The sequence below is a fragment of the Phyllostomus discolor genome, chromosome 5, assembly GCF_004126475.2.
Source record: "Phyllostomus discolor isolate MPI-MPIP mPhyDis1 chromosome 5, mPhyDis1.pri.v3, whole genome shotgun sequence".
Classification (NCBI taxonomy): Eukaryota; Metazoa; Chordata; class Mammalia; order Chiroptera; family Phyllostomidae; genus Phyllostomus; species Phyllostomus discolor.
Window position 1 is genome coordinate 80,108,436 of NC_040907.2, and position 72,089 is coordinate 80,180,524.

Genomic DNA, 72,089 nt, shown 5'->3' on the forward strand with positions numbered 1-72,089 from the left:
TGAGGCTTTGCCAGAGTGGGGACCCCCGCAGCTTTAGAAGGGGGAATGTCGCTGGCTTTAGCAGAGATCCTGGTGACACAGCTGATGGTGCCAGGAACCGAGGAAGGCCTACCAGTCGAGATGGATTACTGGGAAGAACTGGGGGCTGCCTGAGCCATGGACTTCTATTTCTTTTCCTGAGATACGGTACCCCAGAATGGGCAAAGGGGGAAGGAAGGACTGTGCATGTTTGGGGGTGTTTTAAGGGACTTTGGGATTTTGATGAAGACATTAGGTCACTACTTTAAGTTTGTGTAGCATTAAATAAACATTTCCTTTACTTTTCATGAATCTCTGGCATTGAGAGACATCTTTCCTTTGGCAGAGGACATAATGAACCTGAGGGGTTCCTTTCTGGTAATAGTATATTGCCTAGGCCCCCTCTTGTTGTTCTGTAACAGGATGGCAGGTGGAACAGGAACCTGGTCTGGAAATGTATGGAGGGAGAGGCCAAGTGATGAAGAATTTTCACTGAGCTCTGCAGGCAGGGGGAGTTATTGTATGTTTGGTGTGGGAAGTGCTCTAAGCAGATGCATTTGTGGATGGCCATGTGTCAGCTGGACGCATTGTCTGGGTGCAGGGAGATACTTGGGGTGGCACTGGAGCTGGTGGCTGGCACCTAGTGGGATTGGGACAAGAAGAGACTTAGGTTTCCCTTAAAATACAGAGGGCTTTGTGCCCTCTCAGGTGTTTTCAGGTAACAAAAAATGTGATCTTTTCCAAGCCACTGACATTGAAGTTCAAAGGCAGTAAATTGAGGCTCTGAGAGGTTCACAGCTTCATCCTTTTATAGCTGTAGAGGAGCAACTCGAGACCTGGAAAGCTTAAGATTTATCAATAATGCTTAATGATTTCTTGCACCAAACCTCAGTGAAAGTTTTCTACAGGCATACCTCGGAGAGACTGTGAGTTTGGGTCCTGATCACTGCAATAAAGTGAAGATCGCAATAAAGCAAGTCGTAATCTTTTTCTTAATGGAGTGCCTTGTCCTCAATTTGTTTTTTTAAAAAAGGCAACATCAGTGAAGTGCATTGAAGTGAAGCACAACAAAATGAAGTGTGCCTGTATAAAGAGGTGTAGCTTGTGTCTTCTCTTGACAAAGTGTATAAGGGTGATCAGACAAGTTTTGGGAAGGAATGAATTCCACCACCTTCACTCTCCTGATATTGCAGTTTACACTCATGATTCATAAGTATTACAGAGCCCTAATGAGAAGAAAAGAAGCAAATACTTCAATTTCACAAGTTTATTTCTCTATCATTCCCCAGCTGACTCCCCTTTGCTAACTCAGCTAACAAAGATATTTGGTTCCCTTGAATTTAAAGAAGAAAAGAAAAACAATTTCCATTCCCTTGTCCTTTATCTTTCACACTTTCCTTCCCTATATTTATGGGCTCATTTCCATCTTCTCTGTTTAGTGGAGTTGCTTGCATGGGGGTTTTTAGACATTTTTGCCAAATACTGTGTATAATGTGACTCCCCATCTTCCCTCAAAGTCTTGAGTGAAGTGTCCATTTCTCAGAAATGCTGTGTGGAGGTAGAATTTTGGGCTACTTCCCGGTGGGTGTGGGCTTGGCACAGGGCTGACCTTGGGGGGGTCCACTGTACTGGCTACACAAGGAGGATTCCATGCATATGCATCCCCCTCCCCCACCATTGGAAGGCCTAACCAGCCCAGGCTTTTTCTCCCCCCAGGGGTTGGTAATGGAAAGTTTAGGAGGACTGGCAAAGAAATGGGTATTAACACTGATGCTTTGAAAGTACTAAGTCTTGCCAAGACTTAAGTCCTTCAGTTGTATTTGAAATCATCATTTCAGTCAAACATAGTGATGGAAAGTCCAGAATCCTAATCCCATTTGGCTGAACCGGTATACCTTCTCATTGTTTGCTTAAGGTTTTTTCCTCTCTGAAAGACACATGGTAGTTAAAAAAAGGTACTGTTTTAAAATTGCTTCATGGGGTGGAATTGAGCTGCTTCAAAAGGGAACTGTAAGAGCCATAAATAGTGGGGATCATTGCAGTCAATGGTTGTACCCTCCAATTCAAGGGCCCTAGTAGAGAGAATTTGAGTTGTTAGTCACACTCGTTAAGAAAACAAACAAAACAGTTTTTTTTGCTGTTCTGTCTCTTCAGATGCTCTGCATGAAACCATCTGAAGACAACGTGTGATTTTGAAGCAGCATTTGGTGGGGCTTAAGAGCTCCACTGGCCTGCTTTTGTAAATTAGTTCTGGCACCAATTCCAACGTGGGTGCGGGAGGCGGGGGCATGGCAGGGGGGCTTTCCAAACAACCACCAAGCAATTCTCAGACACCATCTACCCAGAGAGAGCATCAGATCCCACGGATTAAGGGGTCACTGCTACAAGGCTGCCCCTCTCCCCACCCCCAACTTCAGATGCCAGTCCAAGCCCAGGCTGTTGTTACCTATGCTTTGACTGACTGGCTATAAACCAAAAGTTCCCATAACCCCTTCATCGGGTTCAATTAATTTGCTAGAGTGGCTCACAGAACTCCAAGGAACGTTTTACCTACTAGATTTCTGGTTCATTATAAAAGGATCTAACTCAAGGACAGCCAGGTGGAAGAGATGCCTAGAGCAAGACACAGGGGTAGGGCACGGAGCCCCCATGTTCTCTGAGGGTGCCACTCTCCCAGCACCTCCATGTGTCGAACCCCCCCCCAGTAGGGATTCGTGGGAGCTTCATTACATAGACATGATTGATGAACTATTAATTCAACCTTCGGCCCCTCTGTTCTCCCTGGAAGTTGGAGGTGGAGCTGAAAGTTTCAACCATCTAATCAGTGGTTGGTTCTCCCGGCACCAGCCCCCATCCTTGGGTTCTGTCCACAGTTGCTCATTAAGGTAACAAAAGATGCCTTTACTACTCTCATCACTTAGACAATTCCAAGGGTTTTAGGAGCTCTGCGACAAAAACAGGGACAAAGATCAAATACATAGGTCTTATTATAAATCTCAATGTCACAGTTTGACCCCTAGCTCTCCCTCTTTCTAGCTCTGAGATTTTGAGAAGTCACGTCATTTTTCTGTGCTTGAGGCCCTCATCTATAAACACAGCCACTGAGAGCACCTTAGTCCTGGGCCCTGGTGAGTGTCAGCATCAACGCAAGAAACACTCAGACCTGTAGAGAGCATTTGTGAGTTTATTTGGGTCAAACTGGCAACAATTGCTGGGAAGCAAAATCTTGATAGATTGAGAAATGGTCTGGAAAATGGCAGTTTTGCCCTTTACTCTACACATTACAATCAAAGGAGAAGGCGTAAGGGGGTTACGTGAAGTCCACTGGTGACAGATTAGGGAGGCAGGGAAAAGCAAAGCAGGGAAACCTCTGGAATTGGAAAAGAGGTAAAATGATAGATACACTTCTTTTACACGGCGGGTCCAGGATAGTGGACAGTCAACAGTGAATAAGTGAACAGTGCTGTGTGTGAACAATGAGGGCATTCACGGTCTCTGCTCTGGTGCAGTGACTGAGCTTTGAGGCGCCTGGGCAAAAGTAAATTCCTTTATTATAGCAAAGATACGTTTATCAGATATGTTGTGCCAGATGCAAAAAGACAACAGGCAGGCTCAGTGAAGGCAAAGACTGACTTTTCTTAGAGAAAAATACTCCCGTAGGACATGACTACAGGCCATGAATTCTTTTTAGTTAAAGCTTTAATTTCAGACCATCCTTTGTGGTTACTTCAGGTCGCTGAGTTTGTAAGGATGCCATGCAGGCCTCCCCTGAGCTTGTCAGGTTACTATGTGGCCCCTTTTCTTCCACGCGAGGATAAAATGAGTTAATTCCTGTAAAGCCATTAGAACAGCCTAGTAGCTAGTGTTGGACCTTTATTAACACTGGTGCTAAGGGATCCTAACGAAGATCCCTATGTACTGTTATAAAACAAAATGCAACTGAGTAATTTTGAACATTTAATTGGCTTTATTCAATGATTCATGAATTGGGCAGCATTCCATCTAGCAAATAGGAAGGAGCTCAGAGGAGCTGTACAAAATGGAAAATTTTATAGGCAGAAGGGGAGGAAAAAAGAGAGTTTCTAGAGAGGAGTGGATTATTTCAGGCAAGACCATCTTCCTTCAGGAATGGGCAGGGTCTGTCAGGCAGAGTAGCTTACTAGTGCTGACCAGGTTCAGTCCAGATTGACTGAGTGAGGGCGACATTCCCGGTGGAGGCTGCAACTGCTGTTAAGTCTTCATTAGTTTATTGATGTGGGGCTTAGCACAAGTGACATCACTTTGGGCCTGTAGTTACTTTTTTAACAGTGCTGTGTGTGAACTCCGGTTAAATACCAGAGGGGAAAGGGGAAGCATGGCTTTTTCTCAAAAGGAAAAAGAGCTTTCAAACAGCAGTGATATGAAGAGGGAAGAAGCTTTCTAGAACCAATTTCTGAAGTGGGCATGAGGCTCATGGCTCCCACAGATTAGAGTGTGGGGCATACCTTCTTACACTTTCTCCTTTCCCACGATAATTGGTTCATTTGTGTAAGTGGCAGTTGCTGTTTGTAGAGCTTATGGAGTACCGCAGACTCGGGAGAGTCGTGGGTGTACATCACAGGGACTTGGGCCTGCGTGCCATTTCAGAAGGCACTGATGACCCTAGGGGTGTCGCACACAGCCCCCACCTATGGGCATCGAGCCAAATGTGTGGGGTGGTCTTTGGAGAAGCTTCGATATGGTAGCTTGTCTCCCCCTCTACTCCTCAGTCTTTCCTGTCCCATAGCAGCAGCAGCCTCCGGTTTTGAACTCAAGGACATTTGTTGCATGCAATCATTTTATAAAGCTGGCTTATTTCCATTATAAATAATCATGAAATTGGTGGTGAAGGAGAAATGTAACCACATTTTAAGCTACAAAAAGGCAGTGATTCATTTTTTGTCCCTTTAAGAAGCCTAGTCACAGTCAGATAGTTTGTAGCAAAGTCGTATGCTAGGGCGTTTCCCCAGTCATGTTAAATTCATGGGGGAAAGTCCTCCTAGGGTTTAGAACTGAAAAACAGACAGCTTTAACTACAGGAATGCTGATGTAAAGAGCAGGGAAGGGCGGCATGTTCTAACCATTTAGGGGAAAAAGTGTATAAAATGTTACTAATAAGCTCTGCTATGTATTTCTTGCCATTTTCCTCATCTAAAGAAATACTGAGATGAGTTTTAAATTCTGAATGATTATCTGACAACTCTCATCTCTAGAATAAATTATTAGCAAGGGTTTTATTTTGCTGTTAACTTTACTAGAAACTCAAAGGACACAGGATTACCAGAGCCCAGAGGAAGAAGTAAAATCTACACACAAGCAGACCATGAACAGCCGTTTCTAGAGTCCCTTTCCTCACCTGTGTGGACATTGGCCTTCTTTCTCAGTGGGGCTGCGCTGGAGATGGCAGGGCCCTTAAGCACCTCCTTGATGTGGCCCCCCTGGGCTCATCTTCGTCTCTTGCCATTGCTCCTCGACCCACCTCACTGCCTACCATGTACTCCACTGTGCCAAACTGCCCACTGGTCCCCAGTACTGACATTATGAGCCCCCTTCTTTCACCCACTTTTCCTATCTAGGTAAGCATTGACTCATCTTTTTCTATTTTTTTCCATATTATTATTTTCTTTTTAAAAATGCAGCATTAACTTCCGGCAAGATGGAGGAATAGGTGGTCGCACCGTACCTCCCTCGTACAACCAAGATTAGAAAACCAATAATTTACAACAATAATTTACTATCAGAATAACACCCAGATCCGGCAGAGGATTTATCTGAATGGAAGTCGGGCAGCCAAGAAGTTGAAGTAGACGCGTTCATCCGGACTGGTAGGAGAAGACGAGCCGGCCGCGGGGCTGGCTCGGGTCGGCGGCGCGCGGAGGTCGGGGGAAGGTTTGGCGCGAAATCGGCACAAAAGCCATCGGGCGCGCAAGAAGGCAGCGGTGATCCCTGAGTACGCAAGCTGCGTCTGGCAGACCCAGAGGGGCAGCGATTGTGGACCAGGGCAGAGCTCGCGGCCCGGAAGCCCAGACAAGGGTCTGAGTCCAGGAGAACGGAACTACCGCCATTGTTTTCTCCCGCCCCACTCCCGCTCCCTCCCCGACCCCACATATAGCGTCACAATCTAGTGACCGGGGTGCCCAGCCCCAGTGAGCACCTAAGGCTCCGCCCCCCCACCGTAACAAGAGCAACCAGGCCGGAAAAAAGAAAAAAAAAAGAAAGGGGAAAAAACAACAACAACAACAACCATGTTTTCAACAGAGCAAATCAGTCCCCCAGGACTCATCCTTTTGAGCGACCAAGAATTAGCCAATCTATCAGATGCGCAGTTCAAAACACTGGTGATCAGAAAGCTCACGGAACTGGTGGATTTTGGACGAAATTTAGATGAAAGAATGCAGAGTACCATAAAACAAATGCAGGAAGACATACGGAGGAGAGCCAATAGTGAAAGGAAGGAATATGAGTCTCAAAACAATACAGTGGACCAGAAGGAAGATAGAATCAACCAAGCAGGAAAGCATGATGAAATAAGAATTCAAAAAATTGAGGAAAAGATTAAGAGCATCCAAGACACCTTTAAACGTTCCAATATCCGAATTATAGGGGTACCAGAATCGGAAGGGGAAAAGCAACAGATTGAGCATGTATTTGAACAAATAATAAAGGAGAACTTCCCCAATCTGGCAAAGGGAACAGTCTTCCAAGAAATCCAAGAAGCTCAGAGAGCCCCAAAGAAGTTGGACCCAAGAAGAAACACACCAAGGCACATCATAATTACATTAGCCAAGGTAAAAACGAAGGAAAGAATCCTAGAAGCAGCAAGAGGTAAGGGGACAGTCACCTACAAAGGAGTTCCCATCAGACTGTCAGCTGATTTCTCCAAAGAGACCTTACAGGCAAGAAGGGGCTGGAAAGAAATATTCCAAGTCATGAAAGACAAGGACCTACATCCCAGATTGCTCTATCCAGCAAAGCTCTCATTTAGAATGGAGGGCAGATAAAGTGCTTCTCAGATAAGGTCAAGTTAAAGGAGTTCATCAGCACCAAGCCCTTATTTTATGAAATGCTAAAGGGACTTATCTAAGAAAAGAAGATAAAGAAAAGACATGTATAGTAAAAGGACAGCAAACTCACAAATATCAACAACCACACCTAAAGCAAAACCAAAAGAAACTAAGTAAACAATTAGAACAGGAACAGAACCACAGAAATGGAGGGCACATGGAGGGTTAGCAGCAGGAGGGTGGGAGGAGGAGAGAGGGGGAAAAGGTATAGAGAATAAGTAGCATAGAATGTAGGTTGAAATTAGATAGGGGGAGGGCAAGAATAGTACGGGAAATGTAGAAACTAAAGAACTCATAAATATGACACATGGACATGAACTATAGGGGGAAATGTGGGTGGGAGGGGGTACAGGGTGGAGGGGAGAGGAGGGGGGAAATGGGACAACTGTAATAGCATAATCAATAAAATATATTAAAAAAAATGCAGCATTAAAGCCATCCACACACAGATAGCCCTATGGCTTCTTACCCATCTTATTCTATCTAAACTTAGGTACAAAACTATGGAATGCTTCATGAATTTGCATGTCCTCCTCGCACAGGGCCCTGCGAATCTCTGCATCATTCCAATTTTAGTATAGGCGCTGCCGAAACAAGCCCGACTCAGCTTTCAGCAGTTAGTACCAATGTGACTTTATTCCAGAATTTATTCCAGCCCCAAGCAAAGTTAATGGCATCTTTTCTGCCCTTCCATTGTAGCCAGGACCAACTTCGTTGTGTGATCCACTGCAATATGAGTTCACAGTGTCACCCTTCCTAGTCATACAGGGAGGGCAGGGACTTACTCTTGCAAAACTGCACCCGCTAGTCCAGGATTTCCCAAGAGCAGTGCATTGACATTGCAGGTTGGAGAATATCGTTGCAGTGAGGCCTGCCTTGTGCATTGTAGGATGCTTAACATCATCCCCAGCCTCCACCCTCAGTGCGATAGGTCAAAACAGTCTTCAGACATTGCCCATGCCTCCGGGGGACAAAATTGCCCCTGCTTGAGAACCATTGCTATAGCCCTAACACAGGGCCTGATACACAGTTGGCACTTATTAAACATTTGCTGGTTAATAAACCATGAATAATGAATAAAATTAAATAATGAATAACATGGAAAAATAGAAATAAATCATACCCAATTAATGAATTAAAAACTGAGGGAATTAACATGAAAAAAGACCTTACTATGGCTTTACATACTCATCAAATCAAACTCAAAACCTTTATGGCAGCAGTCAGGTCTCTATGAACCAGCTCTGCTTTCTTTCTCTACTTTCTCTTGTGTACGTTGCTCACCTGTAGGCTCTTCCACATGACCATGCTTTGTTTTCTTCCCGCCAATCCAAACTCTGTACTTACTTCAAGACAGAGAACAACTTGTCTACTTCCAGAAGCCCGCCCAAATTCATGTAATCCAGTGATCTCCTTACCTCACATTCTCTAAATATTTATGAACAGGGTCTATGACAGAAAATTATAACGATACATATATACATACATATTATATATGTATCATCTGTAATGTACATGTAATACATGTCTGTATTCACATTGGTATACACATATGCGTATATTCTTTTTGGTCTCAGAACTAGTTATATTTTTGTTTCAAACTTCTCAACTAGAAGAATCGCTCCTTGATGGAAAGCTTACTCACGCCTTTGAGTTCTTTCTTCCTCTTAGCATCAGCACAAGCTCTATGAATAACAGATGTCAAGCTTTTTGCTTGAAGTGAATATTTTCTTTAAGCAACTGGCAGGTATGTTAAATCCGTGTAATTTGTGTGGTCCTAACATAGTTTTGTTTTTAAAAGGTGTAGGGCTAACTCCTTAATATCTTGGAGTTCTGAACAAACTCATTTCAATAAGATTCTGCAAATATGAATAGAATTTGCAATGTTTTAGGATTTCTGTGAGAAGGCACTAAATGTGGTAAACAGTGAGAAAGACTAAAATGGCTGCAGTTTGTCTTAACTTCTGACTGTGCTCCAACTCCATCTAGGCCTCTTTTTTCATTGCTTGGTGAAACTAGATTGAAAACTTAGGCCTGCATGGTTGACACGGAGCTCTCTCCGCACCCCGCAGCCTTTGCAGCCCTCCTCCCTCAGGCAGACTTGCAGCGACCCGTGCAGGCATTTCCCCCCATGCCTGTCTTTGGAAATTTGCCCACTTCTGTTCTCAGGGTATCTCTCTCATGTTTTTCTTGGAAAAGTTCATGTTTTACACAAGAGTGGTCACCCGTGGGGCTTCTGATCCACAGTGTTCAACGGGAGAGGGAAGGGATGACCCTGGACTTTGGCAGCATTGCATCTGAGTTCCCATTTGTGACAGAGTAAATACAGAATAGACCTGCTGGGATGGGGTAGGGTGGGGGAAAACATTCCTAGCATCAGCACTGATTTTTACAGCCCTTAATGAAAAGATGAAAGAATGCCTTTAGCACCATAAATTGTGCCTTTTGGCAGGATAGCCTCTTGAGGCTTCAGTCTCTCCAGAGTTCCAAAGGTTCAGATTCTCCCCTTATTCCTCTCTGCTGTACTTTCTGACTCACCCTCTCCATGGCCTTCTCCTCTACACCCACCCACGCCCTCACCCTCAAAATACGAAACCAAAACACTTCTCTTGACCCTGCGTCCTCCTATAGTACAATCTTGGTTTATTCCACCTTCTCATCAAACCCATGCTGCTCCCCATTTGTCACTTCCACAACCTTGTCTCACTGTTGTACTCAGTTTACTGCAATCCCCTCACTTCTCATAATGTACCCACTCTTTCTTAGAACCTAGGACACCCTAACATTGCCACATCTGTGGCCCTTCCTCGGTACTCCAGCTCTTTGGCTCTGCTGCAGTTTTTGGCGCAGCTGACCTGCCCATTGGAAACTGTCTCCTGCGGTAGCTTCTAGTCTCTTGGTTTTTCTTATCCTTCATTCCTTTTCAGACTCCTTGATCATTTTACTGTCCACTTTACATGTCGGTCACTTCAGGTTTCCAGCATCAGCTTTTATTCTCCCACTTTAATGCTCTCCTACAGATGACTTATTCTGTCATGTCTTCAAATATCAATTAAATGTAAAAGCCACCAAATGCTTCTCTTTATACTTAGCATCCCCTGGAGTTCCCATCCCATGTTTTCAACTGTCTCCAGGTTTGCCGGTTACCAAGCATTCAAACGCATCATGGCCAAAACCAAATTCAATTTCCTTCTTACTCCCACGGCTTGCTCCTCTCTGTTCATCCTTCTATTAAAGGCTATCTGTTCCAAGCTAGAAAGAGACTTTTTATATAACTCGTTTATCTCAGTAAATAATGATGGCACCTCTGAAGTCTTTTCATCTGTCTCATTCTTTTCATGTCCATCGGTGACCAAGATTGAGTACTCTCAGTTCTCTTCCTGCTTTTGTATATCATTTCCTCTGTGGTAAGAATTCTTTGAGCAATAACCAGATCTGATTGCTACTCTCCTGTCCCAGTTCCTTGTTCTGCAGACAGCGGAGGACCAAGTCCAAATTAAACCTGAAATTCAAAGCCCTCCATGACTCTAACTCTAACCATGTTCTTCAGTCTAATTTCTTACCACTTCATTGACAGCAGAAACTGCATTCTAATGCTGCCTGTACCATACACTTTCTTTTTCCACCTGGTAAAATCCAACTGCAGTGTCAGGGCTCAGCTCAGATCAGAGCTCCTTTGTGAAGCACCCTATAAGCAGAACTAATCACTGTCTTCTGTGCCTCCATGGCACTTCCTTATAGTTCTATTACGCTGCTTTGTAATGTGATGGTTTTCATGTTAGTCACTGAGCTTAAGGTGTCCGTGGTCTAGTGCAGTGCACAATGTGTTATCTTACCCATTTGTTGGCTAGTCATCAACCTGGCTAGCATTTTGAAACGTACATACTACTCTGGATCTCCCCAGTACTACTGTTCTATGATTTTGAATATTATTTAACTTCTCCATATAGAGGAAACAGTGTATGTCACAGGCTGAGCACATGATACCAGCATCATGTATTATTCATATCATTCATGTCTTGACCATTGTTCAATATCTAGCATTCAATAATAACTTAGTAGGTGCTCAATACATGCATTGAATAAACATTATGAATTAATTCCTAGAAACAAATGAATTAATTCCAAATGAGCGAGGACTGACTTAGGTATAGGAAAAGTAGAGAATAAATCCCCATCTTTCAATTTTTTAAAATTATTTTCTTGAAATAATTGTACTGGACTAAACTTCTGTAGCAATTGAAATTGCTTCCTTCAACTGTGACAGATAATTATCAGTTACCTATATTATACGTAATGTTCTCTAATCCACAAAGCATTTCCTGAACAATACAAATGAGCACACACTGGCACACTTAGAGCAGTTAGGTCCTAGCAGCAGCAAGCTAGTCGTCCTATAGAATATAGTCCCACAGCCTATATAGAACAGATTCTGTAGTAGCCTGAGACCATCACTGCTAGGACCTGGACAAGCACTTACCTTTCCTGACCAGGCAACTAACTGGCAGAATCACCTGGGTTTAAATTGTTAAACTTCCAATTTCACCACTTCCTTCCTTCTCCAATACTTCCCAGTCCTTTCCCTAATTTTATTTTTCATCTTTTTATATATATTACCTTGTTTTCACTTACACTCCAATCCTATAACCAGAAAAATATACAAGAGTGAGTAACTGGATGGCTATACTCCTTGATTAGGGCCAATACTTTAAATACTTTTAAATTTCCCATGTAGGATCAAATTAAACACCAACTATGCTATTATCAATGCTCTTTTTCTTTTATATAAATTAAATGAGCTTAAATGACAATAAGTGTGATGATACGAACACCTGCATTTGCTTTAAAGTCTTTATTCTCCTGAATATAAAAGACAGAAGTCCTCTTAGGATATAACAGAGTTCTTTATGTGGAAACATTATTTTTTACAAGTGAAAAAATAAATACCTTTTGGAATAAAGGCTTATATGCTAATATGTGCCATAAAAAAGTAGAGTTTTAATATCTGACAAAATGTCTGTGCAAAGAAACAAATGCATAAACACATTACTGCTACATTAAGGCAATATGAAAAGTATACTCAGAAATCTCAGTAAAGTGACAGTGTAGCTTTCTAGCTTTTAGTTAGCTAGTATTGCACCCAATACAGTCATCTAGGTTTCCCAAAGTCCTAGAAAACCCACAAGCTGACCAACATCCAAAATGCCCAAGTGGGAGTGGAAAACATGATTAAGAATATAGAAACAAAAAACCTGAAACCCCTCTTAAGACATAGAGAGGGTACAACCAAAAGTTAATATTTAAGCATTTACCAAAAAGCATACAATATCTAGGTACCTATAATAAGGCTGTACAAGGCTTGATGGCTCAAGCAAAAGCGACCCCACTGGGTGCAGCTGGGGCAAAGTGTTGGGGGGGACTGAAGCGCCGCCCTTGGTTGCATACCACGGAGCTTCCTCAGTGAGCATCACTCTCCCTTCCCAAGGAACATGCTCCCTTTTCAATCTTAAAATAAAACATTCCACCAACTCAAGAGGCCCAAGGAGTGCTGATTACTCCACCAAAATCTTTTAACCAAATTGGTAGCATTTTACAGTTGAAAGGCTTGGGGGTAAGGAAAGGGTGGGAAAGGAATAGGAAGTCACCACACGGAGTTACTTGTTTTCCACCACCCAGACCAGTTTAAATCGGACAACTTTTGTCAAAGTGTCTAAAAGTCACAGAATTGATTTTGAAATCTGTTTGCCTTCCAATCATTCTTGAACAGGTTATAAAAACAGAAATGTCATTAAAATGTCTCTTTAAGAAAAATTTTCCTATTAAAAATGTTCAGAGCTCTGTGACCGTACCGAAACAAAAACAAAAACAAAAACAAACCAAGAAAATTCTTCAAACCAATTCTTCCACAACTGGCTGCAGGTAGGAAGCTTACCTTAGACTACATTACGGAGACTTACAACATCACTTCCTAAAAGGTACCCACTTTTTGGCTATGGCACCACCTAATGACATCAGACATCTTACTTATTCCTTTACTTATCATAAGAAGAATGAACATCCAAGGAATGTGTCAGTGTCCCGAGCTCACCCTGGTCCCCACCACTGGCAGTGCTGATGGCATGTTTTGGTGGTGAGGAGTGTTGTATTCTTTCTCTTCTTCCTTCTTTTAAAATGTTGCACGGTAGATGGGTGTTGGAGTATTTATTTTCTCCACAATCTATCATTTCACAGTTTATAATAGTGCAGTTCATGGAAACACAGCCTGTCCAATAAGTGCACAGCAGATCAGATGATGGTCAGGTTGAGAAGACTGGTGTGAGTTGGAAGATAGACGTGCTGAACGTGTTCCACCCGCGACCTGCACACGGGACACGACTGCAAGAGAGAAGCCAACAGTGCCTGTGAGGACACCTTCAACTGTCTCACCAGTGTTCACCTGTGGTACCTATTACACTCTGCATTCCGTTTTCTAAGTAAGTCGTGGTCACGGTTATTTCTGGCTTTCAATTGGTAGAGATCTTTGCTTCCTAACCTATTTGAAAGTTCACACTTTACAAGGGATTAAAAGCAAATATTATAAAAAAGGATAAACTGAAGGAAATGAATTAGGTTTTTTTGTCAAGTGCTAAACAAGGCATAATGAGTGTCCTGAAGATGTCTTGCCATGCAATGAGGCTGTGGTCCCCACATGGGCAGGTTACAGCCCCGTGGCAGTGATGTGAGCTGTTCTTCCAGAGACTGTATGTGCTGATCAGGGGCTGACCCAGGCCAGCATTACTGGCCTGACACCACGTGGCCAGCGAGTGTGGGTCTGCTCCTAGTCACGGGCTGCTCGGTAAGCATGGCCCCTCCTTAGCCACAAGGGCAGAAAAAGACAAACCCATGACCACTTGTGGGGAAGTAACGTGTCATAGCAGCGTGATCTACTCTAAGGGAGGACACAGGCATTCTGTTGGCTCATTATGTAGCTCTAAAACCAGCTGTGAAACTAGCACTTTCTGAAGGACTAGATGTTATTTAGGGCTAGTTTTATATAAAACCATAGTGAAACTTAGCAAACAGTTCTGGGAAATGAAGATGAATTGAAGAAGTTATTCAATTATTAAGAGGAAATGTAAGTACAAGAAAGGAAAAAAATACTATATATGATGTGATTTTTTGGGTAATAATATTAAAATGAGTTTGACTTGCTAACTAAGAGCCACTCCAAGGGGACTGTAAAGGCAAATGTATTAATAAAAATAAATTAATTACAAATAATCACAGAGTAAATAAGCTACCCACGGATAATTGAGAATTAACTAAACTCTAAATATTCTTTCTCAAGTACAGGGTCCAGTATAAATAATGCCCCCTTTTATTACAAAATCATTAAGTGTATAATTCTGTAGCCTAACAATATCACACTCAAGCACACCGTATGACATTTTAGGTGAAATATTCAAATTAAAACTATAAATTAATACACCCATACTATTACCCTACCAACCACACACAAGAGGCCTTACTTCTGCCGGACGGGACCCTGTACTTTATGTAAAGACCATCCTCTCAAGTGTCAGCAAACAGGAAGCAAAATGAGATGGAAGACGAAGTCCTAGACCAGCCCTCAGGAGGTCGGGATTATATCCTCGGCTCAGCTGCTAACTAGATGCATTAACCTGGTGATTCTAAGCCTTACTTCCAGCACTTGAAAGAAGTCTAGGGTTTAGGGTTTAGAGTAATTATATTGTGGAAAATAGAACACTAGTCTAAAATGTTTCAAAAGGGCCATACCTTTCAAGTCACCAAATACAAAGACCCACCCAGGTGCAGGTGGACATCCTTGGTTTGTGCATTAGCAAGCCAGCACCTGGCAGGGAGCAGGAGCTCCCTATGAAGGGCGGGGGTAGGTAAGGCTTCCAGGGAAAGAGCCAGCAGACACCCCTCACCTGAAGCTGGGCAGCACAACTCTCACAGCACACCGTGTGCCCGCAGGGGCAGAAGGCTGAGTTGATCTCCTCTCCGCAGCATAGCATGCACAGCATGGCCTCCTTCAGCTTGCGCAGCTTCTCCTGCAGCACACGGGTCTGCTGGCAGCTCAGGCCCTCGCAGCTCCTGCAGTTCATGCCACCCTCAGAGGACTTTAGCGGTGAGTTGGGAGGGCTATGGTCGCTTCTCGAGACAAGGTCCACAACGCCGGCATTGTACAGAGCCCTCCTGGCATGGTCATACACCTCCTTCGCAGTTCTCTTAATATCGAAGACATACTTCTTACCCAGGTTAATGTTTTCATTCAGAAACAGAGATGCCAAGTGGCCCTTCAAGTCTCGACTGTACTGCATCATGACGGCACTGGTCACTGTGTCACACCTACAGGGAGGGGTTGAACAGCCACTTTAGTATGGACAAGCCCACCTATTCCCGAGATTCAGTCCTTCCAACACTGCTGTGAATGAGAATATTCGTGTCAGCAGACATTTGATACTCTTATTTGTATGCCTGAAAGTAAATATATTCTTCCAGGTTTATGTGTGTTAAAAATTTCAATGATTCTCTGATGAAGCAGCAATAAACTTCAGAGACAGGGAATGCGCCCCTTGGGCTGCAGCAACATGAGCCACAGTCCAAAGCGGCTTGTGGCAAGAAAAATAAATTTTTCTTTGAAGTCTTGGTTTTATGTTAAATATTTCTACAAACTTTCCATTTTGCTCCACAATTTGAGTGTCTATTTTAGCATAAAAAAGGTTAAGGCTGCCTGCCAATGAAATTTCTTAGCTTTAATTTTCCAAATATTTACACAAAAGCACAGCTCTACTTTAAATCACCTTTTGAAAGGAGAGCATTGAAACCGTTATTAAAAAATCCTTAGGATGTAGTGAGATTCAGGATAGCAGCCCTCCCAGGAGCTGGGCGAGGGCAGGAGGTGCCACCTTTGGAAGAGGAGGTGTTGTGAGGAGGTAGGGAGAGGTAAGCGGGGAGGGTGCCTGCAGCTCGGCCCACGCACTTCCTGTGGGGTAAGCAGGACAAAGCTGTTAGGGACTCCACAGCTACAGTAGAAATGAAGTGTTTCCAAAGCAGCCAATTTCTTAAATTCGGTACAGGATTTACTGACATAACAATGCCAGAAACTAACTGTAGGAGCCCCTTTGTCACCTGAAAACCTTAGAGCTGTGGACGGATGCTAAGGTTACCAGCAACACGTGCCTGTAGAAAGCGTGCGTCTCCGTTATCGCGCGGTAGAGCCCGCTGGCTGCCCTGGTGCTGATCATCTTAAACAGGAGCACGATGCTGTTCCCAGACTCCTTGGTGATGGTCAAGTACACATTCTTTCCTGACTGGGTGGCCATCTGCACTACAGGGTAAGCTATCCTGAAAGGCAGGAAGAGAAAGGTCAGTAAGCCCAGAGGAGAGGTTTGTCATCCTGTGTGCACCTGTACTGGATTTCCACATACTCGGGACCAGCAATGAAGCCAGATGCTCCCTGAAGCGCTGTGCTGTCTGGTGATGAAGGCACATTGAAGAGCAACCGTGGGTAGGTGGACGGAAGTGTGGGAGCAAGTTTTCAGGGGTATGTGCATGTGTGTACAGGTGAGAATGAGATTCTCATGGCAGTGAACTACTTCTCTGAAAAAATAGTAAGGCTGCCATAGCAAAACTTTTTAGTTAGTATTTTTTAAAAATTAAATGGTTATAGAAGCCTAAATAAAATGAGCATATGTAATCCTTACTGAAACTGCATCCCTAAACGACGACTGTTCAGTAAATCCTGTTCCATTTCCTATTTTCATGATCAGAGTTATGAAAGTATACACATATGTAGATCTAAAAAAATGTAAGACTTGGGTTACCTGTTAATTGGGCTGAAGTCATCTTTACAAATTGAGATTCCTTCAGGTCCCACTCCTATAAGGAGTCTCTGCCCTTCGCTGTCCCTCACAGAATGCCACTCTATGCCGTAGTTTTCCATCGCTGACACAATCTGTAGGACCTGGTATTCAGCGGAAGCCTGGCTGGTCCCCTCCAACTCCTTATGCTTCGCAACGATGCTGTAGGACACCAAAGAGGCAAAGGTGGACAGACAGATTAACTTACGCAGCCTTCACAAATACATCTCCATCATTTTCACTAGTGAATTCTACTGACACTGTCATTCATGAATCACAATAACTGAAAGCTACATACTACTGAAGTTTCATTCATTTAGAAAACTTACAGTAAAATACTGCTAAGACATACTGAAGGGCATGACTATTAAATATTCAGTAGAAAAACTACTGGGGGTACTGGATAAGGGCAAATTGAAAGAATTATGAAAATCCATGTAAGAAATTTATATGTAAAAACTTCTCACCTATTTGTCTACATTTACTTTATAAGTTTCATTAAAACACAGCATTATAAGGGATTGATTAGATCTTTTGCAACTGAAAAAAACTGATTTATTTTATCTGTTGTGGTGGACACTCTCTAATCTAGTCCTTAAAGGCCCCCACCTCCCGGTGCTCTCCCCCTTGGAAACGTCCCTCATTTGAGTGCAGACTGGATTAATGACTTGCTTCTAATGAACAGAAAACAGCAGGATGATGGGGTGTCACTTGCTTCTCAAATTAAGTCATGGAAGGATTCTGACTTCCATCTTAGTGTTCTCCCTCGCTCTGACTTGTGCTGGGGAAAGCCAGCCACCACGTAATGACAAAGCTCCAAGGAGAGGCCCACGTGGCGAGGGAACGAGGCCTGCCAACAAGGTGCAGGTGTCAGCCTGGACGTGGGTCTCAGGTGAGCCTTCGGTCAAGACTGAGCTCCACCAACAGCTTGACAGCAGCCTCAGGAAAGGTCCTGAGCCTGAGAACACCGCAAGCCTGACTCCTGACCCACAGAACTGTGAGAGGATGTTTGCTGTTTTAAGCCACTAAGTTTCGAGGTAATTCGTTACTGAGGAACAGATAACTAAGACACCTATGTTAGGTTTCTTGGTTTAATCCTCACTGGGATGAAGAACATTCCAGTATACATGGTAGACTTTTTGATGTCAGGAGACTTGCACTCTTAAAAGGTCACAGATTCTTATAATTCCCGTTATATAGCATTCTGTATAATGGCATTTATTTGTGTGGATTATATGCTGTGTTTAGAGGTTCTTAAAAAAAAAGGCTAAGAATCTTTCAAAAGTTGGTTAAAGTGGGCAATGGCCTAGTCTTAACCTCATGAATTATCTGTATGTATCATAGGTTCACTTCCTCCTGGAAATTCGTATCAATTTGCTAGATCTATGGGTGTAAACATTAGCCTTAACTGCAGGTTCACCTGTTCAAAGCTGCAGTGGAGAGCTCCTTTGCACACAGCTCCTCGTAGCTGTACTTGGCAGTGTTTTGATTGTAGTCTCCGAACTTGGTCTGGGCCAGGAGGGCGCTGAGTTCCACCGCCTGCTCTGGGGAGCACTGGAGGTGGCCGGCCAGGAGGGCCTCCTTGATATGCAAGAAAAAGATGTGCCTGCAAAGCAATGCAAAAATGAGGTTATGCTAGGAGCTAACTTGATATCAAACTCAACCCGCTTAGCATTTTCACAATTCCTTTTAAGTAAGGAAATTTTAGGGGCCACTCTCAAAATGCTTCAAGAACCTTTTCTATAATGAGTATGCTGGCAAAAGAAGGCTAAGCACTCAGTTTCTCTGGAATAAAAAGTGTAACCCAAACAAAAACAGATCTAAGTTCAGTAACATTTAAGTTACAAAATGTGAAATCATTACACCCAAATTTCTGCATTATAATTTTTAAAAGAAATAATTATAATCAGAAAAAACTTTATCTTGAAATGGAATTAATATCTTAACACCCTAAGCTTTATTCAAATGACCCCTAAATCTCTTTTAGCCCAAACTTCTCTCCTAGGAACTGGATTCAAATGTCCAACTGCCTGTCGAGTTCTGCACTGGGATGGATGTTTTCCAGTGTCCCAATTTTAGTTCACCCACAACCAAACTCCCTGTCTTCCCAACTTGCTCTATCTCCCCGTGGAAACCGCAGTCTGGTTTGCTGTTTTTCCCAACAAACTCACTTCTGACTATTATTCTTATCTCTACCTACTTTCTATTTCTGAAAACTCTTGAATTCCTCTAGCTCTATTCCTCCCACTTTAACCTCCTCTGCCCTACTTGCATCTCTAAACTGTCACAGGATTCACATTATCCTCTGTGTCTACGCCAACCTCTCTTCTGGACTCTGTGCTGATCCACTTTCTAAGCGTCTGGGATGTACTTGCCTTTTCTTTGCCTAAAATTCTTCAAGGGATCCATCTCACTGTTCCCGAGAAAGCACGCTGTCAGCAGGAACCAGGCTTCTCCACCCTTTGGCCCCATACCCCCCGCCATTCCCTCCAACCACTATGCCCGGGGAAAGGAACAATTCCCTGATCCTTCTGTCCTGAAGGCCATTCTTTCTGTCTCCTCATTTGGCTGCCATTCCATCTATATCACATGCAAACTACTTATTCTTCTATTATGGTATTTGACACATTCTACCATGTACCTCTTAAGTGCATCTAACATCAGAGAGCTCTGTGAGTGTAAGTAAAACTGCAAAGTGTCTGTTTACACTCAGTCTCACCTTAGTTTCAGTCCATTTGACTGTCCTAATTGTATACAATAGTATATTCCACATTTACTAAACGGTCTCTGGAGAGCATATAAATATCCATAAGCAGACTGGCCTAGGTTATAGGATTTGTCCTATAAAGCTAACCTTCCTCTGATGACTGGGAATAGCCTCTCAAGCGTGCTCAAATGCCACAATACTCCTTCCATTGACTGATGAGTTACGACCACTGGTAAAGCTCTGAACACTTTCTGAACAGAGCATGTTAAGATCTGCTCCCCACTTCCGCTGGACACCCACCTCCAGCCCTCAACACTGCCTTTACTCCTAGATCAGTCTGTGTTTGCCGTTACAGGTGGGGGGGCAGCATGAGAAAGGTATGAAAGGAAGAGGAAAGTGAGACTAGAAGCACAGGGAAGGGCTCTGTTGAGAGTTGTCAGGCTGACAAGAGCCATTAATCTCCTTTTAAGAACTGCTTAAATGTGATGTTTCCTGCCTTCTGTAATGATAGAGAAATGTTTCAAATGATCAAACTCTGCCAAATACTACAGTTTTTTTCCAAAGTCCCTATGAAGAAAGCACAATAAGAATGCATAATAGCAATGAAAGATAAGCGTGGTTTTTATTAACCCAAACATCTGCGAGTCTTTAAAGTATTTCTGCCATACTGCTAAACTGAGAAGGGGGTCCCTACTGGGGCAAAGAAATAACCACAAAATAACTTGTTTTAAAATAGCTATCTGAGGACTGAGACCCAGCAGTCCACCGTGTTGGGACAGCAGCCCCGCCTCAGCCCGTGCAGTGCACTTCACCTTGGTTAAGGTGTCTCTGTCTCTGTGTTCCTCAGGGGAGATATCAGTAGAAATGAAATCTGAATTATGTTTACATTAAAGAAGAAATTATGTGCTGAAAGGCTGTAAGGGTATCACCACAGGCTAACTCTTATCAACTTAATTACTGCTTATGTGAATGTGTCTTTTAAGCTTTTTACATGTAGCAAGTTAGAGGCTAGTTTCTGCTCTATTGAAGAGTAAGTATAGTTTGCCAAAGAGTTTCAAAATCTATCCAATTTCTTTTTCTAAGCTATGCATGCCTACTTCTGAAGAGACAGCTGCCAAAAGCAAAGGCAAAGCAGTAGTAACTAAATGTTAACAGGTGTCAGCAGCCCGAGAGTGATGCAGATCCTCTGCTGGCATGTGGGTCAGAATTAAATAGGGGGTGGGGACAACCAGCCCTTTCTACATACTCTACATTCTAGGCTGGACGGCAATCATCACCCTGTGATCAGAACTCTCCTCCTTACTGTTGACATAAACCTTCCCGCATTTTTTAGTTTCATGGGCTACAAAGCAACCCTTTCATTTCAAGTCAACAAATATTTCGTGTGCACTCCCTCTGAGCCAAGCCCCACGCTGGGGTTACAGGGCCAACAAGTCTGATCATTCCTTTTCAGATGAAACTTACAGCCTTTTGGTGTGAAGTAACAAATCCTATCAAAATAATTCCTGCCACGAACTGCCTTTGGGGTGACCACTTTATGCTCTGCAGGAGGACAGCACAATGGAACAGTGACAGCAAAGGTCACCAGCTGTGACGAGCCATCAGCAGACTCTATTTAATGTTCTCTTTCCAAGAGGGAGGAGGGCAGAGGACAGAGACACATTTCCAACAAAGCATCCAGCCATGGCTCAATAGTTAGGGATGGCTTTGAATCAAGTCTCTTCTCCTATTAGTTTTCTCTCGAACCATCTGGTCTGTAACTATCTGGCTCATGGATTTCCCCCCTTCCTTTTTTTGTAAAGTGGATAAAAAGTTACCAATAATATCAGTAACAAGTAGATGTGGTTAAAGAAGTCATGTTTGCAGTGAATTGTTTTTATTTTATTTTTATTAAACATTAAAAGTGGTTGACATTTCTAATTCAATATTAGACTCCATGCTAGGATCACAAAGACAATGAAAGTCTTTGAAAAAAACTATTTTCTTTGTCTGAAGCAAATGTCTATGAATGTGTCCTACAGATACAAGTTCAAAGGGCATTTCCTAAACATTCTCCTGGTTACACCTTATAATTCATGATTCTTCAAATTTTACCCATTTACCAAGAAAGTGGATATTTTCAATATATGGTTCACATTTTGGAGGCCAAAGTGAAACGTTTTGGCTAACTTACGTCTTTGCATCATGGGTGCAAATGAATTCATACTTGCTGTAGCATTATGTAAGATTAAAAAATAAAGTGGATATAAGAATATGCCAAATTTTAATTAAAAAAAGAATCACATATTCTTAATACATTTCTGTTTCAAAGTACTTCAAATTTCCTCTATTCTAAAAATTAATTTCTTTTCATAGCTTTAAGGAATTGAGTCATTTATCTTTTATGAATTATAATCAGAGAACTTTCCTCTAAACACTGGCTTGACTCATAAAGAAACCATCTAAAAACCAAAGTAGAACTTTCTACAAACCAATCGGGAGTTGTCTCTCTGCTCCTCATGGATGGTTACTCTCAATTACTGCCCTCCAGGTATCTCTGCAGTCACATTATTTTAAAGAGCTTTTGTGGCACAAATGTAAAACAACTATATCCACCTTATCTACCTACACCATCCAACTCAAAATTTAAGTAACTAACCTAAAACATCTTTAAAATGGCTAAATAGCTATTTTTAGAAACTCTCTAGTCTCAATAATTGAATTGTATTTCTCCCCCAAAAGACCAGACTGAACCAGGCCATCCCTTAATAATAGTGACTGGTTTGCCCCTCACCTAGTGAGACCCCCACCAAGACCAAGAGAATGCCTGCCTCAGTCCAGTGAGTCATTCACCACATCAGCTGACTTTAAACCCCAGCCTGCCAAGTCATCCTTTAAAGCCATCAAGTCAAAACAGAACTGCTGTGAGAGCTTTTTGTTCTGTATCTTAAGTTCCAGGGAAACAAAAATCATTTCAAGATGGATTATAGCTGGAATCACAGTGCTTTTAAAGTGAAACAGAGGAGAGTGTCTTCATGGCATGGGGGAGGCAAAGGTTTCTCAGGACACAGTCAGCAAAAATTGTACAAGAAAAAAATGGACAAATTAGACTTTATCAAAATTAAAAAATTCTACTCATCGAAAGGCATCAAGAAAACAGGTAAGCTACAGGAGAAAATATAGTATTTACAAAACACATATCTGACAAATAACTGGTGCATGCAAAGAATTTGTAAAGCTCAAAAATAAATGCAACCACTCAATGAAAATGACTTGTAGCTATCAATGATACTTCACAAAAGATGATGTACAAAAGCCAGTAACACATGAAAAAGTGTTCACACTTTTTTTTAAATCCTTGCCTGAAGATATGTTTACAGATTTGAGAGAAACATCAATGTGAAAGAGAAACATCAATCAGTTGCCTCCGGTATGTGCCTCAATGGGGATCGAATCCACAACCTAGGTATGTGCTCTGACTGGGAATCAAACCCGAAAACTTCTGGTGTATGGGACGACCCTCCAATCAGCTGAGCCAGAGCAAGGTTTTATATTATTAATCAAGAGAGACATACAAATTAAAACTGGAGGCTGGCAGGGGTGTGGAGGAACTGAACTCTCAGATGTTCTTGGTGGAAGTACAGGGTGGTTAAAAGGGCTTTGGGAAAAGGTCTGGAGTTACTGATACAACTAATCGGTTGCCTCCTCTATGACCCAGCTATTCCAGCCTTAAGTATGTATGCAAGAGAAATAAAAACATGTCTACCAAAAAGACTTGTGCTTCAATGTTCATAGCAGTTTTACTCATAATAGCTGGAAAACAGGTCTTCATCAGTGGGCGCATGGATGAACAAATAATAGTATGTTCACATCATGGAATACTGTTGGGGACCGCCCTGCCTGGTCTCAGGAAGCTGTAACCCCCCGTGACTTAGGCTGAGTGAAAGACCTCCAGACCAGGAGCCACTGAAGGAGTCAAAACTTATTTCCCTGGCATGATCGGCAGTCAATGACAGGTAACAATTCTCTAAGAGAGAGAATGAATGTAAAACAGATGCGATCACGTGGGAATGCCCTGAGTGAAGGGGCTGTGGAAATGAAGGGGTGATCAACATCAACCCCTGCCCCCTTTGGCTTTGTCAACGCCCGAGTCTTTGCTCTTGGATGTGAGAAATCCAAGTCTCCTGGCTGCCTCTGTCTTCTCAGGGCTGCAGGGGCCAAACAGCCCAGACCAGAAACAGTGGACCCCCAGGGTAATCAGGCCTGGGACATAAAATATGCAAGATCCTGTGTGATCTGTTTGCTGGAGGATGTTATTATCTTGGAATTTAAAAGCACAGGCAGGAAACTTTTGGAACCTGTACCTCTTTCATATGTTAAAGACCACAAACCTTGCTCAGATTCACAGCAGGAGTTCTAACTGCACCTTTGTAAGTCACCTACATCTTTTGATCTTGTCTGCCAGACTGTGAATCCACAAACTAAGCCTGTTTTCTCAATAAAAATCTGCTTGGGTATTCCCCACGAGAGGGAGTGGCCATGGCACCCTCCAGGAGAGAGGGTGGCCAAAGGTGCTCCCCATGTTAGGAGTGGCCCTTCTGTTCCTATTCCCCCACAGGACCTGGTTGTCTGTGTATGTTTTTAGCATGTTTCGATGAGCATCCACAGCTGAGATGGATACTGCTGGACGGTATCCACGACAGAATACTACCCAGCAATAAACAGGAACAAGCCACTGATATATACACAATGTGACGACAAAAAATTTACGATGAACAAAAGACGGCAGACACAAAAGTATGCACAGCATGAGTCTATCTACATAAAGGACAACAGGCATAACTAATCTATGCTGGAAAAGCATATAACCCTGGTTGTGCAGTGGGGTGGGTGTGGGTGGGGAAGGAGGGCAGGGGCTGACCACAGAAGGGCACAAGGAAACTTTCTGGAGAGATGGTAAGGTTCTAAATCTTGATAAGGGTTTTGTTTAAATGGGCACACCCATTTGTCAAGAACCCATTAAATGGTATAATTAGAATGTGTGCATTTCATCATGTATAAATTTTATATCAAAAGAAAAAAAGAACTGTAGGCAAATATTGAGTTCTAGTTAATGACATCCACACTGAAGTACTGAAGTATTTAGGAGAAAGAGTACCTACACCCAATTTATTTTAACAAGCACCAAAAAGACTCATAGGCAGATAGAGGGATCAAATGGATAAAAATGCAATAAGACAAGTACAGTAAACTGTTGATAATTACTAACAAATTTACTCCTCCTCAGGTTCCGAGAAGTTAAATGATCTGGAGGTGGAGAAAAGCAGGAAATGGGAAGGACATCCCCAGCCTTCAAAAGTGATTACAACCTACACCAGAAGGGTACTATTACTTGGAAGCATAACATCTGCACTTCTAAAGAATAGGATTACTCATCATAGGTACCTGTTCTTGCAAACAACAATCCGGGCACTCCTATGGTTTAAAAGTGTTAGCTACAATCTCTTTCTTAACCATCTAAATTAGTGGGGAGTGCTACCAGGTCCAGGACAAGTCTGACATCTGGTTGCAGTAGGACACAAGTAAAGAATAAACACACCTGGTCCCACGGGGGCTAGGCACCCTGGTCACCCTGAGTCTGATGCTAACTGCCATCTAAGTCTTCACATTTTATTTAAAAATTATATGGTCAAGGTTCAAAGTTTATTTTCGTTACACAAAAATCAATTCCTCAGCGGTCTTTGGAGACTTCACACGAATACTAAATATCAGAAATTCATAGAGACTGAAGGCACCCAGATGGGAGATCAGTGGCCAAAATAAATATGTATCAATAATAACACAAACATCCTGTATTCTAAGCAAAAATAAAAATAGAGAAATTAGAATTCAGAAAATATTGAGTATTTTCTTTGGCAAAATTATACATCTTTTTTACCATATTTACTTTTTTACCATATTTACCTCTGGAGCCTATTCTGTGTTTGGGAACGAACAAAACAAAACAATAAACAAATGCTCCAGAGGTGGTGTGGGAAGAGTGAAAGCAGCAAATGAATGCTAAGAACTGAGCAATTTCTTAACAGAGAATAGTCACTACAAAATATGTTTCAATGGTGAGATTTCTTTTCCATAGCTTCAAACTTTTCAGTTTATAGAAGCAAACTGGCAAAACATTTCAATTTCTGTAAGACAACGCACATCATCTGTATCAGTTAACCTGTTTTATGTATTTCCAAGTCCTTGGCTCACGGATTCAATGACTGTTTATGTACCAGGCACTTGCTAGACTCTGGGGATACAATGTGGATCTGCTCCCTGTTTCATGCAATTTAGATGATTCAAGTAGCTGACAGTAAACACATTGTCAGATCAGCAAATGCAGTATATGCTCATTAAATGCTGCAAAAGAATGTTACGCCTGTCTTGGGAGAGTTTAGTCTCCTAAGCAGGCCTAGCAATGGCTTTCCTGAGGAGAGGTGGCTGAGCTGAGGTCTGAAGGACGACAGAATTTAAACAGGGACAAGTCCCTCGTCACTGCTCACATCACTGAAATCTTAATGAAATTCAATGTTCAGGAGTACAGCATTTCCATAAATATTTATTCAGTCCTCGCCAAGTCCTTGTGTTGGGGTTTTTTTTGGGAAAGAGAATTCTGGCATTGGTTAGTTTTAACTAAAGCAGGAGTGCCCCTAGCAAAGACAGCAGAGCTGGTCTAAAATGTGGCACACTCAGAAGAAATACATTTTATTGACAGTGAATGGTATAATTACCATCTCTGAAGATGAAGCATATAATTCCCTAATCTCTGGTTTTGAAAATGTTGACAAAATCTGGTCTGAATTGCTGCGAATACCCAAGAACTTTTGAAACACAAGAATTCAAAGATCGTAATTTCAGACCTACTTCCAGAGTACATTAGTTTCACTTTTGGAATCCATATTATGGTAAACATCTGCTGGAAATACCTGCTGCTTCCATGTCTGAAATGTGCCAGGTGAGTCTAAAAACCAGACTCTCTGGTTACTTTTCAGACCTCCATTCAAGAGCAAACATAATAATCTGGGTAAAGAACCCAATCTAAAATTAGACCAAATCAGAGACCAATTAACTCTACATACTAACCTAAGAAGACACTTGATACATTTTTTTCTGTCTGCAGAGAAATGTATTAAGGAAAATCTAATAGAGAGGAAGCAGAAGCAAAGGAAAAAAATCTACTGATAGAAGAGATTCTAGAGACAATTGTGTCTCAGGCTTTCAGTTGAGATAAAGGGCTGGTTCAGTCTTCAAACTCTGCATACACTGGTACTGGGTGGCAGAGCTGGACCTAGAATGCTGGGCTTCTGCCTCAATCCCAGTACCCTCCTGTTACAAACAGGCTTTCCTGCCTTGCATTCTCACAGCAGCCTCCCTAGTCTGATGCAAAGTAATATTGATATATTAATTGGCCCCTGGTTAGGCCAGCTCTGCTGTGAGCAGGCTACTTTAATTGTCCACGGAGGACAACTCAGCCAGGATATTTCAGCACCACTTAATAAACAGTCCAGACACCTCGGTACACCAAATGTGCCCTTATGACTGGACTTAAAGAGAGTAAACAATCACCTCCCATTACTGGACTGGTAAAGCTGAGTTTACTCACTACATAAACACATGTATTTTACTTTTGTGCCATTTTACATAAATGGTTTTAATGAATAAATAAACATCAGTAAGTTTATCAACCAGTTTTATCTTGCTAACATAACATTAGGGGAAATAAGTATTTTATTCTTACAGTATTAAGCACATAAAAACAATCCTGATTGTGTAACTAAACTGGATGCAATATAACCTCTGATCCTAATTAAAATGTACAAATGTTAATTACAAATAATTTTATATAGTTATTAAGGCAGAATGCTATATAAAATGTAGGTGGCATTTTCTTAAAATTCTGTGTTTCAGACAACACCAAAAAAACAACTAAAATTCACCAGTATTTTAAAAGTTAGTCAAGAGCTTAAATGATACTAATTTTTCAATAAGATTTCAAGAGGATCTAAAATCAATTAAAATTACTTCATCTAACTAGGTATGTGCATTCTCTGAGTGCCATTAGGCAAGAATCTCAAGAGTCAAGTCAATTGAATCAATAAAGTAGAAAATTTGATTCTAATTCTAATTCACAAAATGTCTCTATTTCTTGCATGACTAAAATAGATTTGATAATAGTTATTAACTCAATTATAAGAAAGCTCAGGTAAAGACCATCTTATAGTACACTTTAAAGCCTGTAAGCATTCATTATACAAACGTATTATACTATTATAACCACAGTCATTGTTTGAATGATGAATTCGCTCCTCCAGACTTCTGCAGATTTAAAAATAAATCTGTGTCATCAAAATAGATTTGCATCTGGAGGCCTTGAAATCATGATTATAAAATCATGATAAAAGTATACAATGAAAATAGCAATCTATTGTTTTTTACACATACTTGTTCTCTTACTTGACTGACAGTTGTTATCACACTGAAGTGAAAAGTGGAAGTTTTCACAAATCAGCTTTAAGTAAAAACAACAACAGAACCCCCAAATCATGCAATCACTTGGATATTTTGCAAGATGTTTTTAGGAGCACTAAGAATTCAATATACCAGTTACTTCAGAAACAAAATTGAACATTTCTCTCACTCTAAAGCTCTGTAACAAGGCAAAGAAGAGATTCCGAATTCAAATGAGCAGTATTTCAAAATATGTTTCTATCAGTCCTTGGGTAAATAAACAAAAAAGTGACACGTTAAATACCCTTGAAGTATACTGTTCACTCATCATTACTCAGAATTTTCACACTCACATTTTTCATGAGCATTGCAAACTTCCAAGCCAAAGGGTTAAAGGGTTATGAAAAACATTAGAACTTAGACCTGAAGTTTGCTGCATTTAGAATTAGTTGTGGTTTTTTTTCCCTCCCTCCCTTCCTTCCTCCCTCCCTTCCTTCCTCCCCCCTCCTCTCTCCTTTCTTTTTGACATGCCACTGTACAATTTAGGTCTCTTGCATTTCAGCAATAAATATTAAACACTGGTTTCCTAGTGTGGCTCATCCTTCAGAAAAGTATTACCATCAGTCCAAAGGAGAAACCATTTTCAATTTGAAAGAGGAAACCACATGATCTGGGCATTTACCACTATTGGTGGTTTTCTAGAAGGCAACAATCTAAACTCAACACTCCTGTGTAACATACCAGTGGGTTGAAGTTCAGTTATACTGGCCTTAAAAGAATTGTGTTACTAAGTTTTCCAGATATTTAAAAACTTTTAAAACTTGGCATTAAATCACACTGTAATCTGACACTAGGTTGAAGAAGTTGACCAAATTTAAGTAGTCCAAGAGGAACTGCTTCCTGCTTTCTGTCAAAACAGTCTACAATGACCTATAGTAACACCGCTGAGGCAGAGGTTAATCTCGGGCATTAGATGCTGCTATCTGGAAGTCTCCTGAGTTTGTTCTCTCACTCTTTCTGTCTCTCCCTCTCTCTCTCTGATGTGGCACTAATCTCAAGCGTTTGTAAGAATTCAACCCTGCTCTCTCATTGTGTATAAAGAAAAGAAAAAACACTAGAAGAGTTGCAAAATGTACCTCATGCCAACTATATAGCTCCCTCTTCATCTCAATAAAAGGACCATGACATGGAAAACTTCTAAGTTATGAACCAACTCTGTATCAGGCAAATTTGCCTGTGAATGAACATCTCTGGGAAGGTGCAATGGAACCAAGTTTTATTTGACGTTGGTTTATTTTAGCATCACTTTACCTAGTCTGCTCCTGTAAGATGAGATGAGGCTCCACGAAGAACTTGACTCTCAGTTTAAGCCGGTAAGGGGCTAGTCCATCCATCTGCTGGGAGATCCGGTTTCTCAGATTTAGCCATAAACTCTCACCTTTGCTACCCGTAAACTGCAATCCAAAATAATCAACTTCTATAATTCCCAATCGCCTGCACACCTAAAAAAAATGAATGCAGCCTGGATGAGCAAAATGGTCCATGCAGTCAAAGCAAATCTGATGACTCCATGTGAGCCTAAGATTCCTGCCTAGTTTTTACCAAGTTCATCAGTGTTACAATTACTGTTGTAAACTGGAAGAACAAAGTTCTAAGGCTCCAGTGATGCTAAACCACTAGGTGAAGTATAGAAGCTTGTCCTTGCTTTAATACCTATGACATTAAATGTCTATGGCCAATGGCAGTTAAGAACAAGGAGTCCTCAAAAGTACCCTTCTGGAAAAGCTGAGGAGGGTAATCTCAGGGTATTTTCCTTCTTATTCCAATCACCAGGATTCCCTCCACCAGTATAATCAACACAGCTGATTTGGCAGCTTAGTGTCTGGACAATTTTAAACATCTGGACCAAAAAAAAAAAAAAATGAGGAAACATGCCACAAGTGTCAGCCAAGCTTTGTAAGAGATTTTCCAAACATTTCAGGTCCAAGGGGTTTAGGGGCACAGCGTTTCACTTGAGATCAAATCTGCTGTCTGCCATACCACTGTTCCACTGTTCGGAACCATCCCTCACTCTTAAGGAAACGCTGCATGCTTAAAGACAACAGGAGTAGATGGCCAAAACCCTCTGATCCTCCTCAAATTCGGAGATTCAGGTGAATGGTCCATCTGAGAAGCAGCCAGAGACAAGGGCTCGGCTTGTCTGCGCAGCAACCCAGGACAAGAGGCCGCTTCCAGACACCTCATCCTGAGACGCAGTTGTCACTGTCAGGCCCCGCGGTGACAAGACTGGGATCTTGCACACACCTGCAGCAGGTGTGCTGGACCGCCTTCTTCCGGGAAAAGTGCGGGGCTGGGGGGCTGGGGGGCTGGGTGGCCAGCCAGCCGCCGCTGCACTCGTCCCCCGCACCCCCACCCCCACCCCCACGCATTCCGGGAGCGCCGGCACAGAGGCCGCGCACCCCATGCCCGCGTGGAGGAGGGTGCGCCCGCCGGGTGCCTGGGGCGAGCTGCCCGGGGCCGCGCTCCCCTCGGCTGCCACCGCAGCTCCTCCTAGTCCCTGCCAAGTGGCGCGCCCTAGCGCCTGACATTGCCACGAGGCCCCTCCGCCTTGGGGGATCGACCGGGTCCCCGCTTGGCCCCTCATCCTCACCTGGTTGAGACAGTCCTCGCCGTTGGCTTTCGCTTCCACCTCCACCTCCATCAGCACCGCGTCCGGCCTCGTCACATAGCACAGCATGGCTGGGGCCGCTGGGGCCGCTACAGCCGCCTCCTCTTTGGTGTGCGCGGGGCTGTTGCCTTGCCACCAATCAGACCCAGTTCCGGGCTCGGCGAGGCTGGCACCCGGGAGGCTGCTGCCCTGCAGACCCCTGTCCTACAACTGGGCGGGCGCCGCGCCCTCCCGCCACCCCCTCCCCAGCCAGCCCGCCTGCAGGTTTTCTCACTCTCCACGACGGCGCCGCACTCCAGCAGCCCGACTGCCAGAGCCGCGACAGAGACTCCACAGATATAGCGGCCCCTCCCCCTCCGGTTGGGGTCCCCGCCAATCAAGGAGGCTCCGCACCGCCTCCGCCGCCCTGCCAGCCAATAGTGGTACCCATTCAGCCTCGGCCCCACCTCCCAGCGCCCGCCGAGTCCCTGGGGCCGCCAAAGGAGGTGGCAGCTTGCGGTCGCCGGAGTACTGCGGCAGGAGGGAGGCCCCTAACACACCCGTTGCTTCAGCCCTCTGGGCTACACTACACGGAGCTAGCGAGCGACCGCCCAGGACTCTGAGGTGGGGAAGCCTTTCTTTTGGGCTTGAATTTACAGTGATTGAACGCCTCCAGGCTGCTGCCGTTCTTCAGAAACCTTGTGTCTCTCCAAAAAATGCGTTTGGGGAGGTGAAAGGTGAAAGCAAAAATGGGAAGGGAACAACCCCAAAACCTAAGGAAAACTACTTTCTTCTGGGATTTGCCACAGCAGGTTGTAGGAAGGTGGAGTGGTTGTTCCTCATTTCAGATTTCGTCGATGAAAAAACAATCTAAGCATAAAAGTTTTTGCAGTTGATCAGTGAGTCATGGAGCTTGGTCTAGTGCTTCTGTGTGAATCCTCTCTAGCATCTTCTGTTTATGTATCCTGTTGAAATCAAAACACCTTGTAGGGCACTAAGGCCCTCTCTCAGGTTGCTCATTCTATCTCATGTCTTATCTTATTCAGTCATTAAATATTAATTGAGCACCTGCTGTGCTGCCTTCTAGTGTTGTAGACGATCACGTGCCCTCTCACCTTTCTTTGTGTCTGATGGATTATACCTCATGATATTGTGCTGCTGAAATAGCCCCGTCTTGTAGCTCCTATTCTCCTTTCCTTTAATTCCGGTTTACTGACCTGGGAAATTTACCTGGGAGATCACATATGGACGACTGTTACCTACTTCAGGGCTCCCCAATGGACTAGTAACAGTCAGTGTCCTGTTAGGAACCAGGACGCACAGAAGGAGGTGAAGGAGTGGGAGCAAGCTTCATCTGTATTTACAGCCGCTCCCCATCACTCACATTACTGCTTGAGCTCTGCCTCCCATCAGATCAGCGTCAGCATTGATTCTCATAGAAGCATGAACCCTACTGTGAACTGTGCATGGCAGGGATTTAGGTTGTGAGCTCCTTATGAGAATCTAATGCCTGATGACCTGAGGTGGAGCTGAGGCAGTGAATGCAATGCTGGGGAGTGGCTGCAAATACAGATTATCATTAGCAGAGAGGTTTGACTGCATAGAGACCATAATACATCAACTGTTTTCAAACTCATATCAAAACCCTATCAGTAAGTGGCAAGTGACAACTGAGCTGCATCTGGTGGCAGGCTTTATAGTAGCAAGTGAATTGATGTACTTCAATTGTACAGCAGCATCTGGTGGCAGGCTTCATCTCAGAATCCAACACTTATTTTAGTCCACACATGGCCCACCCATAAATTTACTTACTGCTTCCATCTGTGCCTCTTTCCTGCACTGCACACTTGTCTCAGTCACAGTTTTGATAAGCCCACAAGGTAAGCCTAGCCAAAATGAGTAAAATCAAATGTTACTGGAGAGCTTCTTTGAACAGGGGGAAAGACCCAATGATGAGACACCAGAAGATGCTAAGACTGCCAACGAAAGGAAAGCTGCACTTAAAAGAAAATACCAAGAGTCCTACTTAAATTATGGGTTCATTGCAACAGGTGATTCATATTCTCCAAGCCCACTTTGTATAATAAGTGGTGAATAGCTATCCAACAAACTCATGAAACCTTCAAAACTGCTTTGCTACATGAAGACTAAGCACACTGCATCAAAAGACAAGACTTTGGAGTTTTTCAAAAGAAAAAAAACATGAACACAAAGAACAAAAGCAATTATTGAAGGCCACCACTTCATAAAATATGTCTGCACTAAAGCATCATTCTTAGTGGCTGACCACATCGCTAAAGCTAAGGAGCCCATTACTACTGTGAAGAGTTGATCCTGCCTGCTGCTAAAGACATTGGTCATGAACTTTTGGTAGAGGCTGCACTTTAATAGGTGGATGTGTTCTTTCTGCTAGCAACATAACTAGATGAATTGATGAAATAGCAGGGGATATTGAGGCACAATTGTTAGAGAGGATTAATAGGTCACTGTGGTACACAATGCAGGTTGATGAGTCTATTAATGTTGACAAGGCAACAAAATGCTTGTTTTTGTGCAATATATTTTTCAGGAGGATGTGTTATGTGCACTTTTGTTGCTAACTAACACCACAGCTGCAGAACTATTCAAGTTTTTGAATGATTACATATCAGGAAAATCGAACTGGTCATTTTGTGTCAGTATATTCATGGAGCAGCTGCTGTGATTGGATGGCTTTCTGGTTTCACTACTTGTGTCAAAGAGGTGGCTTCGGAATGTGAGTCTACACACTGTGTCATCAATAGAGAAATGCTGGCTAGCTGAAAAATGTCACTAGAACTTAACATCATTTTGCAGGATGTCATTTACATTATCAGCCACATTAATGTACATGCCCTTAACTCACATCTGCTCGCACAGTTCTGTGAGGAGATGGACACAGATCACACATGTCTCCTCTTACACACAGAAGTGAGACGGCTTTCTAAAGGTGGATCACCAGCCAGAGTTTTTGAGTTATGAGGGCCACTTCAGAGATTTCTTTCAGAAAAACAGCCACCACTGGCAGCACATTTCAGTGACACAGAATGGGTCGCAAAACTTGCTTATTTGCATGACATAGTCAACCTGTTCAATGAACTCAATTTGTCACTTCAGGGGAGAACAACAACTGTGTTCAAGTTGGCCAGTAAAGTAGCTGCATTCAAAGCCAAACTGGTATTATGGGGGCAATGAGTGAACATTGGGATTTTTGTTATGTTTCAAACATTAAAAGATTTTGAGGGAGACTGAGCCAGGGCCTTCTTTCTCCCAGCTGGTGCATGGTCACCTATCTCAACTTTCAGAAGAGTGTGAGCATTACTTCCCAAGCACAAAAGACCCCTGAACTGGGGAGGAATGGATCTGTGACCCACTTGTGAATAAGCCAGGTGAATCAGCTTTGACCATGCTGGAAGAGGATCAACTGCTTAAGATTGCAAGTGATTGTGGCCTTAAAAGTACATTCAAGACAACTTCAAACCTCCATACATTCTGGATTAAAGCCCATTAAAGGTGGAATAATCTGAGACTGCCACAAAAGCACTAAAAAGCCTACTTCCATTTCCAACATCCTATCTTTGTGAAGAGGGTTTTCTGCAGTGACAGCAACCAAAATGAGAGTATGGAGTAGACTGGACATAAGTGATACACTTCGAGTGTCACTATTTCCCATCATCCCCAGATGGGACCATTTAGTTGCAGGAAAACAAGCTCATGGCTCCCACTGATTCTGCATTATGGTGAGTTGTATAATTATTTCATTATACATTACAATGTAATAATAATAGAAATAAAATACACAATAAATGTAGTGTTTTGAATCATCCTGAAACCATCTCCAACCCCTGGTCCTTGGAAAAATTGTCTACCACAAAACTGGTCCCTGGTGTCAAAAAAGTTGGGGACCACTGATCTAATCTATGCTTAACCACTAGAAAGTTTAGAATAGGGAGAAGAGGTGAGGCAAGGTGCATTGGTTAATATTTTTGTTTATTGAGAGACTAAGCTGGCTAAACCAAAGTCAGCTAACCCAAAGCTAGCTAGCTTAGGCAAAAAGGAGTTTAGTGTACAAGTTTGGGGAGGTCACAGAATCAGTGGGGACTAGTTACAGAAATAAATAAAAGAGAGAATTATTGGTTGGCCAAGAACAAAAACAAACAAAAAACAAAAATAAAACAATCAATAAGCAAGTAGACTTCCAGCCAAGTTGGAGGCATAGGTAGATATGTTTCACTTCTTTGCACAACCAAAAGAAGGATAGCAACCAATTTAAAAACAAAAAACAACCAGAACAGCCAGAAAATAGAACTGTACGGAAGTCTAACAACCAAGTACTTAAAGAAGAAACATTCATCTAGACTGGTAGGAGTGGCAGAGACCAGCAGCTGGGGTGGAGAGGATGCATGGCAAGGTGGCACCTGGTGGACCAGGTTGTCCCACATTCGCATGCAGATAAACTGGGAGGAACAACTGGGGAATGAGATAGACAACACAACCCAGAGTTCCAGCACAGGGAAATAGAGCCATGAAACCTTTGTCTGTAAAAACCTGTGGCAGTGGTGGAAGCTGGAGAAACTCCCATTCTCACACGAGAATCCACTGGAAGGGTCCATGGAGTCCTAGAATGTGCACAAGCCCACCCATCTGGGAATCAGCACCAGAAAGGTGCTCGTAGGAAGTGGGGGAAGAGACTAAAAGTGGGCCAAAAACTGAGCAAGCAACATTATTCCCTCTCTGACCCCTCCCCCACATATGGCACCATAAAGCAGCCAAGTGGGTTGCCCCGCCCTTAGATATTTCTAAGACTCCACCCCTTTACAATGTCATAACAAGTGCCCAAGACAAAGAAATATGGCCCAAATGAAATAACATATCAAAACTAGACAGAAAGAACTAAGTGATGAGGAGGTACCCAACCTATCAGATGCAGAGTTCAAAATACTGATAATCAGGATGCTCACAGAAATGACTGAGTATGGCCACAAAATAAAAAAAGAAGTGAATGCTATACAAACGGAAATAAAGCAAAATATACAGGGAACCAACAATGAAGGGAAGGAAACCAGGACTCAAATCAAGGATTTGGAACAGAAAGAAGGAATAAACATTCAACCAAGACATAATTAAGAAACAAGAATTAAAAAAAATGAGGAGAGGCTTAAGAACCTCTGGGACAACTTTAAACATTCCAATATCTGAATCATAGGGGTGCCAGAAGGAGAAGAGGAAGAGCAAGAAATTAAAAACTTAGTTGAAAAAATAATGAAGGAAAACTTCCCCAATCTGGTGAAGGAAATAGACATGCAAATCCAGGAAGCCCAGAGAGTCCCAAAGGAGACTGTAGGAAGCACACACTAAGGCACATCATAATTACATTACCCAAGATTAAAGATAAGGACAGAATCTTGAAAGCAGCAAGAGAAAAGGAGACAGTTACCTGCAAAGGAGTTCCCATAAAACTATCAGCTGATTTCTCAGAAGAAACCTTACAGGCAAGAAGAGGCTAGAAAGAAGTATTCCAAGTCATGAAAGGCAAGGACCAGCATCCAAGATGACTCTATCCAGCAAAGCGATCATTTAGAATGGAAGGGCAGATAAAGTGCTTCTCAGATAAGGTCAAGTTAAAGGAGTTCATTATCACCAAGCCCTTATTATATGAATTGTTAAAGGGGTTTATCTAATAAAAAGAAGATCAAAACTATGAAGAAAAAATGACAACAAACCCACAGCTATCAACAACTGAACCTGAAAAAAAACAAAACCAAAAAAGAACTAAGCAAACAACTGGAACAGGAACAGAATCACAGAAATGGAGATCACATGGAGGGTTATCAGCAGAGGGGGTGGTGGGGGGGGACGGGGAGTGAATGGGGGGAAGGTACAGGGAATAAGAGGCATAATTGGTAGGCACAACATAGCCAGGGGGAAGTCAAGGATAGTACAGGAAATGGAGAAGCTAAAGAACATATATGTATGACCCATGGACATGAACTAAGAGGTAGAGGAATGCTGGAGGGAGGTGGGCTGCAGGGTGGAGCGGGGTCAAGGGGAGAAAAAAATGGGACAACTGTAATAGCATAATCAAGAAAATATACTTAAAAATAAAACAATAAAAAAACCAAAGCCCAATATTCATTTTGTGAAGAAACTACTTGAAAAATAAATTATATTTTTGGATTTGGAAGCCATATTTCTAATCCAAGTCCAGATTATGCTCCTGCTACAGGATTGTTGGTAAAGATACCAATTGTTTTTGAAATTAAGAATTATTAGATAAGACCGAGGAATAGGATTTCTTAAAACAAAACAAAGAAAAATTAAAAAAAGAAAAATGGCTTTCAGGGACAGGGGCAAAATCCTAATAATGGGAAAAAAGGATACTGGCTTCTACTAGCATATATGGGAAGTAAGGGACCAATCTCTCTCCCACCAACCCTCTCTCTCTCCCCCCCCACCCCCCTCCGCCAAAGAGAGAGGGAGAGACTGGTTTGTTAAGGAATGAGAAGGCTGAGTTTGCTGGTGACTGGCTGAGAAAGCATAGGGAGCTGAAAGACCTGGCTAGGAACTAGAAAACCCCGGATAGAATTACGTCCTAGAGTATCCCACCATGTGGTAATGCTATAACACTCCTGGAACCAGTTTCAAGGCCCAGCTAGGCCAAACTCCAAAACAAGAGACTCTGAAGACATCAGCCTGAGGGTGGTAACTGTATTGCACCCAGATGTGACACTGCTGCAGTCCTGAATCAGTCAGAGAGGTGCTACATTTAATTGTGTCTGCTTTCTTTTGTCCTCAATTAGCTATCACCTTATAAAGATAACATCACAATTAACCAGCAAAGTACAAAGTTCAGATGTATGAAGGTAGGTTTTTAAAAATAGAAATCCTAACTTAGTGGTAAAGTCAGCTGAGCCAGTGGAATACTGGCCATTCAAATACACCCAAACACCACAGTTAGAGTGCTAGGGCTAAAGACTGAGCACAGGATATTTGTAGAACGTGATGAGATAGTTGTCTGGCTGAGAAGTTTTTCTTCTGGTTGAGCATACTAGGTCTGATGTGGGTGGCTGGACACATCTCCTTGCTCTTTCCTCTTTCAACAGTGCACATAGTACCACAGACACCCTGCACCGGGTCAAAGGAAAGGCCCTTCTCACCTACCTCTCAGTGTTCATGTGCAACACAAGAGCATGGAGGGAAGAACACTTAGTGACTACCCAAAACACTGTTCATGGTCACACACAATTCAAGCTAGTTATTCACACAAGCAATGTTTCATTTTACACAAGTATGTTAGAATATACTCAAGTGAGCTGAAACCTTTCATTTGAAATATTGGACATGTGAAATTCAGAAGTAGTTTAATTTGACCCTGGCCTACCATCAAAGCAGAATGTCTCATTTTCAAAACTGGCTGTTTGAAGGGTGAAAGAAGGGATAGAGAAAGGATAGGCAATGCTTGCCGGCATTACAAACTTAGAAACATATAAAATGGCATTGTCTTCATTAGCTGACACTTTAAATGATTTTTTTTTCTGTCTGTGAGGGTAGTTGATGTTCATGGTAGGCTACTTGGAAAAGACTGAAAAATGCAAAAAAAAAATGTACCTGTAATTTTGGCAGGCATTTCTAGTTCATATTGATCTTTTACTTTTGTACTTTGCATGCAGTGTGTTCTAAATTTTTATAGTGATATAAACAAATACAGCATATGAACTTCTGGAGAAATACAAAGACAGCAAGAGATTCCTGGGGCTGGAAGCTCCAAATCTATATCTAGTGTTATGAGTATTAGGAAAATTATAAACAGAAAGAACAATCACCTCAAAAACCCAAGCAGTGCTGTTTCTCAACTGTCTTTTTTCCCCCCCTGAAATACTACCATTTCCTCTGTTTTTCTTCTCACTACCCATATGCCTTGAAAAGTCAGATTTTGTGACATGCTCACTTCTTCGACACTTCATTTAGTTGAGAGAAGCTCAGAGCTGGGAAATCATTTCCAACTTGGCACATTTTGTTTAACAACAAAAATATTTTGTTTAATATCTTGATGCCTGTCTGTTACTTAGAGAGATGATCAATAACTAAACCTATGTTGTCTCCAGTCTGCTGACATATATTGGTGCTGATCCTTCCACAATGTTGTTTGCTCTCATCCTGACCTTGATTGAGGTCGGGCGGATGCTAGGGATGCAAATGGAAACCGTGGGACAGAGGACAGACCCAGTCTGCCCCAGGCTCAAACTCACAAACCTGTCCTAACCCGTAGGTGTTCTAACCAGCGGGTATATAGTGATACCTCTCCCCTGCCCCTCACACTGTCTGAGCATGCCTTCAGGGAGGTGGAGACAACCAGATGTGTTGCATGGACAAGTGTGACACAGAGCTTGGTGAGGGTTAACATTTCTCAAGTCAGTGGAACATTAGGGACCACCAACTTTCCAAGGAGAAAGCAACAAACTGTTATAAATGTTATAGAAAAACCAAAAGTACATGAAATCAACTACATATGTTAGAAAAACCATAGGCTTTTGATAAACATGATAGGACAAGATGAAACTATGAGTGCTTTGGAATGAGACAACTTCTCACTGAATTTCACTTACATAGTCTCTGCCCAGCTCATTTGTTGTTGCTGACATTTGTGGAGTCTGTACCATTTGATTTGAAAATGGTATGGAAATAACCCCCCTTCAGTTATTTCACATTCTGTCCTTGCTGTGTTCTTAGAGACTGTGATTATGCAACCAGAAAAGTCAGCATTTGTGCTTCCAGTCACTACCAGAACCAATAGCTAGAGACAAGGATTGAATCTTTATAAGTGCTTTATTCAGATGCCAGTGATCTGAGAAGGCAGAGGGTTATGTACCTTAAAAACTCTCTTAACATCTCATCTCAAACTGATCTTTTTAAAAGGAGAAGAAATGAGTAGGTGAGGGTTTTGGAAAAAAAGGTTAATCAGATAAGAATTTGCTATTTGGTGGTGTTTTTACTAGTATTTTTTTTTAATCTGCCGATCAACAATTCTTTTTTTTGACATTTAAAAATATATTTTATTGCTTATGCTGTTACAGTTATCCTATTTCCCCCCTTCACTCCTTTCCACCCTGCATACCCCCTCCCACTCACATTCTCCCCCTTTAGTTCATGTCCATGTGTCATAAGTTCTTGGCTTCTACATTTCCCATACTATTCTTACTCTCCCCCTGTCTATTTTCTACCTACCTTCTATGCTACTTATTCTCTGTACCTTTTCCCCCTCTCTCCTCCTCCCACTCCCCTGTTGATAATCCTCCATGTGATCTCCATTTCTGTGGTTCTGTTCCTGTTCTAGTTGTTTGCTTCATTTGTTTTTGCTTTTGTTTTAGGTGTGGTTGTTAATTATTGTGAGTTTGCTGTCATTTTACTGTACATGTTTTTGATTTTCTTTTTCTTAGATAAGTCCCTTTAACATTTCATATAATAAGGGCTTGGTGATGATGAACTCTTTTAACTTGACCTTATCTGAGAAGCACTTTATCTGCCCTTCCATTCTAAATGAAAGCTCTGCTGGATAGAGCAATCTTGGATGTAGGTGCTTGCCTTTCATGACTTGGAATACTTCTTTCTAGCCCCTTCTTGCCTGCAAGGTCTCTTTTGAGAAATCACCTGATAGTCTTATGGGAACTGCTTTGTAGGTAACTGCCTCCTTATCTCTTGCTGCTTCTAGGATTCTTTCCTCCATTTTCCTCTTGGGTAATGTAATTATGATGTGCCTAGGTGTGTTCCTCCTTGGGTCTAACTTCTTTGGGACTCTGTGAGTTTCCTAGACTTCCTGGAAGTCTATTTCCTTTGTCAGGTTGGGGAAGTTCTCCTTTATTATTTGTTCAGATAACTTTTCCACTTGTTGCTCTTCCTCTTCTCCTGGTATCCCTATAATTAGATGTTGGAATGTTTAAAGATGTCCCAGAGGTTCCTAAGCTTCTCCTAATTTTTTTTTGAATTCTTGTTTCTTCATTCTTTTCTGATTGGATGTTTCTTTCTTCCTTCTGGCCCACTCCATTGATTTGAGTTTCAGTTTCCTTCCCATCATTATTGATTCCCTGTACATTTTCCTTCATTTCACTTAGCATAGCCTTCATTTTTTCATCTAATTTGCAACCAAATTCAACCAACTCTGTGAGCATTCTGATACTGTGCATCTGATAGGTTGGCACTCTCTTCGTTGCTTAGTTGTATTTTTTCTGGAGCTTTGATCTATTCTTTCATTTGGGCCATTTTTTTTTGTCTTGATGCACCTGTTACATAGTGAGGGGCAGAGCCTTAGGGTGTTCACCCTGTCAGGATAACCCAGTCACTGGGTTGTGATGTTATATGTGGGAGATGGGCCTGAGAGGGAACAATGGCACTTGCTCCACTCTCTGCCAGATTTCAATCACTTTCCCCATTTCCCACAAGCAAATTGGGCTCTTCTGGCGTTGATCCCCTTGTGGGTGGGCTTATGTACATTCTAGGACCCTGTGGGTCTCTCCAACAAACTCCCCTGTGAGACTGGGAGTTTTTCCCAGCACCTCAACCCCCACAGGTGTTTTCAGTTTGTGTTTTAAAGCTTTATTTCCCTGTGCTGGGACCCTGGGTTGCACCATCTGTCTCGCTCCCCAGTTTCGCCTGTTTTTTTCTGCACACGAATGTGGGACCGCCCAGTTCTGCAAGCCACCTTATGTGCCATGCCCCTCCACAATCCACTGCCTCGCTGGGTCTGCCTGCTGCCACCTTGTGTGCCTGGAGTCCATGGGCCACCACTTTGTCGGGACCTCTCTCCACCCAGCCGCCCGACTCTGTCCCTCCTACCGGTCTGGATGAATGTGTCTGCTTTAACTCCTTGGTTGTCGGACTTCTATACAGTTCAATTTTCTGTCAGTACTGGTTGTTTTTTGTTTCTAAGTTGTTGTCCTTATTTTGGTTGTGCAAGGAGGCACAGTGTGTCTACCTATGCCTCTATCTTGCCTGGAAGTCCCAATCAACAATTCTTTATCCTCGTCCTGGAAGTTGCCTCCCTGGAACACTAAGATTCAGGTACCATCTTCATTGCTGTTGCTTGTAGACCCCCTGAGGTACAAAGTTTGAATTGCTCCTGGGGTCAGGTAGGTCATATATTTCAGTTCCTGGAATAACAGCTTTCTACATGCATTAATCACTTTATTCATTAAGCCTATCACCTATTATTACAGCTAAACTTTTACCTCTTGAATACCCCTATCAATTAGTGACTTGACAGTCCCCTATCAGTCAAATGACTTGACCATGAATGTCTATTTTCTTCCTGGAAATCTCTTTGTCTGTAAGTACCCAGTGCTCTATCAATTGCTTTCTCCTCTCTCTTCTCTCCCCTGATTCAGAATTCATTGGAGAGGTTGGGAAGCCATCTGCACCCCAGTGTGAAGGCCTTGTCTTTCCCTACTTGCTGTGATGGATCTGGACCTTAGACCCTAGTGATACAGAGAGATCTGATCAGGTCATGGGAGAGCAGTAGGAAGGAGCCATAGGTGGAGTTTGCCAATGCAACAGTAAACAGCCTGGAATGGGGATTGGCTGAGAAGCTGATGTTGATTCCAGAGTGCATGGAATAATGGACAAGAAGATTTGAAATAAAAGAAGGGCTCTGAGGTGGCTGGTGGGGTCCCCTGGCTCCTGGACTGGCTCTCTCTGGCTCTTGGGCTTGCTTCTTCCTTGTGGATGCCTGGATGATTGTGCTACAGCTGCCTGCATTTCTCCATGGACTGTATTTTGGACATGAAGGAACTCCCCACACAGCCTAGAATCTGGCTGGCCTGACAGAAGGTGTTAGGGTTATTCTTCTTTGGGTGTTCTAGAGGGGATGACCTCTGAGGCAGAAACCTGCCATTCTTCCAAAATTGTGTAGCTTTTGTATATTATGTTGTTTTAGTTTATAAACTACTTCTATAGAAATAACATAAAAACTAACAGGGGGAATGATAGCAGAACTCAGGTGTTAAAGAGTTTAGCCTCAACTGATAGGTTTGAGTGATTAATGCATGTGGAAAACCGCTATTCCAAAATTGTGAGGTTTTTGAATAAAGACTCCTTTCCTTTATCACTAAATCTTTGCCCCTGGAATTTTGCTTGGAGGGTGATGATGTGCATTTGCTGTTTGGCAACCATTTGCTGTTTGGCAACAATTAGGTAGAGGTTGTGGAAATTTCCCAGATTGGCACAAATAGCAGATCCTGCTCTCCCTTGGGTCCAGACTTCCAGGAGGAGTCTGAGCATGTGGTCCTGAGTGGGTGGTGAAGCTGGTGTCCACCAAGAGTTAAGCTTGCCTGGGCACTATGAAGCCAGAGAGCAAAACAGGTCTTGCACTGACCTATCTAGTGTTTACATATTTGCCCTTGGTTACCTCTTAATCATTTGCAAACACTTGCCCAAACAGCCCAGCCCTGTCTTAGCTTTGTATGGATTTTTGTGGGAATAGCCTTAAGACTTCACTTGGATCTGAGTTTAGAGTAAATAGTGCTACCCTGACCCCAGCCTTGGAGCTAATATACAAACTATAATAGTTATTACAAGGAGTAATTCTGGGGAATGGTGAGGTGTTCAGCTGCCTGCATTGCAGTGAATGTTTACTTCTTATTTCTCTTCTTGGAATACCTGGGTTTTAATTTTATTCAGTGTCTTAGGCCACTGAAGTTGCAACAACAAAATACCATAGACTGAGTGACTTAAATGACAGTAATTTATTCTCCCACAGCTCTGGAGACTGGTGAGACCAAGAGCAAGGTGTCAGCATGGTCAGTTTCTGGTGAGATCTCTCTTCCTGGCTTGCAGGTGGCCACCTTCTTCCTGTGTTCTTACAGCGTAAGAGAGAGAAGAGAAGCAAGCTGTCTGGTGTCTCTTCTTATAAGGGCACTAATTCCATCATAAGGGTTCCACTCTCATGAACTAATCTAAACCTAATTTCTCCCAGAGGTGCCACCTCCAAATAGCACCATATTGAATTTGGGGGGACACAATTTAGTCCACAGTGTTCAGGAAGGCAGCTGTTTCATACACTCAAACTCACATTTCACATCTTAATATATTTTCTATATACTGGATAAGTTCAAATGTATATCTATTATTATTGACCTGGGGAAGGAACTATTAATAACTCATGAATTAAGGCTTAGTTCATATTTTCCCTGAGCAACATGATAACTTATTAGCCAAAGTCAAACTATTTGTGGCTTACAGGATAAGTAAGTACTGACACAGGTGAGGGTCTGCTTTGGAATTCAGTATTGTGAATTTTTTTCTCCTTCATTTTTTAAGATTCCACATATAAGCATAACCATGTGGTACTGTCTTACCTTTCTGACTTACTTAACTTAGCATTATACTCTCCACATCCATCCATGTTGTCACAATGACAGGATTTTATTCTTTTTAATAGCTGAGTAATATTCCATTTCCTATGTATAGCACATTTTCTCTATCTGTTTATTCATCAATGGACACCTAGGTTTATTCCATCTCTTGGCTATTTTAAATAATTTCTCAATCAACACAGGGATGTGTGTACCTTTTTAAATTAGTATTTTGGTATTCTTGGGATAAATACCCAAAAGTGAAATAGCTGGATCATAACGTCATTGTATTTTAAATTTTGGGAGTAATCTCCCTATTGTTTTCCATAGTGCCATTCATTATTATAAAATTCTAACATAATCTTTTATCATCCATACTAAAAGAAGTAAACATAAACAAACGAGAGAACAAAATACTCATAACTAATTGCTTTGGTAGTGCACAGTTCAATTTGCCATTGCTATTATTATCATTATTATTTGTCATTACTATGAGCCTTTATTTGGTCTTTAACATTTACTTATTCACTTATTCAACAATGAATGACATTCCAGGCAAGTATTTGGCATGATGATAGAGCAAAGAACAAAATGGCTTCATGAAACTTATACTTCAGGAAGGGAAACTGACCATAAATAAGGTAAGCAAGTAAACTGTAAATGCTAAGCAAAATACATACATACATACATACATACATACATACGTCAGGGAAGGGGTTACAGGAAGTATGGGAATTAGGGTTAGGTATACTTTGCAATTTTGGATAATTGGCTATAGAAGCCTCAGGGCAAAGTTACAGAAGCAAGATACAGATCAAGGGCATGCTGTGAATGAGTATCTGTGGGGATAGTGTTCTTGGAAAAGGAAATTGCCAGAACAAAAGCCTTTGAAGGTGCTCTGTGGCTGCTGCAGGGGGCAGAGGAAATGAGCTTCAAGCTAATGGAGAAGTTAGGCAGAGGAGTGACATTGGAACCTGAATTTTGTCCATTGTTAAAAATTACTGTTTTTATTTTCCACAGGTTTTTGTAGATAAGGTTCAGTATAATTAAACATATGAGTAATTGACAAATTGTCTCCTCAGTGTTAACTAGAGTTCAAGAACCAAGAGAGAAATGTTACTAGAATATAAAATACACACCAAATCTATGCATGAAAATATCTGGAAGAGAATATACCAAAATGTTGGCTGTGCTTTTTTTGGTGGGCAGGAAATAGTAAAAGAAATATTAAAAAAGAGACACTAATTTTCTTTATTTCAGAACTTTATTTTAATGAGTTACCACTACTTTTATTATCTCAAAGTAATACTCAAAATAGTCAAGTGTTATAGTTCCTTAAAATATTAATGAGGAATTTTAGAGAAATCAAAGAAATAAGACTTTGATATGAACCTCCATTATAAATAGACTGAAACTCTAGTAGTTGCACTTCAAAGGATAAATGTTAATATTATTCTACCCACTCTGTCAATTCTAAATACTGATTAACCATTCAGGTTATTTTCTAAAATAATATTTATCAGGTATTTACACTTAAGATAAATAGGTTACTGGAAAAGTAGTTGGGAGTTCTGGAAGTCTCTAAATTCTATAAAACCCATTTTTCTTATTTTTTAAAAACCCTATGCAGTTGAATTACCTGCAGATCCTTTGAACCTTATTAATATAGTCAGAACAAATGAAAGGAATATCAACATGTAGTTTCAGAAACAAAGAAAGGAACAAATTTAACTTCAAAAACAAGCTGTAATTAAATCTCACACCAAAGAGATTTTCATATAGAAGATGTGTCTTCATACATATACACACCAAGTATATATTTCAAAATGACAATATCTGAAGTATTTCCAGAGAGAAATAAAATGTTGCTTTCTCTAAAATTTATGAGGTTAGTTAAAGACTTCTTACCAGCCTCCATTATTTCCTATTCCTTGCCTCTAAGATCATTCTGCTATAAGTTCTCATTCAAAGTCTTTTATGCAACATCCACACAGGCAGAATGGAAATCCTGGCACTGAAGGTCACCAACCTTCAGCTTGATGGACTAGAGAAGTGCATTTATGTACATTTTAATGATGACTTTGAGAATCATATTAAAGTTACAATCCAAGGCTCAATTTTCAAAGCTGTAAAATGGAGTAACACCTGTTCTGAGTACACAGTGGGTTGCTGTAAGACTTAAATGAGATAAATTAAGCTACTATCAAAATATAAAGCAGATATATTTTCCTTGTACAATGGGAATACAAGCTCTCTCCAGAAAAAGTCCAACCATTGTTAATAAAACAAGAAAAATTTGTGCACCATTGGTGTAATGTGAATGCCAATGACAACTTCACTGTACTAGTCAGTGGGGGTGGTAGACACCATTGACTGAGCACGTGTGCTGTGTGGCTGTCACATTCAAAATGACTGAGTGAGTAGAGCAATGAATCTGCATCAAAATTTGCATTAAGCTTGAACATTCCTTCATGGAAACTCTTTGGATGATTCAGAAGGCCGCAGCTAAGGGTAATGAGTGATTGCCCTCATCAGAACATCATGTCCACTTATGCATCATGTCTCATGCAGAGTTTTTGGTGAAACATCAAATCACCCAGGTGACTCAGCCCCCTACAGCCCAGATTTGGTGCCCTGCAACTTCTGGTTTTTCCCAAAACTAAAATCACCTTTCAAAGGGAAGAGATTTCAGATCATTGATGAGATTTAGGAAAATACAACAGGGCAGCTGATAGTGATTGAGAGAACTGTGTGAGGTCCCGAGGTGCCTGTTTTGAAGGGGATGGAGGTGTCAATGTCCTATGTACAATGTTTCTTGTATCTTGTATCTTCTTCAATAAATGTCTCTATTTTCCATATTACATGGCTAGCTGGATACTATGAGCTAGCTATACTAATATTAAGAGTAAATGCAGTTTTGAAGATATAAGATGGTGGAGGGGTTAGTGGAAGCTACACTAACCTCCTCCCAGGGCCAATCTGGAATTACAACTAAATTTAGAGAAAGTGTCCTGAATAACCAATGGAACACTAGCTGTAGAGAAGCCTTATAACCATGACAGACAGAAGAAACGACTTCACAACAACATGACTGGTACAGAGTATGGAGAAGGTGTGAGAGGGCTGACTGGGCTCCCTTGGGTTGCAGTTGAAGATCCAGAGAGATATGTCAGTGGCTGGGTGGTTCCCCTAAAAAGTGTTGGGCTTAAACCCCAAATTGGGCTGTCAAGCCTAGAGCACCAGAGCCAGAAAGGAAACCAGACAACATCCAGGCATGAAAAGCAGTGGGGTTTCTGTTTGCCAGAGAGAGATGGCTTAGAGATGCCAAGAACCTCTTAAAAGGGAAATACACATGATTTCACTTGTAGCCACTTACCCTGGGCTCTAGCAGAGGGAGAGCAAAGTGCACTGGAGATGCTTGAGGATAGGCTGGGGTTGGTGGCTCTTGGGAGAGAATGGAAGGAACAGCTACCAGGATCCCTGTGCTTTCAGTCCCCATACACGAGCCATCTTTCTCAGGAAGAGCATTCCCCTCCAAGTGGCATCAGTCTGAGGAGAAGCAAGAACCTCACCCACAGGAATTACTCTGCTCCACCCTGTGGAGGAGTTTAAGACAGGCTGCTGATTACATCCTGATTCCTTTAACAACAGATCAGTTTAACAGCTGAGTAGTTTAACAACTAAGCCAGAAAATAAAAAGAAGCAGCCAAAATGGAAAGACAAAGATACAGACCCAAAATGAAATAACACAAGAATTCTCCAGAAGAACTAGATGAAATGGAAGCAAGCTATTATTTAGACAGTTTAGGGTAATAATTATAAGGATACTCAACAGCATGAAAAAAGACATAGAAATCATAAAAAAGGGTGATCAGAAATAAAGAACGCAATATCTGAAATAAATAATACACTGGAAGGAATAAACAGTAGGTTAGATGAAACAGAAAATCACATCAGTGATTTGGAAGACAAGGTAGAAAAAAACACTCAGACAGAGCAACCAAAAGAAAAAGAATCTAAAAAAATGAGGAAAGTTTAAGAAACATTTTGGACAACATGAAGCAGAACAACATCCACATCATGGGAATACCAGAAGGAGAAGAGACTGAGCAAAGGATTGAGAACCTATTTGAAGAAATAATGACTGAAAACTTCCTTAATCTGGTGAATGAAAAAGACACACAACTCCAGGAAGCTCAGAAAGTCACAAACAAGATGGACCCAAAGAGACACATCATAATTAAAATGACGACGCATAAAGACAAGGAGAGAATTGTAAAAGCCGCAAGAGAAATGCAGGCAGTTACTTACAAGGAAGCACCAACTAGACTGCCATCTGATTACTCATTATAAACATTTCAGGCCAGAAAGGAGTGATGTGAAATATTCAAGGTGATGAAAAATAAGGGCCTACAACCAAGGATACTTTACCCAGTAAGTCTATCATTTAAAATAGAAGGAGAAATAAGGAGCTTCCCAGACAAGAAAAAGCTAAAGGAAATTGTTAATACCAAACCAGTACTGCAAAAAATGTTAAAAGGCTTGCTGCTATAATAATAATAATAATGCAGAAAAAAACAGTCTAACAATAAATTGGCACTGTATACATATCTATCAATAATCACCTTAAATGTAAATGGCTTAAACACTCCAGCCAAAAGAAATCAGGTAGCTGATTGGATAAGAAAATAAGACCCATATATATGCTGCCTCCCAGAGACTCATCTCAGATAGAAAGATACATCTCAGATAGAAAGATATACATGAACGAAAAGTAAAGGGATGGAAAAAGATGTTTCATGCAAATGGAAAAGAAAAAACTGGGGGTAGCAGTATTTATTTATGACAATATAGACTTTAAAGCCAAGGTTATAGTAAGAGACAAAGAAGAACACTACATAATGATAAAGGGAACAATCCTACAAGAGGATATAACCCTAATAAACATTTATGCACCCAACATAGGATCACCTAAATATATAAAGCAAATCCTGATGGCCATAGAAGGAGAGATCAACAGAAATACAGTCATATTTGGGGACTTTAATGTCCCATTGACTTCAGGGATAAATGATCCAGGCAGAAAATTAACAAGGAGACAGCGGCCTTAAATGATACACTTGATCAAATGGATTTAATTGATATCTTCCGAGCATTTCACCCCAAAGGAGCAGAATATACATACTTTTCAAGTGTACATGGAACGTTTTCTAGGATAGACTACATGTTAGGACACAAAACAAGTCTCAATAAATTTAAGAAGATTGAAATCATATCAAGCATCTTCTCTCACCACAATGCTATGAAACTAGAAATGAATCACAAGAACACTGAAAAACATGCAAAGACATGGAAGGTAAATAACATGTTATTAAGCAATGAATGGGTCAACAACGAGGTCAAGGAAGGAATCAAAAGATACCTTGAAACAAATGAAAATAAGGACAGAACAATCCAAAATCTGTGGGGCACTGGGAAAGAAATCCTAAGAGAGAAATTCATAGCACTACAGGCCAATCTAAAAACAAACAAACAAACAAACAAAAAAACAAAACAAGAAAAACTCAAATAAACAATCTAACTTCACACTGAAAGGAGCTTGAAAAAGAACAAAAAGGCCTAAAGTGAGTAGAAGGAAGGAAATAATAAATATTAGAGCAGAAATTAAAAACTGGAGCCTAAAAAATACAAAAGATCAATGAATTCAAGAGCCAGTTCTTTGAAAAGGTAAACAAGATTGACTCACCTGTAACCAGACTCATCAAGAAAAAAAAGAAAGGACCCAGATAAATAAAATCAGAAATGAAAGAGGAGAAATAACAACTGAAAATATTATAGCAGCACAATTTACAATAGGCAAGTGTTGGAAGTAACCTAAGTGCCCATCAGTAAATAAGTGGATCAAAAAACTATGGTACATTTACACAATGGAATACTATGCAGCAGAGAGAAAGAAGGAGCTCCTACCCTTTGCAACAGCATGGATGGAGCTGGAAAGCATTATGCTAAGTGAACTAAGCCAGGTGGTGAGAGACAAATACCATATGATCTCACCTTTAAGTGGAACCTAATTAACAAGACAAACAAGCAAGCAAAATATAACCAGAGACACTGAAATTAAGAACAATCTGACAGTAACCATAGGAGAGGTGGTAGGTAGGGGTAATGTGGGGGAAGAGGGGAAGGGTTTTCAGAAACAACTGCAAAGGACACATTGACAAAACCAAGGTGGGAGGTGGAATCAGGGGATGGAGGTGGGGATGGCTGGGGTGGGGGGGGAGAATGGGGGGTAAATGCAGACAACTGTATTTGAACTGTACTTGAACAACAATAAAATAATTCTTGAAAAAAGAAAAGAAAAGATTGTAAACAACTCTATGCCAAGAAACTGGACAACCTAGATGAAATGGGTAAATTCCTAGAAACATACAATCTTCAAAAACTGAATCAGGAAGAATCCAAGAATTTGAATAGATAAATTACACCTAGTGAAATTGAAGCAATAATTAAAATACTTCTAACAAACAAAAGCCCTGGACTGGACGGCTTCACAGGGGAATTTTATCAAACATTTCAAGAAGAAATAACAACTCTTCTCAAACAATTTCATAAAATTCAAGAGGAGGGAGGGCTCCCAATCTCATTTTATAAGGCCAGAATTATCCTAATTTAGAAACCAGATAAAGACACTACAAATAAATAAAATTATAGGCCAATATCTCTGATGAACATAGATGCTAAAATCTTCAATAAAATATTAGCAAATCAAACACAGCAACGCATCAAAAAGATCATACACTATGATCAAATGGGATTTATTCCAAGGATGCAAATTTGGTACATTTGCAAATCAGTACACGTGATTCACCACATAAACAAAATGAGGTATAGAAGCCACATGATCATATGAACAGATGCAGAAAAAGCATTTGATAAAACCCAGCACTGATTTATGATAAAAAGTCTTAGCAAAGTGGAAATAGAGGGATCATATCTAAACATAATAAAGGCCATATATGACAAACACACTGCCCGCATCGTACTCAATGGGCAAAAACTACAAGTGTTCCCCTTAAGACTGGGAACAAGACAGGGTGTCTTTCACCTCTCTTGTTCAACATAGTACTGGAAGTCCTAGCCACAGCAATCAGACAAAAAAAAAAAAAAAAAAAAAAAAAAAAGAAAAGAAAAGGCATCCAAATTGGAAAGGAAGTAGTAAAACTCTCTTTATTCACAGATGACATGATTCTGTACATAGAGAACCCCAAAGATTCCACCAAGAAACTATAAAAACTGATAAGTGAATTCAGTAAAGTAGCAGGATACAAAATTAATATCCAGAAATCAGTTGCATTTTTATATGCAACTGATGAACTAACAGAAAGGGAAATTAAGAAAACAAACCCATTCACAATTGCTTCAAAAAAGAATAAAACACCTAGGAATAAACCTAACATAAAATGTAAAAGACCCATACTCAGAAAATTGTAAGACACTGAAGAAAGAAATTGAAAAAATACAAATAAGTGGAAGCACATACCATGTTCATGGATAGGAAGAATTAACATCATTAAAATATCAATACTACCCAAAGCATGCTTTAGATTCAGCACAATCTCTAGCAAGATTCCAATGACATATTTCACAGAACTAGACTAAATATTTCAAAAATATATATGGAACCACAAAAGTTCCTGCATAGCAACGGTGATCCTAAGAAGAACAAAGCTGGAGGAATCATGCTCCAACTAATATGAAACTGTTCTAATATGAAGCCCATAGTAATCAAAATAACCTGATACTAGCATAAAAACAGACACTTAGGTCAATGGAACAGAATAGAGAGTCCCAAAATAAACCCACATCATTATAGTCAATTAGTATTCGATAGGACACAAGCACATACAGTTGGCTAAAAATAGTTTATTCAATAAATGGTGTTGGGAAAATGGGACAGGTATGTATAGAAAAGTTAAACTAGACCACCTTCTTACACTACACACAAGAATAAATTCAAAATAGACCAAAGACTTAAATGTTAGACCCCAAACCATAAAAATCATAGAAAAAATCATAGGCAGCAAAATCTCAGACTTTGCTCATAGCAATTTTTTATTGGATATATCACCCCTGGCAGGGGAAAAAACAAACAAATGGGACTACATCAAGCTAAAAAGATTCTGCACAGCAAAGGAAATCATCAACAAAAAAAGGACAGCCCACAAAATGAATGGGAGACCATATTCGTCATTATATCTGATAAGGGGTTAATATCCAAAGTTTATAAAGTATTTACAGAACTCAACACCAGAAAAATCCCAAACTACCCAATTAAAAAGTGGGCAAAGGACCTGAATAGTCACTTCTCTAAAGAGAACATACAGATGGCCAATAGACATATGAAAAGATGCTCATCATCACTATTCATCAGAGAAATGCAAATAAAAACAACAATGACATACCTTCTTACATCTGTCAAAATGGCTTTCACTGTCAAATCAATAAACAAGTGCCAGTGAGGATGTGGAGAAAAGGGAACCCTTTGGCACTATTGGTGGGAATGCAGATTGGGGCAGCCACTGTGCAAAGCAGTATGGAGATACCTCAAAAAATTAAAAATGGATCTGTCTTTTGACCCAGTGATCCCACTTCTGGGAATATATCCAGAGGAACCCAAAACACTAATTCAAAAGAACATAAACATCCCTATATTCATTGCAGCATTATTTACAGTCACCAAGATATGGAAGCAGCCCAAGTAACCATTAGTAGATGAGTGGATAAAACAACTATGGGATTTTTACACAATGGAATATTACTCAACTGTAAAAAAGAAGAAAATTTTACCCTTTGCAATAGTATGAATGGACCTGGAGAACATTATGCTAAGTGAAATATGCCAGTCAGAGAAAGACAAATACTATATGCTTTCACTCATATGTAAAATCTAATGAACAAACTGAACTAACAAGAAAAATGGGGACAGACTCATAGATGGAGAGTAGGATGACAGCTAGTGGGGAGGGCTTAGAGGGTAGAGGAACTGAAAAAAAAGGAAAAAGGACTCATGGACATGGACGATAGTGGAGTGATTGCTGGGGGGAGAGATACATGGGGACTAATAGGTAATGTAAAAAAATACAATAAAAATTTTTTAAAAGAATAAATGTGATTTTAAAATTATATAATTCTTTAAAATTATGTGAATCTGAAATATTCTCCTATTTTATTCTTTTATTTCAGTAAAAGGATATCATTTCTCTTTTAGTCTTCATATTCTTGATTGTGACTTAAGATGTGCAATATACATTTTCTAATGGGTGAGCCGACAATCTAAAGTTACACAGATTTGAAGAAGCAAAGCATTTATCTTTGTGATATTTATAAGTGTTTAAAAAATCTACTTTGCCCTATCTTCATGAAAAAAATCTAACACTGTGGCCTTTCCTCCTCAATCAGAGGTTATTTTTCAGTCATCAGTACAACTTTTCAACAGTTCCTATTCTTCAAAATTCTTCATTTGAATAGAATCATCACTGATTGTTCTTTAATGCCTATAGTTTCATGACCTGCTTGCCTCTACTTTCAACAAAAGCTTTCAAAAATTTCCTCCTCTGGTCATGAAAGTAGAAAATGGTTGTTATCTGGACTAATATAATCTCAGTTCTCCTTCTCATTTAAAAATGTATTGAACAGGTTAAATTAGTCCTTTCTGAACTATTTAACAAATTGTAGTGGTGCATTAAACATTAATAAATGTGCAACTATCAAAGCAAGTTATATTTTAGAAACCTTAAGAATAGGTTTATATTAATGAAATCATTTTAAAAATAAATCTTTTATTATAGAATAATTTACATAAAGTACAGAAAGTTTCCAAATACCCTTCACTCAGTTTCTCCTAATGTTGACATCTTGCATGATGGTAGAACATCTGTCAAAATGAAGAAACTGACATTGGTGCATTACTATTAATGAAACTGTACAGCTTTTTTTTTTTTTTTATTTCACCAATTTTTTCAACTAATGATCTTTTCCTCTTCCAGGATCCCTCGAGAATAGTACATTACATTTCATTGTCATGTATTTTTAGTCTCCTTGATCTGTGACAGTTTCTCAGACTCTCCTCATTTTTCATGACCTTGACAATTTTGAAGACTGCTGGTTGAGTATTTTGTGAAATATCTCTCAATTTGAATTTGTCTGAAATGTCATTCTCATTGCATCATATCAAGGGAAACACAATATCAAAGTGACTATTGCCAGCCTTGATCCTTTGGTTAAAGTAATGTATACCAGGTTAATGTAGTTATTTTTAATAAAAAAAAACTATTAATACAACCTCCAGATATAGAAAACTTAGATATTTACAAATATTAACCTGAAAGTATTGGATTTTAATAATGACAACTGCATAAAACATTTAAATAATGATTATGTATTTATCCCAGTAGCATTTCCTTCTCTCCTTTAAGTGAACTATTAAATGTATTACTTATTAACACATTTGGGCAGTGACTTCATAATAATGTATATTAAAATTATTTCTGCATTTTTAGTCATATTAAAGTAAAAAACTTTAAACATAAACTACATACAAATAAAAATATTAAATCATCTTTACAATAGTGTTGAAGAAACGTATCAAAAATCCCAAAACTGTAGCGAGTCACTTTAGTTGTAATCATTTGGTATATACAATTATCTTTTACTTTTCTCATTACAGTATTTAAAAACATTGTTGAGCCCTGGCTGGTGTAGCTCAGTGGATTGAGCGCGGGCTGTGAACCAAAGTGTCCTAGGTTCGATTCCCAGCCAGGGCACATGCCTGGGTTGCAGGCCATGGCCCTCAGCAACCGCACATTGATGTTTCTTTCTCTCTCTCTTTCTCCCTCCCTTCCCTCTCTAAAAATAAATAAATAAAATCTTTAAAAAATATATTGCTGATATTGTACCATAATCTATAGGGCATACATTCTAGAATGGTATCTACATATAGCAATGGAATACTAAAAATTTAGTCCAGCATGTTAATTTTATTTTATTATAATTAAATTATAATAAATCATAAATGAATTATATTTATTATAGTTATAATTACATAATTTTATTTTATTTTATTGATCCCTTCTGTGATAAATAAGTACTTTGTGGGGAGATATGAAATTATGTAGATAGCCTATTCATTGCCAAACTCTCACTCAATAGTCTTTAGCATCCATTGATAGCTTTTTCATGAATCAATCATTATTATGATGTTTTACAAATACTGATTTTTCTCATTCCATCATTTTTTCTGCTTTCATTTGTTGGTATCTCACTATAAGGAAGAGATTTTCCTTCTCATTTATTTTTTAAATTTATTTACTTATAACAGTATAGACTGGTGGATTCTTATTTGATTCAATCATATATAATTTGTTACTGTCATTATTTGTTTTGATGTTAAAATTGCCCCAGGTTTGGCTAATGAGAACCCCTGAAGCAGTTTTCCGTATCCTTTTGACATGGCCCTAGCCTTCTTTGAAAAAAAAAAAAACACTTCTTTCTGATGCTAGATGTTTCAGGCTAATCTTTTTTTCTGTTTGTTTTCCAACCCTGGAAGCAGTCACTTCTCCAAGGAGTGCTTGCTTATTTTAGTGGAGAATAATATCTAGAAATTAATATTCAGACACCAGGTGTGCTCATTGCTACTGGCATGTCATTGGTTCTAGACCCTTTTAGCAGACAGCACTAGGGTGTGGATGTGTGTGTGTTGCAGGTTAGATTCTCTGAAAATTAAACCCTCAGACAGACATTAGTGAGCAGAAAGTTTATTAGGGAGCATCTAGCATTGAACTCCTGTGGAATGCAAGGAAAGGAAGCAGAATTGGGCAAAGGGGGAAGATGATTTCTACTGTGGTCTCTACAAAGGCCTCAGCTGATCCCAGGGGAGCTCTGATGCTGGGTGGTTCTTCAGAGTTGTTTGGAGCTGAGGTGAAAGATTCAGGCCTTTATAACCCTGCATTGATCATTCATTGAACATGGGTTGCTAAGAAAAAGGGTCATGAGTTGTTGCAAGATGAATCTCCTCAGCTCAGGAAATTCCACCGAGGGCTAACAGCTGAGAGCTATTAGTCAACAACTTTCCAGAATTTTGGGTAATAAACCCTCCAGTCTGGAAAAGCATCTGGGCAGCATAGAGTGTTCACGACCAATCCACACACATGCTTATCTCTGTCCATAGATCTGTCATCCATCCATCCTTCTTTCCATCCATCCATGGGTCTACCTGCCTATCTATCTAGAAAACAGGAGTTTATAGTGATACTTCCAACTCGAATTCAACACAAGTTCATTCCATAATATCTCCTTTCCATATTTGTAGCTCCTGCTTATGATAGTGAGAAACCTAGCACTCACTATAAATTTAGACTCAATCCTAGAATGCACTGGAAGTAGTTTTAGAATTGTTTAGCCATTCCACTGCAAAAACAAAACTACTAAGTAGAATTCCATGTGTGTTTAGATTTCTTTTTGTCTTTAAAAATATAGAATTGAAATACTGCATTCAAAAGTTACTTGGATTGGCTCTCCCTTCCCTCTCCACCCCAGTGTGATTTGTTATTGATTTCAAATGTAATTATGTTTATTTGTGTCCTTTTCTTTTTTAGGGATTTTCACCATTCGTGTGGATTTTATTATTATTTTGGGAGGCATGTGACAAATTTACATTGGTTCAAATATCTAAACCATATAAAAAGACATACTCAGAAAAGTGACAGTACTTTCTCATCCCTTCCATCTCATTCCAGTAGTAACTAATATTATTCATTCCCAGTATGTCTTTTCTATATTTGTTTTTGTGAAAATAAGTAGATTCTTATGTAATTTTAAATTTTCTTTCTTTATTAAATAAAATGTGCCATACTATAAACATTGTTATTTTTATACTTTGCTTTGTTCACTGAACAATATATCCTAAAAATCACTCTTTAAAGATCTTATTTTTTTATTTACTTACTTATTTTTACAGCTATCTAGTTCTCTGTTCTGCAGATGTACCATAGTTTGTCTCACCACTCCTCTGTTTGGGCATTTGGATGTCTCTAGTATTTTTCAATTACCAACAAGGCTACAAAAATAATCTTGTGCATATGTAAGCCTCATAGTGTGGGGGCCTTCTGTGGTACTGAAATAATATATTTTCTCTTTATTTCCTCCTCTATTCTCTTTACTGTATTATTATGTTATCATTTATTGATCAGTCCTAGGCTGGATGATAGTCTCAAGTGGCAATGCATAGTCATGGAACTCCCATTTCCAAGAGACAGTTCTCTGGGGAAAATTGATTGTTGGTTGAATACTTAGCCACCAGCCATATGTCAATAGACTGTAGCATATTAATGATATAATGTTCTGTTGTGTTTACTATATTACACTACTATTACTTAAATATTTTTTATACATTTATTATTAAAATGTGTTTGTTATTGCACTAAGGAGCAGTCATTTTAATTTTTATGTTTGTGAGTGTGACCTTGAGCAAGTCACTCAACCTTTCTGTGCCTCAGTTTCCTCATCTGCAAAATGGAAAGAATAATTCTATATTTTTATTAGACTGTTAGGCATCTCAAACATAACACATTAAAAAAAAATCCTGAGTCCCACGTACTCCCACTCCCCTGCCAAAGCTGCTCCTTCCTCAGTTTCCCCACCTCAGTAAATGGCAATTTCATCAATAGCTCAGGCTACGAGCCCTAGATTCATCACAGACTCTTCTCTTTTTCCCACACCCCACATCTAGCTCACTCCCAAATCCTCAGCTATTGCAATCATCTTCTCACTGCCCTTACTGCTTCTGCTTTTGCTGCTTTACAGTGTATTCTCCATAAACAACCACAATCATGCTTTTAAAAACAAATCTTTTAATTAACATCACTTCTCTTCTCATAACCATCAAATGACTTCTGGTCTCACTCAGAATAAAGACCAGAAAGTTGGTAATGGCCCTTCCTGGTCTACACTTTTTTTGTGTTCTGACACATCTCCTACCCCTCTTGCTTGTTGCTTACCACCCTGCAGCCATGCTGGCCCAGTGCGGTTCTTGAACTGAACACTCTTGTGCCTCAGGACCTTTGCACCAGTTGTTCCCTCTGCTTATTCCCATGACCCACTTCTCTACCTCCTTCAGCAATGAACTTAAAACCTTCTATGACTTCCCTGTTCAGAATGGCAAGCCCTAAACTCAACATTCTATACACTTTTTCCTGCTTTATTGTTCTCCATAGCATTTCTTACCATTAGGCATTGTATAATTTGCTTGTTTATGTTTTATTGCCTGACTCCTTCTTCATCTTCTGTTTTCCCTCCACCTTCTGTACATTGAATGTAAGTTCCTTGGGGCAAGTACTTTTGTTTTTCTCACTGCTATATTCTTAGGCACTAGAAAGTGCTTACTACACAGAAGATACCCAATACTTCTGCATGTGTGTTGGCACCCTCAAGACCATTCTCAGGTATGGGTATTCACTAGGAGAACTCACAGAACTCAGCACATAGTTGTACTCACAGCTATGATTGCTCACAGTGAAAGGTACTTGGCTCAATCAGCAAAGGAAAAAGGCATGGGGGTGTGGGCAAAGTCTAGGGAAACTAGATACAAGCTCCCAGCGTCCTGTTCCTGGGGTGTCACACAGGACACCATTAATGCACCCAGCAGTGAGTCATGACAGTCCAGGTACAATGTTGTATGCCAGGAAATTTCATCAGAGACTCGGTACCCATGGTTTTTATTGCAGGTTGGTGACATAGGCACCTCTGCCCAACAGGCACCAAAATTTCAGACTCCCCAACAGAAAGCAGGAGGTTATCATAAACCATATTGTTTATGTAAACAGTTAGGCACATGATTCTTATCAGCCTAAGAATGGTAGGAACCCTCCCCAAACCCCAGTTCCCAGATGCTGGGCAAAGGCCAATGCTACAAGCAGGCCTTTCTAAAGACAGCAATTCTAGGCCTGCTATGCTCTTTTCTACATGGCATGTCTGGATAATTTGTTACTTTTTCATGAGAAAATGAATCACGTCACAGCTAAAGATAAGATCAATTAAAGAAAATAAAATTTGTTTTCTGGACATTAGAATCCCACTGCATAAATATTGACCTTATTTTCACACATCAATACAGTTTGTATATTTTCAAACTATCCTGGCATAGAAAGAAGATGTGGTTAGAACCTCACACATTGCTTGGATTCTATACATTTTTAGAATCTGCTTCTGAAGAAACTGCAAAGAAGCAAAATCTAGATGAAATGTGTGTCTATGAAAGGGTGTCTTATGACAGCCTTTAATATAATATCTATCTGCCCTGGCTCAGTTGAGCGCAGGCTGCGAACCAAAGCATCACAGGTTCGATTCCCAGTCAGGGCACATGCCTGGGTTGCAGGCCACATCCTCAGTGGGGGCCACATGAGAGGCAACCACACATTGATGCTTCTCTCTCTCTCTCTTTCTCCCTCCCTTCCCCTCTCTAAAAATAAATAAATAAAATCTAAAAAAAAAGTGACAAATTACATTTTAAAAATCTGTATTTAAAAAAAATATATATAATACCTATCTTTTTTAGTTTTTACTTTTTGAGTAGTCAGTACTCAGAGAAGTACCTAGCATACACAAAGAGTTACATACATGTTTGTATAGTGTATAAGTGATACTACTATAAATGATAAAATGGTTCTATTTCACAGGCATGTGAATAAAAGTCAACTGATATTAAAAATAAATGTGACTTATAGCAGACACTGAATGTAGCTTGAAGTCTGCTGTTATACCTACTGTCCTAAAACAGGTTAAAATATTTTTACTGAATCTTATTTAGGTAATTCAGAATTGTAAATAAATAGTTGGCTTGTACTGCATGTGTTTACTTAACCTAAAAAAAGAGAGAAGGAAACACATGAATGCACACAAACACACAAGTGCACACACATGTATACGCACCCTAAAATCCATCTAGAATTGTTTAGGGTTGGGGGAACAAGAGTCCTAGTTCTCAGAATCTAGACTTGCTTAGAGCAGACATCTACAATGGGAGGTTTTTATGATAATACTGAAACTGTGGGGAGACTTCTCAGGATAGAACCTCCAAGAAATGTAAGCTAAGCCATATTGCAAGTGGTAGGGCTGGTAAAAGTGAAGCTGGTTTACTAGATCTGAAATGGAACAGGTAGAGATTCAAGAAAAGTGTTTAAAATCTTGATTTGAATATATCTTGTGGTTTTAGAACTTTCATCCACTAAATCTCTTTCCCAAATGCCTGATAAATATTTCTAGGGCATTATGTAAGTGGGGTATGGTAATTTGCTTTTGATTTCAGATAAAAGTAAATATGGCTTTTATATATACACATATCTGCATATGTATGTGAATGTACACATACATGTGTGTGAATATTTTAGCCTCCCATGACTTGTTAAAATGATGACTTACTACTACCTTGCTGTAAAATCTAAAATTGACAGGAAAGAGTAAAACACTCTAGAAAGGTAGCATCAACCCATTCTCATGTAAGCAAACTCAATCTGGCTCTTGCTGTGGCCTTGTGGCTGATATAATTGTTAACCATATTTAATGTTGAAGACTAAAAGGAAGAAAAAACAGTCTTGTGAAAAACAATGTGATCACACAAAAAAATAACATGATGAAACAAGAGTTTCACATTTCTACAAGAGTGACTATCCCTGTAAAATAGTATTGTGGAAGTTCTGTGCACATATTGACTTAACAAGTAAATGAAATTTGGAAAGTAAACTTCTAAATAGAAGACTTGAAAATGAATGCTGGGCAATTTTTCTAGGCTCTAGCACAGTTAGATATTCCTCGAGTTTTAGCATTGAATCTGATCTTAAGAGACCCAGACAAAGATTTTCATTGTGCAGACTGGGAAAATTGTCCCAGACATTTAAAACACTTGCCTAAGATCACACAACTAATCTGGGACCAGAGGAAGAACCATGGATCCTACTCCTATAATTGTCTCCAGTATATCCCACTACTTCCTTCAGTCTCCATGAGAAGGAATTGAGGATTCATTAACTCCTATGTGTACAATAGTATAGTATAGGAGGTTCTAAATTAAGACAGGTTTAATCAGAGTGATCTTATTCCTCTTCAACCAATGTGGGTCAGGCTTCCTCTGTGATGCTATTTTTAGATAATACTCAAGAGTAAACAGCTAGGGAAAGTATACCTTATTGGACTTGCCACAGAAACTGGTACTCTCCAAATGTCCATCAAAACACTGAAAACTTTGATGTTAACTCTGTAGTTTGGCAGGAGAATCCTGGGACTTTTGAGATTTGTATTTTTCTCAAACAAATACCACTTTGTAACAGACTTCCTTCCTTTGGTTGGCAGATTACCCTGAGTTAGCTGAAGCTGGTGAGCCTCACATCTACAGATGGCCCATGCAGCTTGAATTTAGGGCAGCAGTTTGAATAGAGTTGCAAATGCTATATTAAAACCTGAAGAGTGTTTTTGGTGTGCAGCAGTATATTCTTAAAATACTGGTGGGTTGCTTGTGCCTGGGCATTCACAAAGACAGATGACTCCTTAAATAGAACTTGATGGCCATCTCTCTCTGGGGCAGATGGATGTGACAGAGTGGTCATCCAGTTTGAGCCACAGTTGCAGGAGTGCTGTATGTCACCTTGATGTGCCTGCAGCCTTTGAATGTATTTCCCTCCCCTGCTGCCTTGCATGCTCAGTGCTCCTATGCAGCAGTGAGAAACAGAATCTCTGTTGCACTCCTTGCTAGCAACCTAATGGAAGGTAGCATTCAAGTATGCTTGGGTTTCACTTGTCTCTGGTGAGTGTAAGCCCACTCTCTGAGCATAACTATAGCATCTTAGCAGGTGAATGTAATTCTGGCTCTATGTGCAAAATGAGTAAATTAGTCTTTAATTACACAGGCACAGTCTGTTTCATAAATAAATCTCTGGTTTCATGTTAGGATCACTCCTACCTTCGTCAAATCATTCTGGCACATTTCTAATAAATAACTATCACAATGCAATACTTCACTAATTTGATGTTCATCTAGGGACCACAGGAAAACTGAAATCAGTACGAGAAGTTTTGCTTCTTTAGGTAGAATGAGAATGAATCAACTTTCAGGCCACAGTACAGTGTGTTCGTACTGGATTTCTTTACAAGGACCCAAAGGGTTCAACAAAATTCTTTTTATTGTTGTTGCTCAACCCATAACCACTGATTCCCAACTTACTTAAGGAAATCAACATTTACAGATGTGGTGAATAGTGACTGGAATAAAGAGGAAAGTTTGTCCTGAGCTATCACTGAATCAATGTTTTCATCCTGCCAGTGAAAAAACTCTGTTCTTGCTGGAGGAGACTGTCACACATGCCACCTGGTATGGTAATTCAAAAAACCTCTGGCTGGGACACTCCCAGCATCCTCTGGTTGAAAGAGGACCATAATGTGACCAGGCCTTTGGCCCATGCTCCAAGACCCCGGGCCAAAAGCAAAGGGAAACACCGAACATCAGACAAGTGCCATTCCCTCTGCAACGAATTTACCATGTGCTTCCTCAGATGTCTGGCAGAACATCTCTGCAGGTGGAGGCCAAGAGAGATGACCATGTAGCTTGTTATGTTTCATTTGCAATCCAGAAAACAAAAATAGAAATGACCACACTATGTTTCTGTGATCTGTATACTTGTACTGTTACAGAACAAAACAAGGGGGCCTGTGATGATATATTATTGTTATTGAAAGAAGGCCCCGGGTCCGTTATGTCCGCCGCCCTATGAAAGATGTCTCTCAATGCCAGAGATTCGTGAAAAGGAAAGGAAATGTTTATTTAATGCTATACTAACTTAAAGTAGTGACCTAATGTCTTTATCAAAAAATCCCAAAGTCCCTAAAAAACACCCACAAACACATGGTCCTTCCTTCCTTCCCTCTTTGCCCAGTACCGTATCTCAAGAAAGGAAATAAAAGTCCATGGCTCAGGCAGTCCTCTGGTTCTTCCCAGTTAGTCCTCCATCTCGACTGGGAGACCTCCCTGGGTTCCCGGCACCCTCAGCTGAGTCACCGGGATCTCTGCTAAAACCAGGTGGTGGTTCTCCCTTCTAAAGCTGCGGGGGTCCCCACTCTGGCAAAGGCATGTGGTCCTCTCTCCCAGGGCCATGGGAGTCCCCACTCTGTCAAGGCTGCGTGGTTCTCCCTCTCTCAGGGCTGCGGGAGTCTTCACTCTGCTAAAGCTGTGTGGCTCTCTCCAATGGCCGTGATCTTCTCTGCACCTCTACAGCCACATGGTTCTCTCCTCTCAGGGCTGCACATGGCTCTTCTCTCAGGGCTGCGCATGGCTCTCCTCTCAGGGCTGCCGCGTGGTTCTCCTCTCAGGGCTGCACATGGTTCACCTTCTCAGGGCTGCACATGGCTCTCCTCCTCTCAGTGGCCGCCAAATCTGGGTTTTAAATCCCCGTGGCCAATCTTCCTCTGCAGCCTCATTTCCGACTCCTCCCACACTCGGCCTCACAGGCCAGAACTCGTATCCTTCCAGCTTTACTGGGCTGCCATCATGAGTCTGGGCAGGCGTGGCCCCATGTCCTGGAGTCAGTCATCTCCAAGCTCCCACCCAAGCGCTGTAACTTGGGGGACCTGCCCCCCAGTTACGTCTTGGTGGGGAAGTTACTTCCATTCCCCTGGCTCAGGGCATGGCCACAGCTATTTAACATATCTAAGCGACCAGCCAAAGGCTATAGATATGTTAAATGACCACGCCAGAGCTTAGCTGCAAGGCTGTTGCTATGCAAAACAGCTCCCAATGGCCCTGCTCCATTTGTCCCTTCCCCCAACCCATACCCTGGGGGTGGGGGGGGGGGGATGGAGACATCCCCAAATCTCCTGGACACCTTAAGTTCTGGACCCCATTTCAAATGCCTATTTGGGGTCCCCCCTCTTGGCTGCACCCTGTAACAGTACCACAACAAGTTTTTTTTTTTTTTTTAGAATTGAAATTCCATTTTATTTCCTTGTCAACAATAAACATTCCCAAACACAGAATTAGCTAAGATATCAGAGGGATTTCCCCCTCCAACTCTAAACCCTCAAGTGAGTTTTCACCTAGATGGTTGAACGCTCAACCATCTTTTTTAAATTTATTTTTTTATGAAAGCAAAGCAGCCACACACATTTTCTCATACTTAGAAAGCATATCAATATATAAAAATAGTTTACAGTTAAATGTTTTTCTTTTTTTTTTTTCTATAAAATACATATTTTATTTTTAGCAACAAAATAAGACTTTCTTTTTTTTTGTTTTGTTTTGTTTTGTTTTGTTTTTTTGTTTTTTTTTATTTCAATCATTGTTCAAGTACAGTTTTCTGCCCCCTACTCCCGTTTCAGCCCCTCCACCCAACCCTCCCCCCTTCCCCCCATTACCCCCCACCCTTAGTTTTTGTCTATGTGTCCTCCAAATTTGTTCCTGTAATCCCTACCCATTCCCCCCTGAAATTCCCTCTTCTCTCCCCTCTGGCCACTGTCAGACTATCCCCTATTTCAGTGTCTTTGGTTATATTTTGCTAGTTTTTTGTTTTGTTTTGTTTTGTTGTTTAGATTCCTGTTAAAGGTGATATCATGTGGTATCTGTCTCTCACTGCCTGGCCTGTTTCACCCAGCATAATGCTTTCCAGCTCCATCCATGCTGTTGCAAAGGGCATGAGCTCCTTCTTTCTTTCTGCTGTATAGAATTCCATTGTGTAAATGTACCATAGTTTTTTGATCCATTCATTTACTGATGGGCATCTAGGTTGCTTCCAGCACCTAGCTATTGTAAATTGTGCTGCTATGAACATCGGGGTGCAAAGGTTCTTTTGTATTGGTGTTTTAGTGTTCTTGGGATAGAGTCCCAGCAATGGAATTGCTGGGTCAAAAGGCAGATCCATTTTTAGTTTTCTGAGGAAGTTCCATACTGCTTTCCATAATGGTTGTACCAGTCTGCAGTCCCACCAACAGTGCACTAGGGACCCCGTTTCTCCACATCCTCTCCAACACTTGTTATTTGTTGCTTTGTTTATGATGGCCATTCTGACTGGTGTGAAGTGGTATCTCATTGTGGTTTTAATTTGCATCTCTCTGATGGCTAGCGATATTGAACATCGCTTCATGTGTCTTTGGATTTTCTGTATGTCCTCCTTGGAGAATTGTCGGTTCAAGTCCTTTGCCCATTTTTTAATTGGGTTACTTGTCTTCTTAGAGTGGAGTCGCGTAAGTTCTTTATATATTTTGGAGATTAAACCCTTGTCTGAGGTATCATTAGCAAATATGTTTTCCCATACAGTTGGTTCTCTTTTTATTTTGATACTGTTTTCCTTAGCTGTGCAAAAGCTTTTAATTTTGATGAGGTCCCATTTGTTTATTCTTTCCTTTATGTCCCTTGCTCTAGGAGACAAGTCAGTAAAAAAGTTTCTGCGTGAAATATCTGAGATTTTCCTACCTACGTTCTCTTCTAGGACTTTAATGGTGTCACGCTTTATATTTAAGTCTTTTATCCACCTTGAATCTATTTTTGTATAAGGTGTAAGTTGGTGCTCAAGTTTCATTTTTTTGCATGTAGCTGTCCAGTTCTCCCAACACCATTTGTTGAAGAGGCTATTTTTATTCCATTTTATGTTGCTGCTTCCTTTGTCAAATATTAATTGACCGTAGAGGCTTGGGTTTATTTCTGGGCTCTCTGTTCTGTTCCATTGGTCCATGTGCCTGTTTTTATGCCAGTACCAGGCTGTTTTGATTACAGTGGCCTTGTAGTATAGTTTAATGTCAGGTATTGTGATTCCTCCTACTTTACTCTTCTTTCTCAAAATTGCAGCAGCTATTCGGGGTCGTTTATGGTTCCATATAAATTGTTGAAGTGTTTGTTCTATGTCTGTGAAATATGCCATTGGTACTTTAATCGGTATTGCATTGAATGTGTAGGTTGCTTTTGGTAGTATGGACATTTTAATGATATTAATTCTTCCAATCCATGAACACGGTATATGTTTCCATTTGTTTGTGTCCTCCTTGATTTCTCTCCTCAGTGTTATGTAGTTTTCTGAATACAGGTCTTTTACCTCTTTGGTTAGGTTTATTCCTAGGTATTTTATTTTCCTTTTTGCTATTTCAAATGGGATTTTTTTCTTGATTTCCGCTTCTGCTGTTTCATTGTTGGTGTACAGAAATGCCTTTGATTTCTGGATATTGACTTTGTATCCCGCTGTTTTACCAAATTCATTTATTAGGTCAAGCAGTTTTTTGGTGGAGTCTATAGGATTTTCTATGTACACTATCATGTCATCTGCAAACAGTGACAGTTTTGTTTCCTCCTTTCTGATTTGGATTCCTTTTATTTCTTTTTCTTGTCTGATTGCTGTGGCTAGAACCTCCAGTACTATATTGAATAGAAGTGGTGAAAGTGGACATCCTTGTCTTGTTCCTGTTCTTAGTGGAAAAGATTTTAATTTTTGCCCATTGAGTATAATGTTGGCTGTAGGTTTCTCATATATGGCCTTTATTATGTTGAGGAATGCTCCCTCTATTCCCACTTTACTGAGTGTTTTTATCATAAATGGGTGCTGTACCTTATCAAATGCTTTTTCTGCATCTATCGATATGATCATGTGGTTTTTGTCTTTGCTTTTGTTTATGTGATGTATTACATTTACTGATTTGCGTATATTGTACCATCCTTGCATACCTGGAATGAATCCAACTTGGTCATGGTGTATGATCTTCTTAATGTACTGTTGGATGCGGTTTGCCAGTATCTTGTTGAGGATTTTAGCGTCAATGTTCATCAGCGATATTGGCCTGTAGTTTTCTTTCTTTGTTGTGTCTTTATCTGGTTTTGGGATTAAGATGATGTTGGCCTCATAAAAAGAGTTTGGTAGTCTTCCATCTTTTTGGATTTTTTGAAATAGTCTGCGAAGGATAGGTGTTAGTTCTTCCTTAAATGCTTTGTAGAATTCTCCTGTGAAACCATCTGGTCCAGGGCTTTTGTGTGTTGGGAGTTTTTGGATTACTGCTTCGATTTCTTTTGCTGTTATTGGTTTGTTGAGGCTTTCTGCTTCCATTTTATTGAGTTTTGGAAGGTTATATTTTTCTAGAAATTTGTCCATTTCATCTAGGTTTTCAAATTTCTTGGCATACAGCTCTTTGTAGTAATTTGTTACAATCCTTTGTATTTCTGTGGTATCTGTTGTAATCTCTCCTCTTTCATTTCTGATTGTGTTTATTTGGGTTTTCTCTCTTTTTTTCTTGGTGAGTCTGCTTAAAGGCTTGTCGATTTTGTTTATCTTTTCAAAGAACCAACTCTTGGATTCATTGATCTTTAGAATTGTGCTTTTAGCCTCTATGTCATTTAATTCTGCTCTGATCTTGGTTATTTCCTTCCTTCTGCTTGCTCTGGGCTGTCTTTGTTGTTGTTCCTCGAGTTCTTGTAGACGTAGGGTTAGGTTGTTTGTTTGAAATGTTTCTAACTTTTTTAGGTGGGCCTGTATCGCTATGATCTTCCCTCTCAGGACTGCCTTGGCTGTGTCCCATAAGTTTTGGGTTGTTGTGAGTTCGTTTTCATTTGTTTCCAAAAACCGTTTGATTTCTTCCCTAATATCATTCTTGACCCATTCATTGTTTAATAGCATGCTGTTTAATCTCCACGAATTTGAGTGTTTTGGGTTTTTTTCCTTGTGGTTGGTTTCTAGTTTCAGTCCCTTGTGATCCGAGAAATTGCTTGGTATGATTTCAATTTTTTGAAATTGTTGAGGCTTGTTTTGTGTCCTATCATGTGGTCAATCTTTGAAAATGTTCCATGTACATTTGAAAAAAATGTGTATTTAGCTTCTTTGGGATGGAGGGTTCTGTAAATATCAGTAAAGCCCAGCTCGTCTAGGGTATTGTTCAATGCCACAATATCTTTGTTGATGTTTTGTTTGGAAGATCTGTCCATTTTTGATAGAGGGGTGTTAAAATCCCCCACAATAATTGTGTTGCTGTCCATATCTTTCTTGAAGTCCTCTAAGATTTTCTTTATGTATTTAGGTGCTCCTATGTTGAGTACCACAACAAGTTTTGATTTACGATATTATTTGGCATTTTATGTCTGCCAGAGAAAGATATTCTTCCACCCTTCCCAGCACTACAATAAAAATATTCTCATGGTGAATCAAATTAATGAAAAAATCATCCTTATATATTACATGTTAGTTTGAAGTCAATGATTAATTGAAAGATTATCTAAAAGTCACTTCCGCATGCTTCCCCCTCATTAGCTACCATTTAACTCACAAAATATCTGCTTCATAAATGTCTTGGTTCCTAGATTTTAGATTTTTGTTTAAAAATCTTTCTACTCTCTCTACATGCTACATTTTAGTCAATTTTGTCTTAGGATAAGGCCATAGATTTTAGTAACATATTAAACTAAAAGAAGAAGCAATTTAGTTTTAAAAACAACAATTTCACTCTCCTAATTTAGAACACTATTTTTAAGGAGAAGATATTTTGTGCTTTTACATGTTTCATTATTCTTATAAAAGTCATGGTGTCATTTTTTGTTGTTGTTAAATTTTATCATGCAGAAGAAAGTAGCCTGCTTTCCAGTTTAACTAATATAATGTGGACTTGATAGTCTTCCTTTGGACACTTCATTTTGGCATAACTCATAAACAATATGTTGGGTTGGCCAAAGTTCATTTGTTTTTTTCGATAAGATGGCTCTACTAGTGCTTAGCTGTCTTTAACTTTATTTGAAGCAATTTTATTAGATTGTATTGTGACAACTATCATATCAGTGTGCACTAAAAAAACATATCAAAACTGGTGAATTTTTTGTGCAGCCACTTTAATATTGAACATGGAAGAAAATATGCAACATTTTTTGGCATATTATGCTTTATTATTTCAATAAAGGTAAAAACACAACTGAAATGCAAAAAAAGATTTGTACAGAGTGTGGAGAACATGCTGTGACTGATTGAATGTGTCAAAAGTGGTTTGCAAAGCTTTGTGCTGGAGATTTCTTGCTGAATAATGCTCCACGGTTGGTTAGACCAGTTGAAGTTGATAGCGATCAAGTTGAGACATTAGTTAAGAACAATCAATATTCTACCATGTGGGAGATAGCCAACATACTCAAAATATCCAAATCAATAAAGTTATTGGTGGAAATAAAAAATCCATTTTTTATTTTATGGAAAAACCATACTGACTTTTTGGAAAACTCAAAACCTAATGATTGCATGAAATCTAAAACTGTTATACTTTCAATGGATATAAAAATTAACTTGCTTAATCTAATCCACATTGGTACCTACCCTTATGTCCCAGCCAAATTGGTATTGTCTTAAAGATCTCTGATTGTTAGAGGAAACTAAGCTAACAAACTACTTGGAATACACTGGGGACATGTTATGGACACAATGTTTGCTTCCCCAAATTTCTTATTTTGAAATATTAACCTCGACAAAGGAATGGTATTAGAAGATGAGTCCTTTGGGAGGCTTTGAGCCCATGAGGGTGGAGCCTTCACGAATGGTATTGTGCCCTGTAGAGACCCCAGGCAGCTCCCTTGTCCTTTCCGCCATGTGAGGATGCAGTGAAAAACGTTTATGATGCAGGATGTAGGCCCTTCTTAGCATACACTGAATCTTCCAGCACCTTGACCTTGGACTTTCAGCCTCCAGAATTGTGAGAAATAAACTTCTCTTGTTTATCAGACACCCTGTCTATGGTATTTTAATTATAGCAGCTTGAATGAACTAAGGAAGTATAGCAACATCAAAACTCAATGCTTGTCATAGTTAACAAGTCTCCACCCAAGCTCTGGCTCTGACTTTTTTCCAGACTTCAGCCTACTAGATTTCACATACCTGTTGGTCTTTGGTTGGACTTTGTGTCACCTTTGAAGCAAGGTTGACCTGTAGCTTTATTGCCTATCTGCTTTAATCCTTTAAAGGCTGAGTATACACTTGTACTTTAGATCAGATATTGTTGTCCAACTGGGCTGAAAGACTAATATTGATTATGTCTTCCTGTGGTCAAAGTATTTTAATGCAAGTGTGGTCCCTCTTTTGGGTTCTGAGCAATTTAATATAACCCGATGAGATGAGTATGGGAAATAGAAGTGCATTGTTGCTTCCAAAAAATTCTGTGCCGTATGCCTTTTATTCTTTTCTTATCATTACAAAACAAAAAGGCTGAACAGTTATATTCAACAAAACAGTGATGTAGACAATATGATCTACTTTCCTTTGATTATTTGAGATAAATAATTTTTATCAACAATTAAAATAGTGCCTACAAAAATATGGGAAGGTGAGCTTCTTTATTTTCATTTATCTTAAGTTAGGACAACAAGTGTTAGTACCACAGGCTTTTGAGTCACTGCTGATCTTGACAAAATTCAAATAGCTTCTACAGTGGAAGGGCCACCGTTCATTGAGTGCTTGCTACATGCCTGTCTCTATCTGAAGGGCTTCACATGTTAAGACAACAATCCTGTGTGGAAGCTGGGGCTCAGATTTGGTGACTTGTCCAGGGGACAGAGCTTGCAGATGAAGAAGCTGGGATAGGAACTCCAACTCAGCACCTCTGAATAATACTACATCTCAGCAATCATACTGGCATATTTGGTGGCTTCTCACATACATGCACAAGAACATGGTTTCTGAGGGTAGTAGGTGCTGGCAACATTTTTCTTGCATGCCTGGAAGTTAACCCAATGACCCTTAAAAATATTTGCCTTGACTCCATTTTTTTTAGAAAATTGCAGAGAAAATGGAAAGGTAATAGAGAAAACTAGTGTTAAATTGGGAAGAGGAATAAAGAGGAGATGGAGAGCAATGGTGACATTTTCACATTTCTTTATTTTGGTGACATTTAAAATGACACGTTAAATTTTCTGTGAAATATGAATGATTTAGCTATAGTACTTAAAACTAATGAGCCAAGAGGCTATCTAGTCAGCAAATGTGTGTAAGACAAATAAACCTAAAACCACAGTGAACATTTTGGGAGACTGATTTTTGTGGTAAAATGGTTTTGTTCCTCTCATGAAGCCCCTAATCTGTCCTGAAAGAGGAATCAGTGTGACCCACATTAAAAGGTTTGCTTTTGAATCACAGAATAGACAAATGAAGCTAAGGAGTAAAAACCATTAATATAAACGTAAAATTATACATGTATAGACTTATATAGAAAGCATCCAGCCCTGCACAGTGAGAACCAGTAGATTTTACCTCTGATTAGCTTTACATATTTATTGAATTCAGCATGTACTTATGTCTGTGCACAGTCATAGATCTGCTTTCACTTGGATCTGGACAGTCTGTAATCCAAACAAAGCTGTAAGATATGCTGAAGCTCAGAACTGTGAGGAGGCCTTGAGCTCCTCTCAGCAGTATGTCTTTTTCCTGACCACAATCCAAGGCTGAACACATTCTATGGAAGGAATTAAGTGGTTTGTCAGTAGTCATTTTGAATATTATCTGGAATGGTCATGTTGCAGAATCTTCAGGCTGTTCCTTCATATCTACTTTCTTTTCCTAGATTTACTGATGGACTACATTTCCCAGCCTCCCTTGTAGTTAGTTGGGTCCAAGTGAGTGAGTTTTAGCCAATGGCATGTGAGTAAAAGTGATAGGTGCCCTTCTGGGCCACAGTTTTTAAGAAGTGGGTGTTTACCACCCACATCCTTGCCTTTTTGCCAGATGTATCTATATTAGGAGGAGGTCCTGGAGGGTGGTGAACCAGAATATGGAAGGAGCATGAGTCCCTGAGTCACCAGGTGAGACAAATAATTCATCAACCAGGATTGCTCACCTCAGACAGTCAAGTGGGCAGTGAGCAGGGTACAACATACTTCTATTGCATTAAGCCACTGAGATTTGGAGACTA

At 40.4% G+C, this 72,089-nt stretch overlaps 1 protein-coding gene and 1 pseudogene across 2 annotated transcripts; both read right to left on the minus strand.

Moving 5' to 3' along the window:
- Window positions 1–7,597: 7,597 nt before the first annotated feature.
- On the minus strand, window positions 7,598–7,698 carry LOC114498255 (annotated as a pseudogene).
- A 4,239-nt stretch (window positions 7,699–11,937) lies between these two features.
- Window positions 11,938–31,116, minus strand: LOC114497250 (myosin regulatory light chain interacting protein). Of its 2 annotated transcripts, XM_028512909.2 has the most exons (7): window positions 30,793–31,115; window positions 29,454–29,644; window positions 18,387–18,572; window positions 16,931–17,128; window positions 16,287–16,451; window positions 15,032–15,452; window positions 11,938–13,475 (listed from the first exon to the last, which is right to left on the minus strand). In XM_028512909.2, exons 1-7 carry the CDS (start codon window positions 30,877–30,879, stop codon window positions 13,386–13,388), a joined length of 1,338 nt encoding a protein of 445 aa, XP_028368710.1. In that variant the 5' UTR covers window positions 30,880–31,115; the 3' UTR covers window positions 11,938–13,385. The 2 variants fall into 2 exon arrangements, with proteins under 2 accessions (XP_028368710.1, XP_035882375.1); XM_036026482.1 differs by lacking the exon at window positions 18,387–18,572 and having other exon boundaries at window positions 30,793–31,116.
- Between the last annotated feature and the right edge of the window lie 40,973 nt (window positions 31,117–72,089).

Bases quoted from the DNA above. Each gene is read 5' to 3' on its own strand.
- LOC114497250 (XM_028512909.2), bottom strand. From the start codon at position 30,879: ATGCTGTGCTATGTGACGAGGCCGGACGCGGTGCTGATGGAGGTGGAG. The intron at 29,645-30,792 runs GTGAGGATGAGG...CATTTTTTTTAG, and splicing joins GCGAGGACTGTCTCAACCAG to GTGTGCAGGCGATTGGGAAT. The intron at 17,129-18,386 runs GTGAACCTGCAG...GGTGTCCTACAG, and splicing joins TCCACTGCAGCTTTGAACAG to CATCGTTGCGAAGCATAAGG.